The sequence below is a fragment of the Martes martes genome (genome assembly GCF_963455335.1).
Source record: "Martes martes genome assembly, chromosome: 4".
Taxonomy (NCBI): domain Eukaryota; kingdom Metazoa; phylum Chordata; class Mammalia; order Carnivora; family Mustelidae; genus Martes; species Martes martes.
This window is the reverse complement of record NC_137891.1, coordinates 98,968,045-99,037,787: the sequence shown is the minus strand read 5'-3', so window position 1 is coordinate 99,037,787 and position 69,743 is coordinate 98,968,045. Positions and strand designations below refer to the sequence as shown.

General features: G+C 50.6%; 3 protein-coding genes across 3 annotated transcripts in view; 1 reads left to right on the top strand and 2 right to left on the bottom strand.

Annotated features, from left to right (window-relative positions):
• LOC308341885 (glutathione S-transferase Mu 1) overlaps positions 1–2,750 on the top strand; it is a 5,466-nt gene extending 2,716 nt beyond the window's left edge. The window contains exons 6-8 of the mRNA XM_080801963.1: positions 1–57; positions 148–258; positions 2,260–2,750. The exon at positions 1–57 is cut by the window's left edge and continues 39 nt beyond it. Coding sequence (XP_080658089.1) covers positions 1–57; positions 148–258; positions 2,260–2,349 — 258 coding nt within the window. The 3' untranslated portion in view covers positions 2,350–2,750. The remainder of the gene's footprint in view (positions 58–147; positions 259–2,259) is intronic.
• Positions 2,751–16,564: 13,814 nt separating this feature from the next.
• Positions 16,565–20,159, bottom strand: LOC308341208 (glutathione S-transferase Mu 3). The gene is made up of 8 exons (XM_080800968.1): positions 19,988–20,159; positions 19,535–19,610; positions 19,115–19,179; positions 18,060–18,141; positions 17,866–17,966; positions 17,271–17,366; positions 17,073–17,183; positions 16,565–16,762 (listed from the first exon to the last, which is right to left on the bottom strand). The coding sequence occupies exons 1-8, from the start codon at positions 20,036–20,038 to the stop codon at positions 16,664–16,666; spliced, it is 681 nt and encodes a 226-aa protein (XP_080657094.1). The 5' UTR covers positions 20,039–20,159; the 3' UTR covers positions 16,565–16,663.
• Positions 20,160–33,422: 13,263 nt separating this feature from the next.
• Positions 33,423–43,687, bottom strand: EPS8L3 (EPS8 signaling adaptor L3; the record flags this gene model as incomplete). Its single annotated transcript, XM_080802221.1, has 18 exons — positions 33,423–33,735; positions 33,976–34,108; positions 34,604–34,677; positions 35,176–35,304; positions 35,513–35,627; positions 36,195–36,229; positions 36,489–36,570; positions 39,252–39,400; positions 39,759–39,833; positions 40,085–40,146; positions 40,237–40,357; positions 40,575–40,690; positions 40,777–40,916; positions 41,310–41,365; positions 41,471–41,620; positions 41,919–42,077; positions 43,431–43,495; positions 43,657–43,687. The coding sequence occupies 18 exons, from the start codon at positions 43,685–43,687 to the stop codon at positions 33,724–33,726; spliced, it is 1,704 nt and encodes a 567-aa protein (XP_080658347.1). The 3' UTR covers positions 33,423–33,723.
• Positions 43,688–69,743: the final 26,056 nt, after the last annotated feature.

Genomic DNA, 69,743 nt, shown 5'->3' with positions numbered 1-69,743 from the left:
AAGATGAAGCTCTACTCACAGTTTCTGGGGACGAGGCCTTGGTTTGCTGGGGAGAAGGTAAGGGGATGGCTTTGGGGGGAGGGGTGGGAAGCTATGGTTTTCCCCAGGTTCAGAGTTAGGTGCTCACTGGCCTTTGCCTTTCTTTAGCTCACTTATGTGGATTTCCTGGCTTATGACCTGCTTGATATACTGCGTATGTTCGAGCCCAAGTGCCTGGATGCATTCCCGAACCTGAAGGAGTTTGTGACCCGCTTTGAGGTGATTTCCTTATCCTTTGTACTACTTATATCTCTCTTGTCTTCCCTCCTTTCACTTGATGCTCTCTTCGTCCTCTTTGTAATATTTTACAATAAGTAGCATTGATTGAGGCTTTGCTATATCGTGATATGTGCTCAGGATCTTACATACTTGGTGCAAAATTAATCTTTACAACATTCCTACATGGTGGAAGAGTTATCACCTGTTATTTACTGGTGTGGAAACTGAGTCTGAGAGGAGAATCCATTTGCTGAAGGTCACAGAGCTGGTACAGTGTGTGCTGGGCTCTGATTCAGCCAATGGCTTCTGTAGCTAGCAGTCCATGGCTGTCCTTTTCCTGTGCCAGAAGGAAGCTCAGTTTCTTTACTCCCCTGGGACACAAAGCTCAGGACTCTGGGGACGTAGCAGAGGTTCAGGAGTGTGCGTGGAGCTGGCGTTAGGAGAGCAGAGCCGTGGTAGGGATGACAGTACATAGAGGGGCACAGAAGGCATTTCCTGGGGATCCCCATGCAGCTTTGCAGCAGTCTGATCCCTGTCTGGGGCTGCCCTGACATTCCCAGGAACGTTGTTGGTCCTGGGCTGTGAGTGCCTAGGTGGGGCCCCTGTGGAGGGAGTCTGTCTTGAGGCTTCTGTGCTGGGCCCCTTCCTTACCTCCCCGTGTCCATGCCCTTCTTCTTTCCCATCAACGGAGATCCTGGGTCAGGGATGGGGCAGGCATCAGCCAGTCCTGTTGGCTGATCGGATCATTTCCCAGGTGTGAGGCTCTGTGTCAGGCACAGTGGGGATGCCAGGGCAACCCGGGGCTGGAGCCACTGTCCCAGGGCTCAGAGCATTCAGGGAACTCGAGGAACACCCAGCCATGTGCAGTGTATGTGGCCAGGTGAGTGCTGGAGGAGCAGGGGCTGGACCTCAGCTGATGGCTCTGGTCCCCTCATTCCTCGTTGGAGGGCAGCAGACTGTGCTTTGTGAGCGATGTGGGGCCAGAGGCATTTGTCCAACGGGAGTTTCAGCCTGCAGTGTGTTTGTCTTTCGCATTCCTCAGCAAGAGATGTGCTTTTTGGGCTGGTTCTTCTCTGGGTGACTGGCCTTGGGCTTGATGCCAGAGCTCCAGGGACTAGCTAGCAGGAGGGACAGAGGACGGCTGTGGGCTGCACTCTGTGGCCCCTGGGTCAGGCAGTGTCAAGAGCTTCAAATGCTTTAGAATTCCCTGGGCCCTCGGTGTGTTGGGGAGATGGTGCTCAGACACCCCTGAGAGCCACATGCCCCCCTGGCTGCAGCAGGACTGGGGATGAGGTAGTTGGTGCCCATGACATTGGGTTCAGTCAGGCCAATCGTTTGGACCTTCACCTTTAAGAGGAGTAATTAAGAGTGTGGCCTGGCCTGACTTCCATGCTCCCAGCGTCTCCCCCTTCATGCAGGTTTTGCTGAGTCACTGGGCGTGGTCTGGCCTCCCCTGCAGGCTCTATGGGTGCATTCTGAGGCCCCTGTTCTGCTGGGATTCCCTGTGTGGCAAACCCTGAGAAGCCAGGAAGCTCCCTCTGCAATTGGGGGATGTCTGTGATCCGGAAGGGACAGGGTCTCCTGGAGGACAGGGGAGGAAAGAGGCCAGCAGGAGGAGCCGGGCCCTGGCAAGAGAGCCAGCTGCCCTCCAGCCCTTCCCACCTGGGAGCCCAGGAGCCTGAGGTGGCCACTGAAGCCACCTGGGCCTCTACTTCCCTTCTGCTGGATTGTGATAGTGGGCCCTGTCTTGTAGGGCGGTTGGTGGGGGTTCCACACCCATCATCGTCTCGGGGGGGGGATCTAAGGCTCCGGGTGGAGTCTTGTATCTTAGTCAGGTGTCCCATTAGTTACAGAGAACTGGAAGGGGTGACGTCCCAGAGCAGGGGACCGCAGGCAGACTGTGCTGTGTGTCAGCGCTGACCTCACAAGGAAGGGTCCCAACCTAAGGTTGCCTCTGTGGGGTAGCAGACCAGAGATATGACCTTCTTTTTCTACCCTCAGGGCCTGAAGAAGATCTCTGCCTACATGAAGTCCAGCCGCTTCCTCCCAGGCCCTCTCTTTCTAAAGATTGCCGTGTGGGGCAACAAGTAGGGCCAAGTGGGAGGAGATGCCAGCGAGGGGCCAGAGCTGTGCTCGGTGTGTGTCCCCGAACAGCTGTCTTGCCTCTTTGTCCTTTGGTGCATTCCTTTGTTCCCATGAAATACCTGTCAGTCCCCTTTTCTCTTTCCCAACCCTGTCTTCATCCAGACTCCTTGACATAGCTCTCTACTTCAGCAAATTTCCTCCTCCACCAGTGTTATCCCTCCTGCACTAAAACCAACCGGAGCATTCTTCAATTGGCAGTTGCTGTTCCTCTCCTGGCCTAGGGAGCTCATGCCCAAGCCCCCCAGCACTGCCCTGAATCCCCGTGTGACCTGGAGAGCAGGCCCGGCTGTCCCAGGGTGCTCCTGCCCAGCCCTGCATGATCTGCAGTAAAGCCTTACTCACTCTGACCTGGCTTGTGTTCTTCTGTTCTGGCCTTTGGAGTCAGGGCCGCATGTGTCTGGGGACATGGCGTTCCCTTTTCCAGTGTCTGTTGTACCAGCTCAGTGGACCAGGATGTGTGTGAGGTGCCAAGAAAGGGAACATGTAGGATTATAAGGATTCTTACTTATTTCTGTCTATTTCATATATTTCTGTGCCTGAGCATGGGGTCTCTACAGAACCAGGGAGGCCCTTCTGTGCCTAGGCCCCTCCTTAATGCAGTATTCCTGGAGTGTGTCCTGGAAGCTCGCAGAAGTACTATGTGTGGCCATCTGGGGGCTCTTTGGGCTTGGGCAGTCCACTGATAGTGTGGGATCCTGGCCAACTGCACACTGTCACCCTTCCCTGGGTGTTCTCCCTGCCTTGGAAACCCTTCCTCTGTGCCACCCTTACCATTGTGAAAGGTGAAAGGAAATAGAATCACTAATGTTGAGGGGTTTTCCGAAGCAGCCAGGAGGCTATTAAGGAGATGGACATCCTCATTAATGAAACTGCGAACTTTGAACCGGGCCACACTGCAAATATTCCAAGGACTCTGCCCAAATGCCTGCAACTTTCTTTGGAAATTCCTATAGATAACATTTCAGGGGGGGTCCCCTGTTGCTTTTGACTGGGTAATCCTTATCTATAAGCCTTGAATTTATATTGTTTCTTCCCATGTACAAAACCTTTTTTTTCTACAAAGAGTTTTGGGGTTTTTTTTGTTTTTGTTTGTTTTTTAAAGATTTTATTTATTTATTTGACAGAGGGAGATCACAAGTAGGCAGAGAGGCAGGCAGAGAGAGAGGGGGAAGCAGGCTCCCTGCTGAGCAGAGAGCCCGATGTGGGGCTCAATGGGGGGCTCGATCCCAGGACCCTGGGATCATGACCTGAGCGGAAAGCAGAGGCTCTAACCCACTGAGCCACCCAGGCGCCCCTGTTTTTGTTTTTGTTTTGTTTTGTTTTTGCGTTGGGGGTGCAAAGGAAAGCAGAACTTTATTTTTTAACATTTATTTTTTATTATTTTAAAAATTTTATTTATTTATTTGATAGACAGAGATCACAAGTAGGCAGAGAGGCAGGCAGAGAGAGAGGAGGAAGCAGGCTCCCCACTGAGCAGAGAGCCGGATGCAGGGCTCGATCCCAGGACCCTGAGATCATGATCTGAGCTGAAGGCAGAGGCTTAACCCACTGAGCTACCCAGGCACCCTGAAAGCAGAACGTTTTATCATGATTTTTGCTTCAGCAACTTTGGAACAAATTAAAAGTCCTAAACTCTGGAGCCAGGAAAAAAAAAAAAAGAGATCTTGCTCAGTAATGGCCTTAGCAAACCAATTATATTCGGTTAAGATTAGTTTTCTGCCACCCACACAAGTCACAGTTCTTCGTAAATAACACATACAAATGTCTTTTTAAAAAGATTTATTTATTTATTTTAGAGAGAGAGGGAGTGTGGCGGGGGGCAAGTGGGGATGAGGCAGAGGGGAAGGGAGAGGGGACGCTGACTCCCTACTGAGCATGTGCAGCCGTGACCACATGGGGCTCAATCTCACCACTAATGAGATTATGACCTGAGCTGAAACCAAGAGCTGACTGAGACACCCAGGCTCCCCCATACAAATGTCTTTTAACATCTTTGACTTTTGTTCCCTAGGGGAACACAATTTGGGTTGATACCCACATCTGCGCTCCCTGAATTAAACTCTGAGACACCAAATACATGTTTTTGTCTTACTTCAGCTCTACCTCTTGGTTAACATACATATCTCAATAGAACAAAAAGGGATGAGAATAAAAAGGAAAGAAGTAATAACATTAGGAGCGACATTAAGTTAAAAGATAAGCAGAGAGAACGAAACTATTAGATCGAATAAAATAGATCCAGATCTAGAACCGGAGTTGGCTGGTTCTTTTCTGTGAAGGGCTAGATCGGGCATGTTTTTGGTTTTGTGGGCCCTGCAATCTTGGTCACAGTTACCCGTGGCACTGTAAACTGCAATGCAAGTTTGCAAGGCAAACCGTCAGTTTGCAAGTTCCTCGGCAACTTGCCAGGTGTGATTTGAGACCGTTCTGTGTACAGGAGGGCAGGCAGGGACAGAGGTAGGTCATTCCAGTTTGATAGGTGGCCTGTTTACTAAGCATGGGAATTTGTCATGTGATGAGGAGATCTCCATACCCATCTGCCGATTCTTAAAAAAGTTGATAGAGAGGACTTAACTGGGTCCAGTCATGGGTGCCATCCAGATGGTCTCAGCATCACATCAGTATCTGAAGGCTGCGTCCTCAGGGCAGCTTTGCGGAACAGGGAAGGCAATGGAATGCACCTGTCAGGGATGGGGAATGAAGACTTTCTGATTGCCAGGGTCCAGCCCATGGGTCAACCAGTGGTCACACTGGTTGGAGTCCATCTGGATGGACTCCCCACCCCCCCCAGTCTAGGGTGAAGGCAGCCACGGATAATACATAAATGAATTGGGTGGGTCTGTAATCCAACACAAATTCAAACACAGGTGGCCAGAGTTCCCTGACTCCTGACCCAGAAGCTCAAATTAAAAGGGCATAGCTAGGGGCACCTGGGTGGTTCAGTGGGTTAAAGCCTCTGCTTTTGGCTCAGGTCATGACCTCAGGGTCCTGGGATTGAGCCCTACATTGGGCTCTGCTCAGCAGGAAGCCTGCTTCCCTCTCTCTTTCTCTGCCTGCCTCTCTCTGTCCACTTGTGATCTCTGTCTGTCAAATAAATAAACGAAACCTTTAAAAAAAGAAAATAAAAGGGAATAGGTATACGAAAGCTTAAATGTTACCATTTGGAATTAAAAAAGGTGATTATCTGAGCACCTGGCTGGCTCAGTCGGTAGAGAATGTGACTCTTGATCTCAGGGTTATGAGTCTGAGCCCCACGTTGTGGGTAGAGTTTACTTAAAAAGAAAGAAAGAAAGAAGAGAAAAAGAAAGGAAGGGAGGGAGGGAGGAAGGAAAAGGTGATTATTGAAGAAAAGAACAAAATAACTCAATCCTTTAAAAAGAGGAAGATATGATAACAAAGATAGTTGTAAATGAAAGCAATTTTCTAAACATGGTCAAAATCGTAAAAGGTAAAATAGTACATTTTAAAGTCCAGGGGTAGGAGTAGTAGAATGTGTCTACTTCAAACTGAGGCCACCAAGAAAGATTATTTTACCGTGGCTAGGATCTAGCAGAGGCCCCAAGATTTGGGATTCTTTGGCATCTGATGACGGGGCTCACACACCATCTAGTATGTGCCTTCCTCTTCTAGAATGGGAGAACAAGACGGGCTCTGAGCACATGGCTGGCTGCCCAGTGTCTCGGCAGGGATCCATAATCACTTGCTGTTAATTACAAGTTCCCCGCCTAGTATTTCTCCATTGTCATGGTGTTAGCAGAGAAAGTTGAAGTCGGTAGAGACCCCAAGACAGCAGCTTCCAGAACGTGGAAGTTTATTCTCATTTCACGTCTCACGGGGAATGGTCCAGGCTGTTGGCGCTCCATGAGATTATTCAGGGACCCAGGCTCCTTCCATTTTGTGGCTTCTGCCATCCCTGAGGGGACATCCTCTCCTTGGTTGAAGCTGTATCATGAACATAGGAAGGAAAACAGAGAAAAGCCAAAAAAGTGACTTCCCATGATGCAAGTGGGCAGATTGCCTGCTTTACACTCACGAGGTTCAGTTGCGTGGCTATGCCTAGTCACGAGGGTAGACCCTAGTTTGGACAGAAGAATGGATGTTAGCGGCCGACTATAGTCACTCCCACACTCAGAAAAGCAAGGATAAAGGTTACATTCAAATCCACGAGAAACCTTGGGTTTCAGCCAGTGGTTTCAAACAGGCAAGATAGGGTCTAAGGTATGAAACACAAGATCTTTATTTTCAATAAACCTAAGGGGAGTGCCCTATCCCTTAGGGATCCTTGCTGTTGAAACAGGAAAATGACTTATCAGAGGTATCAGATTGCTCACTGAATCCCTGAGAGGGCCAGTGAGTTGGCCTTGGAAGCTGGGTAGCCAGGAGATGTGCCTAACCACGTGAGAGATTGTTCTAGAGAAAGCCTCACAGCCATTGCTGGGTACAGACACTGGAGCTCTGAGCCCTGACAGGCAGCACCAGATGCCAATGTCTTACCACTGCTGCCTCCCAAACCCTGACCCCTCCACTCCTGTCCTTGCCAGAAAAATAAATTCTCAGGACCTGCTTCTTTAGAACTGAAATCCTGCACCACTGTGCACAATTAACAGGACCTGGGGCCCAGGCCTGTGCCTCAGCCACAAGGAGGGGCTGGAAAAGCAATTGGATTAATTAGGATTAAGTTCTGCTGTATAGAACTAGATAATAACCATGGCTTAAATGGTTTATTTCTCATGCAAAGAAAGGTCTGGAGGCAGCCAGGTAAATACTGGTCATGTTGGCTTTATTGTAGCCTTAATGGCCTAGCTTAGCTTTATGCTGCCCTCATTCTCAGCATGTGTTGTCCTTTCTTTTTGTCACCTCATGGCCTCTGGTGGCTGCTAGAGCCCCCCACCACATCTGCATTCCAAACAACAGGGGGAAGAAAGAGGAATGGGGGTTGCTTTTTTCCTCTTGAGGAAACTTTCTGGAAGTAAAGTATAACACTTCCATTTATACCTCACTGGCCAGAATTTAATCAGGTTGGAAATGATATCTTTTACCTGAGAAGCAATGTGCTGGCAGAAATGGGGGGTCGTGACAGCAGAAGTTGGGGACACAGATCTCAAGAGTCAACTGGCAGTCTTCTACCATGGAGAGATGGGATTTAAACCTGAGAAATTCCCCACCTGTAGGCAGGACTGTAGGAAGGATGTTTCCTACAGATGCAGAAGACAGGTTGCTGGGTGGCTCAGTCAGTTAAGCGTCTGCCTTCAGCTCAGGTCATGATCCCAGGGTCGTGGGATGGAGCCCTGTGAGGCCTGCATCGGACTCCCAGCTCAGTGGGAAGCCTGCTTCTTCCTCTGCCATACCGCCCCTCCTCATTCTCTCTCTGTCAAGTAAATAAATAAAAATCTTTAAAAACATAAACGCTTTCTTTCTTTTCCATATGTGCATTTCCAAACAATAGCCACTACCATAAAATCCTCTTGCAACCATCCCTTATACAAACAAAAACATTCACCCTCTTTTACCCAAAACAGGAAAACTCAAAGTGTCATCAACCACTGCATCGGGTTCCAAGTTGGAGATCTTTGAGAAACGTTCAGGTTGATATTTTGAAAATGACCGTCTAAAGTGTAATGTCAATGACCCCCAATTTGCCCTATAGAAAATAGTAAGGGAATGGGAGGTAGAAAAAGGAAAATTAGGTGAGTGCAATAATATAGTAGAAAACAGCCTGCACTCAGATTTGCAGATAAACTGTTATGCATTTATTTGTATCTATTTATATCTTGCATTAATTTAATACTTAACAGTTGCCCTTCTTTGTTGAACTCCAAAGGGATGGTGCATAATAAGGCTTTTTATACTTGGATATCAACAACCTAAAGGCACTCCCTGGATTGGCCTTTTTTTTTTTTTAAGATTTTATTTATTGGTCAGAGAGAGAGAGAGAGAGCACAAGGGGGAGTGGCAGGCAGTCCCAATTCTATGCGGGACTCCATCCCAGGACCCTGGGATCATGACCTGAGCTGAAGGCAGACACTTAACTGACTGAGCCACCCAGGTGTCCCTGGATTGAGCTGTTTTTTTTTTGTCTCCATCCCTCTGATCATCACACTTTCAGGTTCACTGTCATCCCACTTTGTTAGCCCACCTTTTCCTAACTCACGTGACATGATGAATGAAACCTTTGCTGAAGACAGACACGCAGAGACCAGCCAGCTGCTACATCGTGACTTAAGACCTGGGAGGCAGAGAATAAGAGGGGCCGATCCTTATGGATTCCAGGACAACTCTTCCTGGAATGCTAAATGCCATATTCCTAGCTAGCCAGATCTGGCTTTTCCCAACAGATTCTACCTTGTGAGGCAGCCCCAGCAAATTCCCGATAAATCTCAGTTCCATCCTAAAGACCCAGGGCCCACACATCCTGTGTTTCCCACATTCTTCTTGTTCTCTTTCCATTTGAAACATAATTTTGAAAGGAGGCAGATAGGGCCTCGGTCACGGTTTAAAAAATATTAATGCAGTTTGGAAGCATTACACCATACAAGAAAAAGTACAGACCTATTTGAATTGTGCTTGAGACCTCTAACACAAGACGAACATTATCCTGTTTGCTTTAATCCAATCCCTGCGCACCACTGAAAACACTCCCTACTAACGACCTGCGGCTGGCCCTCTGTCTCCATGTGGGGCATCACAGCAGCCCTTATTTACCTGAAATTCAAATATACACACATCCATTTAATCTTTTCTTCTGGATTACATCCCACATGAGTCAACTGTAATTATCTCCAAGGAAAATGCCAAAAGAACACTGAGAGCCCATCCCTGTTGGCTTTCAGAATTGTTCCATTCGAGGGACGCTTGGCTGGCTGTTAGTTGAGTGTCTGCCTTCCGCACAGGTCATGAGCCCAGGGTTCTGGGATCCAGCCTGGGCATTAAACCCTGCTCAGCAGGAAGCCTGCTTCTCCCTCTCCCTGTTGCTCATGCTCTCTCTCAAACAAGTAAAAATCTTAAAAAAAAAAAAAAGTTGCATTCCAATTTGTCCTAAGCAAGGAATACGCCAGATTCCAGAATCATTGAAACCCACTCTCCATGCTTGGAACTCTTTTGTTGATCCTTGGGACCTCCCTGAACCTGGTCTTTTGTCCTGACTTTAAACACTTCTACCTGGACCATCTCTACCTGTTTTAAAACCAGAACATTCCATTTTTCCAGAATGGAGGAGAATGTGAAAGTTTTTTTGAGAGCAGTAAGCGCTTATTTGAAGCAAACTCCTTTTCTCCTTCCAATTCTCATTAGAACAGAGTGGAGTCAATGCATTGTGAGTGTCTGCTTTGTGTTGGGCTCTATACAAGCACCAAATATAAAAATTTGCTAAAGACACATGTTCCTGCTCCCAGGCAACTTAGAGTTTAGCAGCAGAGACAGACTTTTAAAGATTTTAGTTATTTATTTGACAGAGAGATCACAAGTAGGCAGAGATGCAGGCAGAGAGAGAGGGAAGCAGGCTCCCCGCTGTGCAGAGAGCCCAATGCAGGGCTCCATCCCAGGGTCCTGAGATCATGACCTGAGCTGAAGGCAAAGGCTTAACCCACTGAGCCACCCAGGTGCCTTAGACACAGGCTTTTAAACAAGCAGTTAGAGTTCAGTGTGGTAAGTTGATAGAAGAAAACATTGAATCCTAAAGGAAGAGAGATTTAAAATAACTGCATTTAATTTTGTCTGGGGGAGGACAGATGTCAGTCCTCAACCAAATCTCAGTGTTTTGTTTTTTTTTAAGTTTATTTATGTATTTATTTATTTATTTCAGAGAGAGAGAAAGCACCAGAAGGGGAACGGGCAGAGGGAGAAGCAGACTCCAGACTACCTGCTGAGTAGGTAGCCCAACTCGGGACTTGGTCCCAGGACCCCAGGATCATGACCTGAGCTGAAGGCAGATACTCAACCAACTGAGCCATCCAGGCACCTCATCACTGGTTTAATATACATTCATTTCTGACTCATACTTCATGTCAGATGTGGTCAACAGGGACCCTGCTCCTTGTTGTCTGTCATACAGGTGGAAACTTCAGCCTGATACCTGCTCACAGAGGCAGCACAGTGATAGGGAGTGGATAGGGCAACTCATGCTCTCGCTCTTAAAGCTTCTGCCTGGAAAATGTATGTAATTTCTCCTCGTATTTAATTAACCAAAGCAAGTCATAGGGCTTCACTTAAGAGCGAGAGGGTAGTGAAGCTTTCCCCAAAGGAAAACGATCACAAATCTTTGGTGATCATCACTAACCATTTTGGTGGGGAATGTCAGTTGTGGCCTCCAGAGGCAGCGACTTCTAAGCTTACCTTAGAAGATGAATGGGCATTAGGCAGGCAGGGCTGGAGCAAAAGCATTCCAGGCAGAGGGAACAGCAGGTACAAAAGCATGGAGATAAAAGAGAACATGGTACTTTCAGATTATTTATATTTACAAATGTATATACCATTGGCCTGTTCTGAGTGCTCTAGAAATATTGGCTTCATTCTCCTCATAACCCAGTGAGGGAGGGTTCACTTATGGGAGAAGGCACTGAGGCACAGGAGGCCAGAAATTACTGGGGCAGAGCCAGGATCTCTACCCAAGCAGCCTCCAGACTGCGGAGGCTTGCTTCTCCCTAGGGAATTCAGCAAGGCTCGTAGCCAGTGCTCCAGGGCAGGGACAGGCACAAGTCTAGAGACGCAGCTGGAAAGGAAACAGAGGTCAGATTATGAAGGATAACTAAAGCAGGGGAGGGCCATGAGCACCTTTGCGCATTAGAGAAATCACCAGCTAATGGTCCATTCCTTCTCTCTTCCCTACCATCCATCTCCAGCTAAATCCCTTTAGCTGGTGTGGCTCAATGACCCACCTAGTCCTGCAGATGAAGGATAAGGAGTGTGTAATTTCTGTGCCAAATACAGACGTTCTTGCAGGCCCTCGAGCTGGCTGTCGAGGCAGATCCGTCCATCCACATCAGTGTCCCCTAGGCCACTCATCCCATCAATGAGATAGCTCTATGACTCATTTCTCTTGAGTCCCATAAGCTATTTCTTTCTGAACTGGGAGTGCCTTAATCCAGCTGCTCAGCCTTCAACAATGAACACAGGTGAATTTCCCTAATACTTTGGGAGACCTGCTCTACCACATTTAAAGCGCTGATTAAAGGTTTTTGTTTTCATTTAAAAGCTCTTATGGATGTACCTTGTACAACCCCATTGTTGGTAGACTAATTTCTCAATGTTTGTGTGTTGTGTGCCTCTGGGATGACAGGGCATGAGCTTCCCTTCCTTGCTTGGAGGCCACCACTGTGACAGTAGTCTCTTCCCCGCCTGTGTTAGAGTCAGTGTTGGGGGTGGGTTGGGGCCAGAGGGAACTGCAGCTCCTGTAGGGTGGATCTGTTCCTCTCAGTGTCCTTCCCAGCTTCCTGGGCCAGTAAGGTCACTGGTTTTGTATAACCGCTTAGTGGATTTTCACTGACAAACATAATGACTAGAAAAAGTTGGAACATGTGATTTACCCATTATCCACCTGGAATTCATGTGAAATCCATTTCCCTGGCAGATTTATGCTTTTTAAACCTCTCCCTTCTAACTGCCTTGTCACTGTTTTCTGCCACCCATCTTTCCCAGGAGTTTTCTCTCAGAGGACCACGCGGCCAATTTCCTGTTTCCTTGCCTTCTTCCCCGTGGGGAACAGACAGTCCCCCATAATCCCACCCCCTGGCCCTCATGTTCTTGTGAGAAATTCTCTCCCCCTGGGCATGGGTGGGACCAGTGATTGGCTTCTAACAGAGGAACCCAAAGGTGATGGGATGTTGCTTCCATGATTACATTACACAGGGCTGTAGCAGCCCATCTTCCCAGGAGACTTTCCCTTTTACCAGCTTTAATGAAGCAAGAAGTCCCCTTTCCAAGGAACCCAGGGTGGCCCCCAGCTGACAGCCAGCAAGAACCTAACACCCTCTCTCTGTCCAACAGGTCATAAGGAACTAAATTCTATCAGCAATCTCGTGTCTCAGAAGCAGGTCCTTCTCGATCTGAGATCTTGATCTTGAGCCTCGAGTTGAGGTCGTAGCCCCGGCTGACACACAGATCGTGGCTTTCAGATGAACCCCTGAAGCAGAGTACCCTGTAGAGATGTGCCCAGACTCCTAACCCACAGAAACCGTTAGATAGTGTGTGTGGTTTTCAGTGCGAAATCGGTGGTAATATTGTTACACAGCAATAAATCACTCATTCCCTTTCTGACTTCTGGTCACATCCTCTATCTAGTGACAGACACATTCTCAAATCCTCTGGCCTTCCCTAAACCCACAAGGCCTTCCCTTCCCTGAGGACACACTTCATCCACTCAGATTATGGAAATTCATGTCAATAGTTCCTGGGTCACTGAGAAACTCCAGCTTCATACCTCTCCTGGCCAATGGTTCCCCGTATCCAAGATACGGCCCTAGGTATCTAACTACTGTCACCAGTGCTGACAACAGGTGGCAGTTGAACCACCTACTTAATACCTTGTGTCTAATACCTCCTGAGGCTGCCCTCCTTACATCACCTGACCATTCAGACCCTCTGTCCCTGAGAGGAAACAGAGAGAGAGAGATCTCTTCCAAGAGAGATCTTTGCCTCCTGGTCCACTGAGGACAGCAATCTGGCCCTCAGGTCACTGTTTAAGTGGAAACCACTTAAAGACTTTGCATATGGAGTGTGATGCCAAGTAAGTCTCCAGAGGAGTTCACTTCCCCTTAGTTTCTCTTACACAGTAATATCTGAACACACTCCCCTTGTTAAAAGAGAAAATAGATGTCCAGGTGGCCAACAGACACATGAAGAGGGGCTTGACATCACTCATCATCAGGGAAATGCCTCACACCTGTCAGAATGGCTAGACTAAAAAAGACAAGAAATAAAAAGTGTTGGCGAGGATGAGGAGAAAAGGGGACCTTTGTGCACCCATGGTGGGAATGCAAACTGGTGCCGCCACTGGAAAACAGTATGGAGTTTCCCCAAAAAGTTAAAAATAGAAATGTTGTATGATCCAACAATTCCACTACTGGGTATTTACCAGAAGAAAACAAAAACACCAATTCAAAAAGATACATGCACGCTATGTTTCTAGCAGCATTATTTACAATATAATGTGGAAGCAACCCAAGTGTCCATCAATAGATGAATGGATAAGGAAGATGCGATATATGTATACAATGGAATATTACCCATATAAAAGAATGGGATTTGCCATTTGTGATGACATGGATGGGCCTAGAGGGTATTATGCCAAGTGAAATACATCAGAGAAAGATTTTAGAGATACATGGACTCAAAAACCATGTAATGTAAATGTAAAAATGAAACAACCCTTAAGCAGACTTAAATACAGAGAGCAAACTGGTGGTTGCCAGAGGAAGGTGGGTGGAGGATGGGTGAAATGGATAAATGGAATGAAGATGTACAAACTTCCCATTATAAAATAAATAAGGCATGGAGATTAAAAGCACAGCATAGGGAATATAGCTATACATTGTATTGTGACAGATGGGGGCTACACTTACTGTGGTGGGCACTGAGTAATGTACGGAGTTGCTGAATCGCTATATTGTCCACCTGAAACTAATAGAACATTCTATGTTAACTGTACATCAATAAAAGTAGATGTATATATATCACAGTATAACAAGCAAAACATGGAATTCACCCTTTTGAAATGTACATTTCAGTACAGATGGTCCCCAGTGCATAATGGTTCTAACAAAGAAAAAAAAAAGAGAAATCCTTAGCCCTATCTCTAAGATCCCCTTTAACTTCCATCCTGAAGCCTGGGGCTCTCTCCCATTGGCCTAAAGTAAGCATTTTTCAGTGTGTCCTTCCAGCGTTTCTTTCTTTTCTTTTTTAAAGATTTATTTATTTTAGAGAGAGAGAGCACAAGCTGGCAGGGCGGAGGGAGAGAAAATCTTAAGAAGTGTCCATGCTAAGTGTAGGGCCCAATGTAGGGCTCAATCTCATGACCCCAAGATCACAACTTGAGCTGAAACCAAGAGTTGGATGCTTAACCGACTGTGTCACCCACATGCCCCCTTCCAAGTCTTTTTCTACGCATTTACAAACATAAATGTATCTGTAGAAAATGCTTACCTTATGGTTTCCTTCTTTAAAATGCAAAAGGTTTTGCACCGTACATGCTTATCTGCAATCTAATTTTTAAAATTCAACAATGTGCCTTGGGGGCTTTCCACGTCAGTTTACACAGTTCAATCTCATTCTTTAGTTGCCTTATGGTATTCCATGATACTGATGGGCATGGACAGGATTTTCACCTGTTCCCACAAACCATACCACAGTCTTAGCATACGGCTTAGGTACATGGGGAGGTTTTCACCAGAATGGAAATTGTTGGGTTATGGGACGTGATTTGATTTTTAGAAGATGTTGGCAAACTGTCCTCCAGTGTAACTAACTGATTTACAGGCTCACAGGCAGGAAATGCCAACACTTTCCAAACATCTTAGTTTTTGTTCATTTGATAGATGGAAAATGGTCTCTCACTGTTGTAATCGGCAGTTCTTGGATTATAAACATCTGTTTAATACTTTTTTTTGGCTAGCACATTTCTTTTTCTGTAAATCATTTGTTCATAGATTTCTGTCCATTTAAAAAAAGTCTTATTGATTTATAGGAGTTCTTTATATAGTCTTTATACTGGTACTTTGTTTTTGTCTTTGTTTTGTCCTTTTTTGTCTCATTTGTCATCTTGTCATTTAATTATACTTCTTTGTCCCTTGTCATAGAAAATTCTTAAATACTGTTCAATTTGCAAATCTTTCCCTTTATGGCTTTTTGTTTTTATGTCCTATTTAGAGAAACCTACCTTAAGATCACAAATATTCTTACATTTTCTTGAACACTTCTACAGCTCTGTTTAATGTTGGGACTGAATTGAAGACGAGTTAGTTTTAGTGAATGGTTTGAGGTTAGGGGTCTGTTTTTTGTTTAAATTTCTTTTCAGTGTTCCAGAATTCATTGTTTATGCACTACACCCAGTACTCCATGCAATACGTGCCCTCCATAATACCCACCACCTGGCTCAGTTGGTTTCTCAGAGTCCACAGTCTCCCATGGTCCATCTCCCCCTCCAAGTCTCCCCAACTCCCTTCCCCTCTCCATCTCCCCATGTCCTCCATGTTATTCCTTATGCTTCACAAATAAATGAAACCATATGATAATTGACTCTCTCTGCTTGACTTATTTCACTCAGCATAATCTCTTCCAGTCCCGTCCCTGTTGATACAAAAGTTGGGTATTCATCCTTTCGAATGGAGGCATAATACTCCATAGTGTATATGGACCACATCTTCCTTATCCATTCGTCCGTTGAAGGGCATCTTGGTTCTTTCCACAGTTTCACGACTATGGCCATTGCTGCTATGAACATTGGGGTACAGATGGCCTTTCTTTTCACTACATCTGTATCTTTGGGGTAAATACCCAGTAGTGCAATTGCAGGGTCATAGGAAAGCTCTATTTTTAATTTCTTAAGGTATCTCCAGTTTTCTAAAGTGCCTGCACCAACTTGCATTTAAGGTAGGGTCTATTATTATTTTTATTATTGTTAAAGATTTTATTCATTCATTTAAGTGAGAGAGAGAAAGCACGCAAGTGCACCCCAATGTGAGGCTCAGTCCCATGACCCTGAGATCATGACCTGAGTTGAAACCAAGAGTGGGAACTTAACCGACTGAGCCACCCAGAAGCCCCACTATCATTTTTAATTGGTAAGTAATTGCCCCAATCTTACTTATTGGTTAGCTCACCAGTTTGAAATTCCATCTTTATCACACTACATTCCCACGTATAAGGGTCTGTTTCTGAACTTCAGTTCTGCAAAATCCACAGTCCCATACAGTTTCACTTGTTATCTACGCCACATCTTTACAGGGCTCTAGTCCCATGTAATGGACCTGTTCTCTATAGTTGCACAATCTCACGTTTGTTTCTAGGGCTCGCTCTCAGGACTTGGGCAAGCACCTCTAGCTTGGAACACAGTTGTGGTGTAGGGGGATTGCCAGTGTTGCAGGGATTGGATTCACATCTTGGAAATTGTCCACATATCCTTACTCTCTTCTGGCCTTTACTCCCAAAAGAAATTCCAGCTAGACACCAGTAGCCTAAATGCTATTTATTGAAAAGAGCAGAGAAGCGAGGGTACACGCTCCCTAGGGACAGGATGGAATAAAACAAGCAATGCAAATCCATCTCCGGCTCAGCATATACTCTTGTTGCCCCACTGGGCCATCTTGTTATTGATAGGCATCTTCAGGAAGCGGTCAGACTGCATGTAGTTAGCTATCTTCTCCAAAGCCTGAAGGGAAAGCACACCAAACCTGATAAAGACGCTAACCCAGTCCAACAGACCTATCCCAAATCAGGGACATTCCCATACTGCCTGTCTCTATAGCATCCATCCCACCCCCAGCCACAATTTCATGCAGATAGTGCCGTTAGGGTATAGAAGCCAGGCCCTTCCCAAGACATGAAGGTTTAGAGGTGTCCAACCATGGATTCCTTTACGCAAATGCTGGTGCTGAGAAAGAATATACCATAATGGGGTCCCCTGGGGACCAGGGGAGTCTGGGAGTGTTTCTGCAAGGGAAAGGTGCAGGGAGCATCACCTCAAAACGGCACATGAAAGCCTTCAGATTTGGAAATTCATCCAGGCACTTGGGCTCAAACATACGGTTCTGATCTAAGACATCATAGGTGAGGAAATCCACAAAGGTGAGCTAGGGGAGCAATAAGATGGTCAGGTTTGCAGAGTTCAGTAATATTGGGAGATAGAAAGGCATCTTCCCCTTTTCCTGTCTTCCTACCTTTTCTCCTGCAAACCATGAGAATTTCCCCAGGAACAAGGAGAACTGTTTCAGTTGTCCAGGTAGCTGTTCCAAGTACTGAGGCTTCATTTTTTCCTGGGAGAGAGGGAAAGAGAGAGAAAGAGAGAATAGTTGTCACCACCTTCAGAGTGAGTCAGGGCATGGGCCAGTGAGGGACACTTAGTGGCTCCCTCCTCCGTGTGCCTCCCTCTTACTGCCTTCAATAGGGGTTGCAGAACAGAAAGAACAGGGGGCCAACACCAGAGTTATAGGACAAATGGACCCCTCACCCCCTGCATTTCTGACGGGCTGGGTTGGTGGGACAGCAGAAGTAGCAGAATGGAGCAGAATGAACGCCGGGGTTTTTAAATTTTTTTTTTTTTTTTTACAGATCACAAGTAGGCAGAGAGACAGGGAGAGGAGGAAGCAGGCTTTTCGCTGAGCGGAGAGCCCAACGCGGGGCTCGATCCCAGGACCCTGGGATCATGACCCAAGCCGAAGGCAGAAGCCTTAACCCACCGAGCCCCCAGGCGCCCCAACACCGGGGTTTTTAAACACTCTTTTTCCTTAATGCCTGCCTGCTAAGGAGACTTACAAGGTCAGGGCTGTAGCACAGCCGAATCAGCTGCATGCGGAAATCCATTACTTGGTTCTCCACGATGTCCACTCGAATCTTTTCTTCTTCAGTCTCGCCACCTACAGGCCAGCGGATGAGAAATCACCCTTGGAATCATCCACCTCCTGGAGAATTGACAGCCTGGTCTCCCGTGCTGGCCCTACCCCACTCACACATATTGTGCTTGCGAGCGATGTAGCGCATGATAGCATTACTCTGAGTGATCTTGTTCTTACCATCCATGAGGTACGGCAGCTGGAAGGAAAAGAACAGGTCAGATGAGCAACCGACCTCTCTCTGACCTCCCTGCCTCTCTCTCCTGGGGAATTTGAGACTTGCAGGTAAGTAGTAGAGAGAAAATGCTGTGTTAGGACAAAGAAGAAAATAAGTAGAAAGTAGCAGTTGGGTCCCTACCTGGTTCTATTTTTTTTTTTTTTTTTTAAGAAAGGAGGGCTGCTTTTTTTTTTTTTTTTTAAGATTTTATTTATTTATTTGACAGAGGGAGGGAGAGAGATCACAAGTAGGCAGAGAGGCAGGCAGAGAGAGAGGGGGAAGCAGGCTCCCTGCTGAGCAGAGAGCACGATGTGGGGCTCAATCCCAGGACCCTGAGACCATGACCTGAGGCAAAGGCAGAGGCTTAACCCACTGAGCCACCCAGGTGCCCCCCCACCTGGTTCTAGACCAGGGCTCTTAATCTCTTTCTCTGTGTGTATGTGTGTGTGTGTGTGTGCAGCCACAGACCTTTTGTCAGAATAAGATTTTTAAATACATAAAGCAAATTATGTAGGATTTCACAATTTGAAAAACATTAAAGAAACAGAATTGTCATGTGTGTCTATTTATGTGTTAAATAACAAGGAGGTGTAATAACTATCATAATTTCAAAGTCTGATGCACGTAACTACTATTTATGTACAAGATCTGCCACACATGTAATGTAATGTGAAAATACCCAATTTCTACTAGTGACAAGGTCACAGCCATAGCTAATAACCGATGTCACTTATTACCTATATTCACCAGAGAAGGAATTGTTAACTTTTCAATCGTGGTTATTGGAAATGAAAATAACTTTTTTCTCAAGCTCAGGCACCCTTGACTTCTAACTATTTTATCCAGGTTAAGAGCCCACATCCTAGATCCCCCTAGACCAGAGAGGAAAGAAGCAAGGATATACTTCAAGTATATCTTCTTCCCTTCTGCCCCCTCTTCTCCCAAGGCCACCTACGTTAGGAAAGTCCAGGTCGAGCTTGAATTTCACATCCAGCCACTGGCTTCTATCATAGTCCGGAGCTGTAAGAGAATGAAGCCCAACCTTCTTAATATCCTGCCTGAGGAGAGTAGAAAGATCTAAAGAAATAACCTCATCTCAAAATCTCACATTCCCAGGCTCCCAAAGTTAACCATTTACTCTCCGGGCCTATTTAGTAAACCGGGTTGTACCGTGGCAGAGGGAGGATCCCCAGCTCGATAAAGGATGCATCCACCTCTCCCCACGCGGGACACAGCAGGTGGCTCCCGGGTAATTGGGGCAGACGTCCCACCCAACTTAGGCGTGATGCCACCCTCTGGGCATAAGACCACAGGGACAGTTCGAGGGTGGGGGGCTTAGCGCTGGACACCGGGTCAAGGACACCGGACGCATTACCTTCCCCGCACGTGTACTGTTTCTCCTCATAGCATGTTTCGGTGAACTCTAGGAGCATGCGGATGGCATGCGCCAGCTGGGGAATCAAAACGCGCCATCAGCGCCTGCGCGGCGGCCACAGGCCCCCAACCCCCGCCCGCCAACGTCCCCTGGCCGGGGCTGCGGAGACCAGGCATCCTGCCCAGGCGGTCGTTAAGCGCCCCCACCCCCCCCGCCCGAGATCGACCTCAGCGTCTTGCTGTCCTCAGCCCTCTCCGGGGCCAGGCGATCCCAGAAGCCAAGCGGGGTCGGTCTCCGCGGTCGGGGAGCTCGGCTAGGGCGGGCTGCGCCGTGGCGAGGGTCGGCGGGCTCCGGAGAATCGCCCCTCCTCTCGGAGCCGCTGACCCTGAGCCCCCGGTCGCCTCCGCGACCGTCTCCCTGACCGAGCGGCTCGGTCGTCGGGACGGCACTCACCCCTCGAATATCCCAGTAACCCAGAACCATGGTCGACTTGGACAACGACATGATAATGGTTCTTCAGTGCCTTCGAGGTCTGGGGGTACGCGGCAAACGGGCAGGACTTTATACCCGACGTAAGTGGGCGGGGCCAACGCGAGAGCTCTGACTCCGCCCCCACCCAGTGTCCTCCCCTCTCTCCGCGAGTCCACAGGAATAGCGGCGGGGCAACCTGTGTAGTCTTCCGGGCTGGAGGTAGGGCCGTGGCGGAGCCGCTGGGTTTGGGGCTTTGCGCTCCCTGGTGGTGGAGCTGCGCTCAGGTGGTTAATAGCGCCCGTCAGGGCAGGAGCACCAGCAACCCAGGCAGTGAGGGCCCTGGTGAATCCCTGGAGGGTGAGATTCCTGTCCTAAATATTTCTCCAGAGGGATGGGGAGGGTGTTGGGGGGAGATGGGGAGATGGACAAGCACCGAAAGGTGATAAAGGAAATTTTCAGTTTTCAATGTTTGTGGGCCCTGCTCCTGGGCTCCCAGCGAAGCACTACTGTTACCATGGTTACAGTGACTCCACCAAACTTGAAAGCATGGGCTCTATTTCTGCCCCCAGCACGCATTGTACATCTGTTAGCAAAAAACCAAAAAGAAACATTTCAAACTAAAGACAAGAGTAAACATCTCCCTAGGTTCTGTTCTCATAGCTCTGAAGCCTTCACCCTTTCACATACTAAAAGCATAAGATAAAATTTGTGATTTTTCTGAAATGTCCTTCATCATGGCGATTTGTAACTCTTGATGTAACGGAAAACCATATATACCCTGTAGTAAACATTCATTCTCAGCAGCACTCTCTTCTTTGTGAAGATTGTGTATCCTGGGTAGTTGTCTTTACTTGGGTTCTAATAAAATTCTTTTCCTTTTTTTCTTTTTCTCCCAGTTCTAAAAGGTTTGTTCATTATGTGTTGGCAGTTCTGCTATGTTGGCATAGTAGGCAGGATATCAGAGCATCTTACCTGAGAACACCTTGGGGTCGGCTGGAAATCTGTGCTGGTACCAGCACCAGCCCCCTGTGCCCCTCTGACTTCTCAATGTCTCACAGCTGTATCTGGTAAGATCTCCTGATATCTGGACCTCCTGAGTTGAAGCTCCTGACTTTTTTTCCCAGCTGTTAAAGGTTACTGGTTGGTAATGTTCTCTAGGTGGGAATAACCTAGAGGGAGGATTTGATAGGTTGGTTGTTTCACTTTGGCATTATGCTGATGTTATTAATATGAAGCTTGAAGCTTGAATACAGTTTCTGGCTAGAAATAGGAGAGACTAAATCACTCAGCTCTGAAGAGAGGGGCCATTTGCTTCTTCCAGCCAAACAGTGCTTTCAGGTGACTGAAAGCCTAGAAGTGTCGGAGAATATTCCTCAAGACCTGTCACAGCCCCATAGGAATTCCCATCTGCTGAGTTAAGGGCTCCTCTGGGGTCTTATACATAAGGACTGATCATCCAGTGCTCTGAGTCCCCTCAGGGGTCTTAGATCTTGCTGGGGAAAACTGAGACATCGAAGAGTATATCACAGCTGTTTGGAAAGTGACACGAATGAACAGCACCCTGTCAATCTGCCACACTTACTATTCTTTGACCTTATTCAGGCCTTATTCTAAAACTAAAACCGAAACTAAAAGAAATGGGGAACCTTGCTTCAAAGGATGGAACAACCCCCAGAAAACCAAAAGCCACCCACAGTAATTCTGGTTGGCTCTATGTATAGCACAAATGAGCCTATAGTTGCAAGTATTTACATAAATGGGAAAATTTAAGGATAATCTGAGTCTCACATGGGCTAAATAGGGTTCTTTTGACATGTCTGAATTAGTTTCTTATGCACACAGTTAGAGAAAGCCAGCTATAAGACTAAGTCACCAGACACTGGGAAGACATCTGGTTCAGTCAGTGAAACCCCCGGCTTTCGGGAAGGGACCAACGATCACAGAGGTGCTCTGGCTTCATTTGGTTTATCTGTTGCTGGAGCTTTTGGTATCTTTGTACACAACCAGCCATGTTCTAATTGGAAATGGGAAATAACTAATTAATGGATCCATAAATTGTAAGGCCGTCTTATAATTAGATTGTTTTTATCTTTTTAAAGATTTTATGTATTTATTTGACAAAAAGAGACAGTGAGAGAGGGAACACAAGCAGGGGAAGCAGGAGAGGGGGAAGCAGGCTTCCCACTGAGCAGGGAGCCCAATCCGGGGCTTGATCCCCGGACACTGGGATCATGACCTGAGCCCAAGGCAGATGCCTAACGACTGAGCCACCCAGGTGTCCCAGATTGGTTTTAATAAAAGGGAGATATTTGGAGGGGCGCCTGGGTGGCTCAGTGGGTTAAAGCCTCTGCCTTCAGCTAGGGTCATGATCCCAGAGTCCTAGGATCGAGCCCCACGTCAGGCTCTCTGAGAGCCTGCTTCCTCCTCTCTCTCCCTGCCTGCCTCCTCTCTCCCTGCCTGTCTCTCTGACTGCTTGTGATCTCTGTCAAATAAATAAATAAAATCTTTTTTTTTTAAAGGGGGTGGATATTTGGAAATTGGGTCTTTAATGTCCTCTCCACAAATATTTTTTTATTATTTTTTAAGATTTTTATTTATTTATTTTGAGAGAGAGAGAGAGACAGAGTGAGAGAGAGCATGAGAGGGGAGGTCAGAGGGAGAAGCAGACTCCCCATGGAGCTGGAAGCCCGATGTGGGACTTGATCCCAGGACTCTGGGACCATGACCTGAGCCAAAGGCAGTTGCTTAACCAACTGAGTCACCCAGTTGCCCCTCCTCTCCACAAATATTAATGAAACATAGACTAAAGGTGTTTGCATCCTGTTTGTGTACAGGTGTTCCTGTGCGTTACAAGCATAAGATGTTTGCGCTACTTCTAGATGGTATTGCTCAAATTACCTTGTGGAAGAGCTCTATTTAATTGGTTTAAAGGCAAGCACTTGTAAAAATTGGGCAGTCTAAAACTTGAAAGATAAAAGCTCACCCAAATGTTTTTCAAGTTCACATGCTCTGGGATAAAATTCTCCAAATTCTGACTTTTATGTTATTCCATACTAAAGACACATCCCAGGAAGGGACCTAACTGATGATCCAAAGAGATAAATATGAACAACATTTAGGACACCTGACCCCTTTCCCAATAGTCAGAATAATGAGGGAGAGGAAGACAGGCAGACACTACAAATTCTAAACCTACCCCTTGCACTCCGAGCACAAGCACCAGAATTGGTGCCCAGCCCACTCCTTGTCCCCGACCTCTACCATGGGGCTGAAATGCAACCAGACAGCAGAAGGAGATTTTTTTTTGTTTTAATGTTATCTGAAAACTTTAAATCTGCCTCTGGCCTTGCCAGCCACACCTCTGTCGCCTTTGTCTCTGCCTCCTCCTGTTCCAGTACTCTACCCAGACGCTCCCAGGGCCAGCTCCTGTGCTGCCTTCCTAACTCTAGTGCCATGAACTCTGGCTCCTCCTACCCTACCAAGGAGCAAAAGGCATCCCAAGCTATTGGGCTACCTCCTCGGGAGGCTCAAACTAAAACACCTCCCAATTCAACATGAAGGAGCCCAAGAACTCCCCTGGACTTAAGCCACTCACTTCAGAGTTCTCCACAGGAGCCCCAAATAAAATTGGTCACTGGGAAAGAGACTGATGGACTTTCCAGTGGATACAGATGCAACAAAATGCTGTATTAAAGCTAAAGCAAGGTTGTCAGTTTGATTTAAATAAACGTGCCTTTAGAGTTATCAATATCAAATATAATACAGAGAACCAACTTTTGTTCTACCTGAATATATTAAGTTTACATTATCCCTGTTGTAGTTTATCAGCAGGAAAGGACTTAAAATAATGATTGACTTTGTTTATCTCATGAAGTTTTCATGGGTAATTGTTAAAAATGAGTAGGTGAAATAAATGAAAGGGTTTGTGGATAAACTTTTAAAGAGCTTCCCCCCCCCCAAAAAAAATCACTGGTCATCTAAAACTTTGAAGTTGTGCTAAGTAAAATGATAATTTAGGTTAAATTCATTGGCTATCCAAGTCTTTTCCAGGTAAGATGAAATATTAAAAGACTACTAAATGTAAGTTTGTCTGCTTTTGGCTTCTTATTGCAGAAAAACGAAAAATAATTGAGTAAGTTGTAAACATGCTTTGTGCCTTATTGAAAGGTTATACTATGAAAAGAAGTTTCTAGAAGTTATAAAATATATTCATAAATTTGCCAACCTGAAGAATTCTGGTGTCATAACTCACAATTTGTTACTAGTTTTGACTGGAGTCTAAGGTTTCTCAGAATTAAAATTCTGACAAATATGATTGAGACTGCTGGAAGACAATTTAAAAAAGCGACTCTGTATGTACAAAAATAAGTATGTAAGAATGACATAAGAAATGAAAAGACATTTTTGTTGATGGAAAAGAAAATAATTTTGTCCTGAAATGAAGCTGGTTAGGTAGAGAGGGAAAATTTAGGACAAAATTTAAGTTAAAAAGAAACTTGTAGGGGCGCCTGGGTGGCTCAGTGGGTTAAAGCCTCTGCTTTCGGCTCAGGTCATGACCCCAGCGTCCTGGGATCAAGCCCTACATCGGGCTCTCTGCTCGGCGGGGAGCCTGCTTCCCTTCCTCTCTCTCTCTCTGCCTCTCTGCCTACTTGTGATCTCTGTCAAATAAATAAAATCTTAAAAAAAAAAAAAAGAAACTTGTAGAAGGTTTGTGAAGGTGAATCCTTGAAAAAAATTTTATGTGTGGTCAGGACTGACTAAGGTTGAAATAAACGAGTTTTAAAAGTACACTGATATAAAATGAAAATTTGGCTTTTCTCTCTGTTAAAAAAAAGACTCAGTTTTTTTGATTATTGGTCTGCTCTTGTTAAGTAATTATAAACAAGTTATTTTTTTCTTCCCTATTTTCCCAGAAAAACAAGGTTTCCATATTTGTTTTTATCAGGTCTTCAATTACTTTAAAAAACTAAATCTTTCATAAACATTAGAGGAGCTGGGTGGCTTGGTTGCTTAAACATCTGACTTTGGCTCAGGTCATGATCTCAGGTCTTGGGATAGCGCCCCTCATTGGGCTCTGTACTCAGCGGGGAGCCTACTTCTCTCTCTCCCTCTGCCCCTCTCTGCCCCCCATTTCATGCTCTCTCTCTCTCAAATAAATAAAAATCTTAAAAAGTATTAAAGGAGTTAAGTTTTGCTAACAATTATACAACCTCCCATAAAATCTCTCATGGCCACCTGGTTAAGCAGTAATTAAATATTAAATTTTATAATAATCTATGATCTTACATAGATACATCCTGTAAAACATTCTGTGGCTTTTTTTTTTTTTTTAAGATTTTATTTATTTATTTGACAGCAGAGATCACAAGTAGGCAGAGAGGCAGGCAGAGAGAGAGAAGGGAAGCAGGCTCTCTGCTTCGTAGAGAGCCCAATTCGGGACTCGATCCCAGGACTCTGGGATCATGACCTGAACTGAAGGCAGAGGCTTTAACCCACTGAGCCACCCAGGTGTTCCCATTCTATGTTTTTTTTAAACAAACTTCCCAGAAATTCAAATCCTAAATGAAATATTTTTGACTAATTAGGCTAGCTAATTTGGTATGTTAATTTACTTGGAAAGCACTGTCAAACAACGATAATCCTTAGGTTGTATTTTATGCATAAACGCTATAACTGTTCTAGAAGATAGATGAAATTCCTAAAGTTTTAGTATGTCCTGTTATTAGATTATCACTCATCACTTGATATTCTGATTTTTTAAAAAGATTTTATTTATTTATTTGACAGAGATCACAAGTAGGCAGAGAGGCAGGCAGAGAGAGAGGGGGAAGCAGGTTCCCCGCTGAGCCCAATGTGGGGCTCGATCCCGGGATCATGACCTGAGCTGAAGGAAGAGGCTTTTAACCCACTGAGCCACCCAGGCTCCCCAATATTCTGATATTTTTAAAAAAGATTTTATTTATTTATTTGACAGAGAGAGAGAGAGATCACAAGCAGGCAGATAGAAAGGGGAAAGCAGGCTTCCCGCTGAGCAGAGAGCCTGATGCGGGGCTCGATCCCAGGACCCTGAGACCGTGACCTGAGCCGAAGGCAGAGGCTTAACCCTCTGAGCCACCCAGGCGCCCCCCAATATTCTGATTTTTGAAATGTTATACATCAGAAATAATTGGATTTCCTTGCCACCTATATTATAATGAGCTCTCATATCAGATTTTTAACCATGTCCATTTTTGAGTTCTTTATTATTTCTAGTTATTTTTCTGATGCTCTTGCAAAATGAGTTTCCTCTTCAAGGAGACTCATAAAAGGAACTTTTGACAAATATAGTTATTTGATATCTTTAAGATCATAAAACTAAGCTAAATAAAAATTTGCAGAACTAACAGAAAAAGCTGCATTCAAACAAGAATTAATAACATGGAGCTAAATGGATAGAGAAAGATGATTATAGTTTTTTATGACTGACTTAAAAGATTGTTGGCTCTCTAATGTTTGCTCTTTCAGATTAAGGAAACTTTCTCTTAAAATATCGATGATTTACAGAAATATGATAAAAATATTCCTTTATGGGGCGCCTGGGTGACTCAGTGGGTTAAAGCCTCTGCCTTCAGCTCAGGTCATGATCCTGTGGTCCTGGGATCGAGTCCCAAATCGGGCTCTCTACGAAGCAGAAAGCCTGTTTCCCTTCTCTCTCTCTGCCTGCCTCTCTGCCTACTTGTGATCTCTGTCTGTCAAATAAATAAATAAAATATTTTCAAAAAAATTCCTTTATGAACAAATTAAGATATTTAACTTTTCTCCCTACATGAACCCTCTGAAATTCAGAAACCCTAAGTGAGTATTCTTTCTTTCATGGCAATTACAGTTATTTGCATAAGTTCAATAAAAATCTCTTCTCCTTATAAGAGAACACCATTGAAAACACTGGTTATATTTTCAAGGTTTTGACTGGAATGTTGTATTTGAGAGAGACATGTACAGACTCAGATATGACCAGACAGTTTAAGGAATTAAGGTTGACTCTATGAAGCCGATAGAGACCTTTGGAAATGTTGGCCTGATGCCCTTGCTTATGGAGTGCTCAACAGCCTTTCCAGGTAAGTAAAGAATGTTGCTTCCTGGAAGGTGCAAGAACCTCAGGATATTTTGGGAGCCTTGAGAAGAGGAATTCGCCCAAATCTACAGATATCACAGGCAAGTCTGATGGTAAATATTTGGCTTGGCTTCTGGTTTCAAGAGGCTACTAAAAATTTAATCTGGAGATTCCTTATGAAAAGTTCCAGAGGTGTCTGATTGGCTCAGTCAGTAAAGCAAGCACCTTTCAGGCCTGACGTTGTGAGTATAACCCCACACTGGGCATGGAGCCCACTTAAAAAAAAAAAAAAAGTTCCAGCAATACAAATTTGAAAGACTATGGTCAGTCACGGCTCTTGCTGAGTAAATAACTGGCCAAGTTTGTTAAAACTGGACCTGCTTTACAAACAAATTAGTCTTGAATTTGGCTATCTTTAAAATGAGGGTGATTATGGGGCACCTGGGTGGCTCGGTGGGTTAAGCATCTGCCTTCAGCTCAGGTCATGATCCCAGGGTCCTGGGATCCAGCCCTGCATTGGGCTCCCTGCTTAGCTAGGAGTCTGCTTCTCCCTTTGCATAACTCCCCTCCTGTGTTCTCTCTCTCTCTCTCTCTCAAATAAATAAATAAAATCTTTTTTTTTTAAATGAGGGTGATTATAGAGAGAAAATGTTTCAATAACACATCTTTGTAGACATTAGATTTTAATACTATTTATTATAAACTAGACTAGATCCTGAATCCTTCTGTTTTCCTCAAGTATCTGGCCCTGGCTCTCCAACCTAAGGTTTCTAGTCGTCTTCCCTTCTCTTAACTAAAACTGCCCATTTTTCCTAAAACTCTAAAGACTGATGCTGGACAACTTGAGGTTAGCTTCAGAGGAATTGCTACAAAACCAATATATAGACAATCTTTGTACCTGTTGCTCTATGGGACATTCAAAAAGATCACAGGATATATTCAAATTAAAACCGGAAAAACCCATCTGATTGCCACTGCCTGTTCCCACTCTGCCTGAGGACATTTCAAGCCTGACATCCAAAAATCGGGCAGCATTCAAGACTCAGTCACTGGGTTTGCCATTTGCTCCAACCATTAACCTGTGTTTTACTTTTGTTTCCATAGAAAATGCCTCTTCCCAATTACTTGACTGCTTCCTAACTAAGGCAGAATCTCTGTGATGGCTAACACCACTTACTGCCTCTATAATGAACTCCCCCTGGGAAATAGAACCTGTATCGATAAAATCAGACAGCAAGTCCCTTGGCAGCAAGAAGCCCTTGACCGCCACACCTGCCTTTGCAAGGTGGCAGGGACTGGTTTACTCAGCTATTCTCTTGGATACCCACTGATACCAATTTTAGAGGCAATGATGGGTTTAACTATAATGTTACTTTTCCACAAAATATACTTGGGGATAAAATTAATGATGTCATATAGCACCAAACTATGTGGGAAAATATCCAAGTTCTCTATCTCTGATAGTTCCCTTCTATTAGCACAAGGAACCAAGAATTGCATCCTATAGCGTTTCATTTCCTTCCATTACAAAGCCCCTACTGCACCCCAATTCAGCTTGAAGCAGTGACAGAAGACGGGCCTCCACCCATGTTCCATAGAAATGGAATGAAGGACTGACAGTGGGAAATTACAACAGGAAAAAAAACTTAGCATGTCTCACTCATGTTGCTTCTATTTCCCTTGCTGCTATAACCTTTAAATTAAAAACTTCTGCTTAGCCCAGGACATAGGCATTGCACAGCTAAGATCTGCAAGAATGGCTCTTTACCCCAAACCTACCTCACCTGAAGAAATAAAGAAGTGGCCAAAGTGGTCATCATTTTGGTTCTTCGAGATTAAGGAAAGAGCAGAACTTGGGAGAGTTGGGTTAATGAAGTTAAAACTAACAAAAAATTTAAAACTTGTTTTTCAGACAACCATTTCCCACCATCAGCTAGTGTGTCTTTTCAGACCCCACTAACAAGCTCACTAGCTGTCCCTGCAGAAGCCTGGACTCAAGGCCAGTTGATATGGCTCCAGCCTGGGAATAAGGCTCTGCATTTCTTTTTCTTTTTCTTTTTTTTTAAAAAAGATTTTATTTATTTATTTGAGAGAGAGAGAGAGAGTGAGAGAGAGCATGAGAAGGGAGAAGGGCAGAGGGAGAAGCAGACTCCCCACTGAGCTGGGAGCCCCAGGACTCTGGGATCATGACCTGAGCCGAAGGCAGTGGCTTAACCAACTGAGCCACCCAGGCGCCCAAGGCTCTGCATTCCTCATCAGGGACAACGAGCCCAAGACCCCATCTAGGTCATACCAGCTCTTGGCGCTGGCCCATATCCCCTTCTCTTTATCCTAAGAAAACCTCCTGATGTGAGGGACTATTTTGCCTTCTTCTGATGTTAAGTCTCTGCCCCGAAGAAACATGGGAATATATGTTATGTTTGCCCCATGCACATGCTTCATCTTTCCCATAAATAATCATAAATATCCCTACCCTTTTATCAAGACGTATGTAAAGGATTCTTCGGATTATTTTCTTCTAAGTCTGTTTTAACATCACATTGGTTTCTTCAAATTCTGCTTATCGGAATTCTTTTACGGTCCCTATGCCTTTGTTATAAATGTTACATCAAAACTAGACAATCTAAGTCAAGCACGTGTGCTATGTTTGCTCACCATTTGGTCTTAATAGAGAATATATATCACTTCTAAGCTTCCCACCATTAATATTACAATAAATTTTCCTCAACAAAGAGCTATAGATAATATATAAGAAATATATATTTTTATATACAATATATAAAATATATATCATACACATCTGCATACATTATGTATGCATATGTATATTATATGTGTGTGTGTGTGTGTGCGCCTGTGTGTGTATATTTATTCCCCCCCACACAAATAGCAACGAGGGACTTGACATACCCAGGACAAACAAGCCAGTCATCCTGGAGCCAAGAGACATAAAATAAGGTTGATCTCCAGTGTTTTCTGAGGAATGATTAGTGATCTAACGGGGGAAATGATAAAGGAAATTTTCAACTTTCAGTGTTTGTGGGCCCTGCCCCTGGGCTCCCAGGGAAGCACGACTGTTACCAAGATCAGAATGACTTCACCAAACTTCAAAGCACGGGCTCTATTGCTGCCCTGAGCACACATTGTACATCTGTTAGCAAATAACCTAAAAGAAACATTTCAGACTAAAGATAAGAGTAACAATCTCCCTAAATTCTGTTCCCATACTTCTGAAGCCTGCAGCTTTGCACATAAAATAAAGTTTGTGATTTTTCTGAAATGTCCTTCATCATGGTGATTTGTAACTCTTGATGTAACAAAAAACCACATATAACCCTGTAGTAAATGTTCGTTCTCAGGAGCACTCTCTTCTTTGTGAAGATTGCGTACCCCGGGCAGCCGTCCTCACTTGGGCTTGAATGAAACTCTCTTCCTTCTTTTTTTCCTTTTGCAATTCTCAGAGGTTTGTTCATTTTGCTGTGGACAGAGGGACTGAGACTCTTGACCACCAAGAAATGGCTACTGTCGAGGGTGGTGGGAAGGCTGCTCCTCAGAAGCTTTCTGGCCTGGCCGCCACGGCGTGGCCGTCAGGACGCTGAACCCCCAGCCCCCAGGCCCGGGGATGGGAAATTACATTTCCCCCTAGCTTGCTAAAGCGAGGTTGGGACTTTTTAAGAACACCTCACTAGGGGCTCCTGGGTGGCTCAGTGGGTTAAAGCCTCTGTCTTCAGCTCAGGTCATGATCCCAGGGTCCTGGGATCGTGTCCCGCATTGGGCTCTCTCCTCGGCAGGGAGCCTGCTTCCCACCCCCACCCCCCCAACCTCTGTCTGTCTCTCTGCCTACTCGTGGTTTCTCTCTCTCTGTCAGATAAAGAAATAAAATCTTAAAAATAAATAAATAAATAAAAAGAACACCTCACTAAAGGGAAGAAGGAAAAAAGTATAAGCGCACAGGGACAGATGACTTAAAATGCCTGGATTTCTCTTCCAAAGTGCTGATGAAGTTCTAGAACTTAGGTGAGGTTCGGTGGGGTGAGGTCCGGAGCCAATGACCAAGAAAGAATTCTTGAGACATCTTTGGTGCAAAATGGTGGTTTATTAAAGCACGGGGACAGGACCCATGGGCAGGAAGAGCTGCTGCCCCGGGGATGTGAGGAGTGGCTGGTTATATACACGGGAGTTAGGTAGGTGAGGACAAAGGGGGTGTTCAGAAGGGCTATCTGGGTAAAGAAGACTGTCAGGATATCGAAGGCCTGGTTACTATCAAGCCAAGGCTGTTTTCCCTCTAATGAGGCACTAACATAAAGACAATTAGGAGTCTCCTGGTGGAATGTCGCATTCAGGCCATCAAGCGTCCTTGTTAGTGAGATTTAGGTTTAGAAGAAATTTAACTTTATTTACTTATCCTTCTACCTCAGCCTCCTTGAGTTTTTATGGAGGGGAGGATGATGTTAGGGCTTGAGGAACTGAGTTATGTGCCTCTGGAAATTGGGCTATTGATAAGGTAACTTCTTTGTTGTAAATCTCAAGGACATTTGTAAACCAAGGGAGACTCCTGCCTTGCAGGATTGTGATCTCTGCAAGTTAACTATTTGTTTCTCTTTTAGGGCAGTTAGAGGTGCCTGAGGAATGTCACATATATTACCGAGGGGAGGGGAGCGGGTGGAGAGGGGGTGCAAGGTGCCAGCTTTTGCTTTGTCCTCAGCCAGCCTCCTGCTCCCTCATCAGTGCCAAATTAACCTGAGGGAGAAGACAAACATGTTTTGTTTGTTTAAGGTTTTTATTTATTTGAGAGAGAGAGCACAAGCAGGGGGAGGAGCAGAGGGAGAGGGAGAAGCAGATCCCCACTGAGCAGGGAGTCCGGCTTGACTCAGGGGCTCAATTCCGGGACCCCAGGATCATGACCAGAGTGGAAGGTGGGCACTTAACTGACTGAGCCCCCTCGGCATCCCAAAAGGTGATTACATTTTAAACACCTATGATATGTCAGGCAAGAATCTAAGTATTTCATATACGTTGGCTAACTTACTCCAATTCAAGCTTCACAGCAGTTTTGTGAAATAGATTTTATGCCCATTTTATGAAGACAAGCAATGCCTGGGGAGCTTAAGGTTCTAAACTTCAGTTCCCATGGGTGGCTTGGGATTCAAATCCAGGTCCAATAGCATAACCAGTGCCAGTTCCACTGAGCTTGGATGTCCTGGCAGCCACTCACCTCATCTGTCTTTGCTGGGAAATCTGGGCAGCCCTGTGCTAAAACACTTGGTTGTTTGTTTTCTGGTTCTGAAGTCTTTCCCTGTGTCTAGGACTCCTTCAGCCCTATGAAGCCCCCAAAGGGTGATCGGTTAATATCTCCTCTCCCCACCCGAAGGAGTCAACATTTCTGGGTTAACTTTGACCCTTGACAGTCAGATTCTAAGACTCTTGTCTTTTTTCCCTTTTGTGAAGGAAAGTTTTGGCTTTCCTATTCAGTGTGACCAGCTAAGATGTGATTTTCAGAGGCCAGGCACTTGAGGGAATGGCACAGGCAATCTAAAAGACCCAGACAAAAAGGAGACTTAGGGGAACATCTTAAGAACCCTCCAGGGTCACTGCTTACAGGCACATCAAGCCTTCCGTGTAGCCAAAATCAATAAAAGTATAACCTCTGTTCTGTAGGGAGAAGAGTCCATGACAGTTATGAGATTTAAAAAGTCTATGTATTATACTAAATATTAGAAGCCACAAACGGTCCAAACTCTTCATGTAACCTTTGAGAAAATAGGGACCTAGAGTGTGAAGTGACTTTACTACAGGTCCAACAGCCAACTGGTAGACTTTCAACTTGCAGTCCAACGTTCCCTATGCTCTGCCACTAAAGAGACAAGCTGGGGGGTGCGGGAAGCTCAGGGTTGGCTCACCCAACAGGAAGGAACCACAGTAGTATTAAAAGAGGAAGTTGCCATGTCCAGCCGGGAGCAGCTGACATGTTAGTGCTTCTCTGGGTCCTGAGTCCGGGTGCTCCCGACCAACCGCTGTCAGCCTGAGCACTCTTTCCTCCTGTGAAGAGTTGTACCTCAGAGGTCCTGGGTGCCTTGGGACATATGGGGAGCAGTGTGCAGAGGAGAAAGATGGAGTTTGTTCGGAGAGTAAGGAGGGCTTGGGCCACAGTTCTCAAATTTTCTCGGCTCCTGCTATACTACGGGAATCCCCGCTCACCGTCCAACAGCCTGGCCCAGGGGTGGGTGTGGGGCGGCTGCCGACTCATGCCCAGTGTCCCACCTCTTCCTGCCTCCCTGCCTTCGGCCCCCCTCGGGCCCAGAAGAAGCTGCAGGGGGGCACATACCAAGCTCGAAGCTGCTTTTATTGGGAAGGAGGGGGACTGAAGGGAGTCCTCCCAGATCTAGTGCAAGTGCTCCAAGCTTAGGAAAGAAATACAATAAATAGGTGATAAGTGGGGAGGGCTCTCAATGCAGGAAGAAGGGGCTCTGCTGGTCTCAACCCCTGGGCTTGTTCATCCTCTTTGCTATGCGAGCTGGGGTGTGGGGTTCACTGCAAACTGGGGACCCGAGAGCGGATTTTTCAAGCTTCCAAAAAGTATCAGATCTGCCATCCTGCTTGGTCTCAGAAGTGTCTGGGTTGGGGCCTAATGACTCATCTGAGGAAAGAAAAGGATTGAGGTGAGGCAGGTGCCCAGTGAGGGCTCCCCGGGGCTCGTGGCAACCATCAGCCTAGAGCATGAGGTCAAGCCTCTGGGGCTGTATCCTGTGCCCAGGACCTGTCGCACTCCATTCTGGCCCAGGGCTAGGCCTGCGGGCCTGTCCACCTGGCATTCTCCCTCCCACCCAGGGAGCATCCCGCATTTCCTGTGGGGGTCAGTGCCCCAGGGCGTCCTCACCCCCAGCATCCTTCTGACGGCTTCTAACCGTGCCAGGACCCGTGGGGCCTCCTGTGGACACAGCATCTGCAGCTCCCCGGGTCTCAGGTGAAGCAGCTGGCTCCCTGTGAGGAACCTGAGGCTCTTCACAGTTCTGGGAACGAGAACGGGGAGCAGTCAGTGGCAGAGCGAAGGACCTGGCCTGCGTATTTGGGGCTTGGTCTATTTTGGAGCATTGGATGAGTGGCTGTTTGGGCTTGGAGGCCGGGGTTGCAGGAGAATTCAGGGAATAGGGTATCTGGAGGTGAAGAAGAAAGATACGCATGTCGGTTTAAACCTATTTCAGGACTCCAGGGTTTGAATCGAGAAATGCCCTGGAAGAGAATTTTGTGGTGGGAAGGGGTGGCTGGCAGCTGAAGTTCTTCCCGAGTTCCCGGGGATCCTGCTCTCTTCCCCAAGGCAGGGGCTTCTCATTTAGTGCTCTAGGCCAGGCATGGACACTCCCATTCTTCTGCTCTAACTCAGCAGGTGGGGGGCACTGCGGGTCTCTTCTGTACCCAATATGTTCTGCGTCTCTGGCTTTCCTTGGCTATTATTTGAGTCCTTTGAAGAGGTTCTCCCGACACACCCTCTGTGGCTAGGCACTTACATGGTGGAGAAGTTCTCAGCCTGCAGCCAGGCTCTGACCTCCTCAGGCGTTGAGCTAAGTCGAAGCATTGGAGCCTAGAATCAGGGGAGCTGGGGGTCAGAGGCGATTTCATCTCATTTTTTTTTAAAGATTTTATTTATTTATTTGACAGAGAGAGACAGTGAGAGAGGGAACACAAGCAGGGGGAGCAGGAGAGGGAGAAGCAGGCTTCCTGCTATCAGGGAGCCCCATGGGGGGCTCTATCCCAGGATGCTGAGACCATGACCTGAGCTGAAGGCAGACACTTAATGACTGTGCCACCCAGGTGCCCTCATCTCATTTCTACCCACAGCCCCCATCATCTGAGCCCCTGCTCTGGGTTCCTGTCAAATCACTTATCTCACTCCATGGTTTGCTTCTCTGGTGGGGGCAAGACTTATTCCCTGCTCTGGCCCCATGATAAACTTGGCACGCAGTAAGACTGTGATAGTACCGATGAACTTGAACCAGGACTATCTCCTCCACTTGCCAGTGAATCCTTCCTGCTCCCACCCCCGACTTATAGTTTCTGGATAGTCTAGGCTGGGTGGTACCCGAGAAGGTGACTGGCTCTGGCTCCTGGAGGCCCCCGACTGTAGGGGCTCTAGGATGTTGCTGGGAATGTAGCCGGTCTGTCCCTTCTCATTCTTCACCAGCCACCACCGCTTGCTCTGGTCCAGGACCTGCCGAGAGGCACTACCTCAGTCACCTGAGCCTCTGTCCACACCCCCACCCCCAACAAGGCTTTCTTCCTTCCTGCCCTCCCCCACCCTTCTTCTTCCTATCTAGGCCACCCACCCCAGCAACCGCATACCTAGACCACCAACGCCAGGCTGTCTATGAATCCCACCAACCACCACCTCCTTTCCTAGCCTCAAGCCGATGCCTCACCTCCAACACCTCTCCCTGGGCCACAGTCAGTTCCTGTGGGTTCCTGGCTTCAAACTCGTATAGGACTTGCATTTTCAGGGCTGGCCTGACAGGTCTGGGGCTGGAGGGTGCGTGGCTGGGGTCCCCAGGCTGAAGGCCACGGTGTGTCTCCTCTTGAGCGAAGTGGGAGGTGCTCCCTAACTGAGGGCTTCCCTCCCTCCCCCCGACCACACACAGAGTCAGGATGGCTGGAGAATGGAACCATTAGAGACTGAGTCCCTGTCCCAGCTCCAGATATCTCCTGCCTGGAGTCTAGTGGTGACTTCTCAGCTGCTGCAGGGTTTAATGGCAGGTCAGTGTAAGACAGGGCTTGGGGTGGGGTCTCCCACAGCTTGGAGTGGTCTGAAATGTCACTGATTTCTGAAGACTCTGCTAGCACTGGACCTTTCTATGTCTGAGTTCTCCTCTGAGTGCTTTATACCTGAGCTCTGGGAAATCAGAGGCACGTGTAGGTTGTATGATGAGAAGGATTGGAGTCTGGGAAGGTAAAACACTGCTTTTCACCTAAGTTGGGCAGGGGGGCAAGTGACCAGCTATAAGTGAGCCCAGAGGGTCTCTGAGTTGTAGAATCCACGGATCCACAGGGTCAGTCCCACCCCTCCCTCCCCAGAATCATACTGTCCCTACTAAGCCCAGGGCGTACCGGAGGGAGGTAGAGTTCTGGTATCCTGAGGGTGCCTGTAGGGAAAAAAAAACAGAGTGAGCAGGAGCAGGGAGTCAGCCAGCATGGTGATCGGGAGCTGGGGTATCAGACCACAGCCCTGCTCCCACACCCCTGCCTCATATCCCCTCCCCTGCCTGGCCACCATGTAGGTCCGGGTCCCTCTGCGAACCTACCTTCCACGTTGTTGTCACGTGGCTGTGGTTTGGACTGAGAGGGCAGAAAGGAGCGAGAGAACAGGGCTTTGAGCAGGGCGCTTTGCAAAGCTCCCCTTACCTGGCTGGAGGGTTCTGGAAGCTGCCAACCATCAGAGAATGTGGGTTGGTAGGGCGGGGGCTCAACGCCTGTCCAGTCGGCCCTGAGGAGAGAACAGAGCTGAGTCCACTCTGTGGATGTGGACAGGGAGGAGACAGCAGGGCCCAGCCTCAGGATCTTCTAGGGAAGGGCGGACATGGCCTGTGAGCACAGATGAAAGGCCAGACACCCATACAGGGGCACACGGTGAAGCATGCACACCTCCCACTGTGTGGGTCTCTGCAGCCCAGCCTCACCCCTGCCCATCAAGTACAGATACATCCACTTGGTAAGAACAGGCTGGGTCCTTCAGCACAAGGACAGGGGGTTTGGATCAAAAGGGTGGAACCACAGAGTGTCGCAGCTGGAAGACCCCCCTGACCCCGGGGTCTCGGGCAGGGCTTCTCGGACCTGTTTTTCATATCTTGGCAGCAGCTCTGTTTCCTTTGGCTAACTCGTGGGTGGAACTCCACCTCGAATTACAGGACCTGCTATGCTTGAGTCTAAGGTAGCGACTGCTCCTTGCTTCCCCACCTTCCCTCCTCCTCCTGGCCCACTGCACCGCCACTGCAGGAAGAGGAATCTCTTCCAAGGGCCCTGGGGAAACCCCCGCTCACCTTGAGGAAACTCCCTCCCTCCCTCACCAGGCCAGAGGGGAGTATTCCTTCTGGGACGCCCCGGGGTTACTGCTCCTCTCCCACTGTATCTCATATGCTTCCCATATCTGTGTTTCTCACTCTCTGGAGCCCCTCTAGAGTGTCCCCAGTGCAGTGGGTAGTACATTGGAGGCAGCTAGTATTTACTAGTGTCTACCCAACGGGCATGAATACACCATTCTTTTTCATTGGTTCCCTTCCTTTACCCTAAAAACACACTCAAGTCTTCCCTCGACCCTGCTAATACTCCTTTCAGGCAGTCATTCTAGCACCTTCTCTTTTCTGAGGATGTGTCTATACACTCTGCCTACATTTTCTTACCTCCGGGTCTTTCCTTCTTTTTTGCAACCTGATTTTTAGCTCTGCTATTACTCTATCAAAACTCAATCTTGGGGCACCTGGAGGCTTCGTTGGTTAAGTGTCTACCTTCGGCCCAGGTCATGATCCAGGGTCCTGGGATCGAATCCCACAGAGTCCCGCATCGGTCTCCCTGCTCAGCAGGGAGTCTGCTTCTCCCTCTCTCTCTGCCCTTTCCCCCTGCTTGTGCTCTCTCTCTCTATTTCTCATGCTTTCTCTCAAATAAATAAAATCTTTAAAAAAAATTGTTCTTCAAAAGTCCCAATAATCTCCCAGTTGCCAAATACAATGGCCTTGTAGGGTCTATATGCTTCTAGATCACCACAGCATTTAGTGCCATTTGTAACTTCTGGTCAATTTGCCTGTGAGCAAGTCACCTAAATGTAGTTTGCCAAAACTCAACTCGTTTGAGGGTTTTTACATCTTTTGGGTTAGTCTCTTTTCTGTATTGTCTTTCCATTCATTCATTCATTGATTTTTGGTTATTTGAAGAAACTGGAAAATATTTTAGGACACATCTGACTTCATTTTATATTTGAAATAATAAACAGGGACAGAAAAGAGAACAGAAATTCCCGGGGCTTGGGGAGAGGGAGGAATGGGTACAGAGTTTGTTTGGCATGATGAAAAAAGTTCTGGAAACAGACAGTGGGGACAGTTACACAACACAGGGAACATAACCTAATGCTATTGAATTATATACTTTAAATGGTAAATCTTATCTTATGTATGTTCTCCCACAATGAAATCAATAAACTACACTGAGTTTTAATTCATGTCTTTAGACAGATGGGGTGAAAATTCTTCTAACGAGGCTGCATAGGGAAGGGCTGCCCATCAGACAGAAGACTCACTAGCACAACTGGCTGATTTCCTGGTCGACTCCTCTCTTTCTTTCTAAAACCCTCTTCTCTCCTGCTTTTCATGCCTCTCCTTTTTTGTTGCTCCTTTTAACTCCCTGGAATTTCTCTTGGCCTCCTTGACCCTTCTCCCCCTTTGCCACCTGCAGGGGGACGTGTCCCTTCCTTCATCTCCCAGGGGCTGGGGTGAGCCTCGATGGTTTAAGTGAGTCCCTGGGGCTCCCTCTGGAGCCCCTGCCCCAAGGGGCTCCAGATGTCACTTCCGTGCTCACTGTTCTCAAACCCACAGTCCAGCCAGGACCTCTCTCCTGCGTTCGGGGGCCCCTCAGTATCTGGGGAATGTTTCACCGAAGCCCCAGCTTGGCACACCCCCAGCTGGTTCCACCTCCTGCCTGCTCCCCAAGGCCCTGGTCAGCGAGGCCTGACTGCGCTGTGGCCCATCTCACGGCCACACCGCGTAGTGCAGCTTTTTCTCTCTCCCCACCCTGGCCCACTGGTTGCTAAGTCTTAGTTGATGTGACATCGGCAGCTCTTCCATCAGCAAGCCTCCAAGTCCGGCTGGATTGAGACAAAGTTTTTACTTTGTCCTTGACCAAAATGAGAAAATATTTTAATAGCAAGCAGGCTGCCAACTCTGCTTTCTTGGGAAGAGTTGTTCTTTCTTCCTTCAGTGGTGTGGGTGATGGTGAGTGGCCGACTTTTCGTTTTTGCATTTTTTTAACTGTTTGTACTTAGTCTAATAAAAAGTTGGGAACTCCATGTAGAGTCATCCCAAATTTGTTTTGCGTTATTTCTGGCGTGTGACAACGTAGAGCCTGCCATCTCCAATGTCCCGCCCAATGCCCCCATGCCCAGGCCTTGTCCTCACTCACCGGCTGGTGGTCCAGGCCACACCCAGCCTCTTCCAGAAGTCAGTCTCAGCCGGGCTGAGGCAGGACTGCAGCAGGTCGATGGCTTTGGGGGTGAGGAGCGGGGAGATCACTTGGGCTGCTAGGCCAGGCTCAGGACAATGGGCCAGGATCTAGGGGAGGGATGGAAGGTGTCAGGAAGCTGAGGCTCTCCCAGGGCCAGACAGGAGGGGGAAGGGGCCCGCAATTCTGGGCTTCCCACTCTTGTAACACCATACTGCCTCAGGCCTCCAGATCCATTTCTGTCTCCCTTGATCCCTGGTGTCCTCGCACCGACCCAAGCCCATCTTGCCTGTTGAGGGGTTCTGTACACAGCAGGGGTGGTGTCTTGGAGTCAATGAGGAGGCCGTATTGTGGGGAGCAAGGTGCAGGCCCCACAACCTCTCTCTGCCCCATGCCTTCTGCCCTGTCCTCTGCTCTGTCTTAACCTCAGCCTGGCTTTCTTCATCACCCTATGGTCCCCAAACTCACAGAGTCTAGAAGTTGGAAGAGGATGTGCACGAATTCAGGGGCGTTCCCCTCCTGCAGCCAGGTGGCCAGCTTCCCCTGGGGACAGAGCACATTATGGGCTACTACCCTTCATCCTTCCCCACCTTCCCCAGGAGCCCAGGACCCTGTAACTGTTCAGGGGTTTGGGGGCGAGACTGGCACTCTCCAAATGTCCCAAGAGGAGGAGGGGAGGTTCTCAGGGGAGAAGCTAGAGAGGGAAAGGACTTGGGGTGTCTCCAAGACCAGAGAGGAGGTGGTTGCTGGGGTGGGATGAGGGGAAAGCAGTGGACTTGCAAAGAGTCACATACTAGGAGGTTGAAGCTGTACTTGATCTTCTGGAAGCAATCCGTGTACTGGGCCTGTGTCATCACTACAGGGAAGGGCAAAGGTGGTGGGCTGTAGATCATCCCAAGACCATGCCCCCACCTCCCTCCCCTCCCCTGCAGCCCTCAGCACTCACCCCACTGATTCTTGCCCTTTTTCTTCCCCAGTCTCTTCTTCTTATGATTGTTCATTCCCTGGGCCTCCTTCAGCTTTCCCGTAAACAGCTCGATGTCCCTGAGGACGTGGCTTAGTATCTCCTGGACCCCAAACAACCATGCCCTTGAGTGGCCAGTTGGGCCCACCCTGCGACTCCCCCAACCTTGCCCCCGACCTTCTCCCACCTCTAACCAGAGTCTCAGGCCCAGCCAAGGGTCTGATCAAGCCTCCCTGTTCCTCCTCAGTCCCAGGCCTGCCGTGGCCATCCCGCGCCCGGGCCCAGAGAGCCTCAGCCAGCTCAAGACCACCTCCAGTTACCTCATCCCTCTCCAGATTCTCAGGGGATGGAGGCCGAAGCGGAGGAGGCAGAGTGAAGGTGCCTGCTTCTCGGACACTGGAATTGCGTGCCAGGGGCCTTGGGGATGGTGGCGTGCCTGCAATGGAAGGGGACCATGGCCCAGAACGTTTTTGATCTTTGATCCAAACCTTCTTTCCACCTGCCCTCATGCCCCACACTTACTGCACCCTGCGGTCATCCAGTAGGGCTGTTCTGGAGGGGACCCCTGCTCCAGTGGGGGTGCCTGCTCCTTGGGGAATGACCGTTCCAGAGGAGGCCCCCTCCCTCTGTCTTGGCTCGGGCGATGGGCTCCAGATGGGGGTCTGCTGAGCACAGGATGGGAACACAGCTTAGACGGGGTTCTTGGGACAGAGGCTCTGCCCTGGGATCAAGGGCAGCACCACCCTCTCCAGGAGAGCCACCTGCTCTGCTCCCTGGTCTCCATCTGGACTCACCCTGCCTCATCTGCTTGCCCTGTGGGCCCTCTCGGTCCCATGTCAGTCTCCAGGCACATCTCCAGGGTTCCTTGCGCCCAGTCCCAGCTCCTCCCCCATGCCCATCTGCACCCTAGCCCCAGACTGGTCCCTCCCCAGTTCCAAGCCCAGGTCAGTGAAGCCATAGGCTCCTAGGATTTCCCAGAATTAGGGCCAGGGCCTGACCTACCCAGGCCCAGGCTCTGAGGTCCTGCAGGTGGGCAGGGGGCACAGACCACCTACCTTTGCTGTTGCTCCTCCTCCAGGGCCCTCTGCAGGCTGGTCCTTAGTTGCTCTGCCTGGAGGAAGTGGCAATCAGGCAGGCTGTATGTGTGTCGGCGGGGGGAGGTTTTCAGGGGGACCCTGTACGCACTTCCTCCCCAACCCCGCCCCTGGTCCCTCACCCCCACTTCCTGGCACTGGAAGAGCAGAGTGCTGGTGGCTGGCAGGCCCGATTCCTGCACCGTGATGGACAGGATGGAGTTGTAGGAGCAGGTGTTGAGCGCCGTGTCCATGGCCTGGATGCTGTCCAGGCGGTAAGAGTCCAGCTCCTCCTGGGCCAGACAGAGAGTTCGGCCGTGACGTCACTGAGCACTGGGGTGGCTACTGGGAACTCCTAACCTGGGCTGCCCCAGTTCTCCCTGTGGCCCGGGGCAGGGTGTTGTCTTCCCTGACCCTGATGCTTCTGTCCCCCAAGCCTCCTTAGGCCTGGGTGCGTACTGTATATGGGGACAGGTGGCTGTTGCTTGGGACACAGAAGGGGTGGAGTCCATGCCCCGTGCTGGCTTCTCCAAAACCCATGTGTGCTGTGACCTACTGCAGAGTCCGGTGGGGTGGGGGTGGGGTGCTGACCTTTGTCTCAATGTCCAGCAGCTGGAGCCAGCCATCTCTGACCTGCAGGAGCAAGTCTTGGCTCCACACCCGGCCCTGGGCATCCATCTCCTGCAGCTTCCTCAGGGCATCCCTGGGGTCCTGGACTTTATGCATCCCCAGCTTACATGTCATCAGGTGCTGAGGGGAAAGGAGGTTTGGAGAGAGGGCGCGCAGGTGGGGGTGGGCAAGGGTGGGGGAAAGGCAGCAGAGTATGTGTTCCTGGCCTCCTTGTTGGGGAGGTCCCAGGCCATTCCCACAGAGAAGCATTCAAGGGCCGATGGGAGACCAGGAGCAGCTGGGCTAGGATAGGGCCCCGGGAGTCAGGGTCAGATGAGCTGCGCTGAGCATTCAGGACTCTGGAGGAAGGATGTCATGAAGGATGTCATGGCCCTTACCAGTCCAGGCCAGCAGAGGGGGCTCTTTGGTGGTAGATGTGTGCTCTAATAATCCAACAAAAAAGTCTGAACTCCTCTGGGCGGGATATAGGACCCTCAGATTCTGTCTCTGGCTTTCTTTGCTCCCTTTGGGAACCCACCATCCCAGCCTGGTCCTTCCCCTCACTGCCCGAGCATTCCTGCCTCCCTGCCTTGGGTCACGCTCTTCCCCATGCCCAGAATGCTTTTCTTCTGCTAGTCTAGCCATTTCCGGTCTCCCAGGAAGATCAAGAGCTCCCTCTCCGAGTCTTGCCTGATGAAGGCCATGGTTATCTCGGTCTCACTCAGAGCCTTGGCCCGTGCGAATCCCATCATCCTGGCAGGCGTTCACTGTTACTCTCCTTCCTCGAGGAGACCCTTCCCTTCTCCCATCCAAATGCCACCTTCAAAAGCCGCAGTCCTATCCCTTGCCCTCTCCTCCAGGCCCTTGCTGGGGGGCCGCCATTGCCTCCTGCTCCTGATGCCCCACCCTGCTCTCTGCCCAGTGCTCAGTGCCCCCCTGGGAGTTCATGCTGCCTACATGTTCTGGGATGCCTACATGACCTCATGCACATCTGGGACACAGCTCCTCTTGCTCCCACCTGCCAGGTCTCATGGAGCCAGTTCCCAGCGAGGCCCAGGACTCCACCTGGCTGAGGGGTGGGGAGCCCTGCCCCTGCTGCCCTGTGAGCCTCCAGACCACTGGCCCTGTGTCCCTCCCTGCTTCTTTCCCCTGAGAGCCTAAATCTGCTGTCTGCCCCCGATGTATCAGCCTGATGAGGTGTCTGCTCGTCCCCCCAACAGCCTTCCAGCCTGCGCTTGCCCTGTGGCATCCGCAGCCCGTCGTCAGGCCACCAGATCTCACAGTGCCCGTGCTGTCTGCCTGCACAAGTGCGGCTGGAGTCTTCCTTTCAGCCCCCAAATAGTGCACGCCTGCCCTGGGGGCTCTAGCCCAGACCTCTCCCCGCTGAGACAGGGCTCTGCTGGAGTCCTTGTAGGGACCGCTGTCCTCCCACAGGCCGTCCTCCCGCCGCCATGCCGGGTCCTGGGCAAAGAACACTGGCCCAGGGTTACTCACCTCCACCCTGTGCTGCAGACAGGTGGGCTCAGAGGAGATGGCCTGCAGGTAGTCCTTCCGCTGCACTGCAGGGGAGCGGAGCAAGGGGATGGAGGGCGAGGAACCCAAGGGGTGGGGTGGGGGGGGTGGTCAGCGACAGGGGTGGGGTGGGGTGGGGTGGGGGGAAGACCCCTGAGGGTGGGGGTTCCAGGAGGGAAGGAGAGAGCAGACCAGAGGGGGCGCTTACGGTAAATAGCTCTGCTGCTGGGCCGGGACATGCTGGCACAGTGAGAGGACTCCCAGAATCTACACTGAACCACATAGACAGCCATCAGGGATGGGGAGGAAAACATGAGGGCAGAACCGGGCAAGAGACGCGCTCTTGCAGCTCGCCCCTCGCTCAGGCCTGGGGCCTCCAGGACCAGACCCAAAACTTCCTGCTCCAGGGGCCTTTCTGGAACCATGTGCAGCCTTGAGTTCCTCCAAGGAGCCCCATTTCGGCTGGTCCGGGGAGGCTCAAGGCAGGCTCCTGACCTCCCATTTTTTGGTCACTAAGGCTCATTCCCTTGGGCTCGAGAAGGCTGTGTGGACAGGCACCTGGGAACATATCCTGTCTTGGGCCTGAATGTGAAAGATGCCAGGTCCATGGGCTGCACCTAGCTTCTGGAGGAAAGGTGGCAGGTACAGCAGCCTTCCTTGCCAAAACAAGCCTCTTGTCCAGGCCTGTTTCGGTTCTGCAAATCTGGAAGAGGTCGATGTTGCCCCTTAAGCTGCGGTCGCACTTAGGAGGGGTGTGTTGTGTGTGTCTATCTGTTTGCACGCTTTAATCATGGGGCTCTGTAGGATTTGTCAATGATCTGCACCTCCCTGAATGTCTTAGATAATCAAGATTCCTGTCTCCTCACCTTTCCATACTCTGAACCCTCTGCCCAGAGCCCCTCCCTACTCAGCCCTTGAAATCCAGCTCAAGGATCACCTCCTCCGTGAAGCCCCGCCTTGACCACCACTCTCCCCTGCCCAGAGTGCCCTCCTGATGCCATGGCCAACCTTGTATGTTTCTCACAAAGACAGCCACTCTGTTTAGTGTGCGAACCTGGGGCTGCACCCCTTACAAACACTGTATTTCACTTTCACTCCCATCGCTTGGACTTCTTTGGCTCTACGTGCCGAGCACTGTTCTATGGACTTCACTCTAATCAACTCACTTAGTCCTCAAAACCACCTCACCTAGAGGGTGCTGTTATCGTTCCATTTACCTGATGGGGACTCTGAGGCTCAAAGAGGGTAACAGGCTTGAGGTCACCAGCGAGTATTTCCTGGAGAATGAGCCTAGCCCAGTCTGGCTGCACACTACAGGCTTTAACTGTGTAGATATGTCTCTGCCACAGGGCTGTGACCTGCAGAGGACAGACTTGTCTTGCCATGGCTGTCTCCCCAGTGCCTTCCCAGCACGGGGCGGGCGCGGGGGTTGTCTAGAATACACACAGGTTGAAAAACAATGGAGGTCAGTACAGTGCGTGTGTATGCGGGGGTGGGGGGGGGAGTGAACTGAGCATGTGGGTCAAGGGTAAGTGTCCCTGGGATGACGTGTGTATGCATCATGAATAGGGTGTCAAATCTGTGGGCGCCATGCATCTCCATGGTGTGCCTGGGTTGTACAGAAACCCTGAAATATCCCGGGCAAAGTATAAGAGAGCAGCCCACACCTGTTTATTAGGACTGTTATGAAAATAACAGAGGTTATGATAAGATGACTCAGGGATGGGGAAATCAGTTGCTAGGAAACGACTGAGGGATTGTGGAGGAGGCGGCTGGCTCTGTTTTCCTTGTTTGGGAGCACCCAGTCCCCTTGGAGGGGACAGGGCTGCCGGAAGCCTGCTCTTCCCCACTCTACCCCCCAGGGTGCAACACTTCCTGCTTCTAGGTCTGGAAGAAAAGAAGAGAAAATGAGCTCTGCCTTGGTCAGCCCTACTCCCCTCCCCCCATGCCAGGATGTGGGTCTGTGTGCACAGGTCTCCCGGAACTGTCTGAAGCTCAGAATCGCAGACGACAGGAGAGGGGAGGCAGCTGGCTTTGGCCTGCTTTCCCCTTGGGGGAGGAGGGCTGTGGCCACCTAGTTGCCCCCATCTATCCCCTGAACTTAGGGGCTTGGCGCAGGGAAGGCGTGTCTGCATCACAGACCCTGGGAGAAGGAGCCCAGAGATGCTTCTGAAATCCTGGCTTCCCCCGCCCTGCTTCCAAGCCAGCTAACCAGCCCGAGTCCCAAGCCTTTCTTGGGCTTGCTCTTCCTGGCAGCATCTAGGAACAGGCTGGAGACCTCAGCGGGGAAGACTCGGACTTGTTCCTACCATCCGGGATCGCCTGCAGCTGAGCGGCAACCCCCGCCCCCCCATCCTCCTGAAGGCCAGGCCTTACCTGTGTCCTGGTGAGGCTTGTCCCCCCCACGCAGGGGCTGCCGTTTGAGCTGGTGGTAGGAGTGCAGCGGCTTCTCCGCCAGCAGCCACAGACACCCTGTGACCGGCTGGCCCTGGCTGAGCCAGCAGGCCTTATGGTGATGAGGCCATGAGGCAGCCACACCTGTGCACTTTGGACTCCGGTGGGTGTGGCGGCTTGGTGGCCAGCAACCACTCGGCACGGAAGCCGGGACCTATGGCAGTGCCAAGCTTAGCCAGGGTCCCCCCAGGCCCAGCCTCCTCCTCTGCTCTCCCTCAGCATTTGGGTGTGGCCTTCTCTTCCCTCTGCCTTTTGGGTTCCTCTGCTGAGGGCCCCAGTCTGCCTCAGGCACTAGGGCTGGGGCTAGAAGGAGAGGGCCCCTTGGCCCGGGAGGTCTGGCTTCTGTGGTCAGGGGACAGGTGGCTAGAGGTGGCCCCCTGGGGTTTGGGACACCTGTGCCCCTGCGGGTGCCACATGCGTGGATGCATGATTGCACATGCTCAGTGGTGCCCGTGAGTGGGACAGGGATCTTGGAAGAGCTGATGGGAACCGGGGGTGGGGGTCACCATGGGGTATTACAAGGAGGGTTGAGACTTCTCCCGGCAGTGCTACCTCATTCTGTCCTTTATTCTGTCTCCTCCCACCAGCAAGGAGCGCCCCCTCACCGTCCTTGCTCCTCCACTCACTTCTCACCCCCTGCCCAGCCAACACTGCCCTGGATGGTCTGGAGTCCAGGGGTTGGATCCTGGCCAGGGCCTTCCCCACCTGCAAGAGTCCATCAGGCACCCAGCTTTAGGGGCCCAGGGCTCGGGTGCCTCCTGGGCCAGCCCCTAGCCATGGCCTCATGGGAACTGGCCCTCCAGGCCACCCTGGGGCTCAGCCTGTTGGTCCTCCAGCTTCTTCCTGGATAGGAAAGACTGTCACCTTGCCTCCTCCAGTCCCTGCCCCAGCTTCATCAAGGCTGTAGCCACATTCCAACCCCGGTGCAGGCCCCAGTGCCCAGCTAAGTCCACGCTTCTGTCCCGCTCAAGATAAGCCCGCCCTTCGCATACTCCTCCCCTGATGTCCGTACAAGGACAGGAGGCTCTCGCACAGAGGACTGTGGGCAGGGGAAGGGGAAAGGCCCACCGCAGAGATACACGTGAATCTTAGGGCAGAGAGACAAGGAGCACCACCTGGCACCCTAGGCTCTTGCTCTCCACAGTGCCCTGTGGGGTGGGGGTGGGGGGGCCTTGGGAACAGCGTGGGCTTCCCCAGACAGGAGCCCTTTGCGGCCTGGGTGGGGCTGGCCCCAGGCCTTGGTGTCAGGTACTGAGGACATCTGCCCAAGGGGAGCCCCTCCAGGGAAGAGGGGACTTAGGAGGGACAGAGAGGCCAGGCCATCCGCCCCTGGGGACGTGGGGGCCATTACTGGTGCTCTTGCACAAAGAAAGCTCCAGGTACCAAAGTATTTCTTGAGTTAAGTCATCCTGGCTGGGACTCAAAGGACATCTCCTTGAACTATGAGGCTAGGAGGGATTGGATCTCATCCACTCACTCACTCACTCACTCGCCAGCACTATATGGGGGGCTTCCCATCGGCCAGGCCCCTAGCTAGATGCTAGGAGACACCTTGGGACTCAGCCCGAGTTCAGTGTCTCCTTCTAAACAACCCAGCCTTGCCACCCATGTACCCAGCCCCGTGGAGGCACCAATAACCAGCCAAGCGTCCAAGCAAGGATGTCCCTGGTCTGCTGCCTCCCCGGAAGGCCCTGCCACTCGTTGGTTCTCAGGGCCTAGAGAGAGGCTGCCACTGAGTGCGGGGTGGGGATAGACCCAGGCACACAGGCTTTAGGCTGAAGAGGCCAAGGAGTACCCCCTCCAGGCGACCCCGGCCTGGGCTCTCAGAAACTCCAGAGTGGGCCCTGCTCAGTGCCAGGGAACTCTGGAGGCAAGAGAGGTCTGCTTGGATGAAGGGTCATCGGGGAGAGAGGACAGACTCCAGATTTGGGGACAGAGACCTGCTTGTGGCTGAAAGTCACAGAGAGCCTGAGGCTCCTGGAAGCAGAAGCCGGGAAGGGTCTTGCCAGAGCTCTTGCTGGCACGCTCCATGGGTGATGTCGGGTCTGGAGCTGGAGCCTGAATCGTGGCCATGGCCAGGGGCTGATGCTTAGGTCCTGGGGCTTCGAAACAGACCCCAGCTCTGCCACCGCTGCCTCCAGGCCCAGCACCTGGGGGCAAGTGGCTTCTAGAAGCCAGGCAGAGGAGTCCATGGGAGACATCGCACCTGCCATTTGGAGCTTTCATTCCAGAGGTAGAAAAAATGAGAAGATACAAGGTAATCAAAGCGTTGATAAGTGACAGGAAGGAAGCCAGCGGGGGTGATGTGATTGAAGGCATGGGTGTGGGAGGATACTTTGGATGCCTGTAATCAGAGAAAATATCTCTGAGGAGGGGAACTTCGAGCTGAGACAAAGGGTTTGAAAGGAGACTGTGCGGTGAAGTACCCATGGAAGGAGCAATGAGACCAAGATGCGGCAGCTACAAAGGCCGCTGGGAGACTGGAGCTGAATGGGTGCCAGAAGAGGCGTGCCACCGTGGTCTGCGTCAGGGCAGGCCGGGGTGGGCGGTAGTCAGAGTGTCCCAGGCTCTGCCCCAGGCAGGCTGGGAGTCTGGCTTTTATTTCAAGGGCAGTTGGAAGACGCTGGGGGGTTTTGAGTGGAAGAGTGGTGTGGTCTGATTTGTGTTTTAGGAGAACAGGCTGCAGTGGGGATGTGGGCCCAGGGAGACCGACGGGCAGCTCTGCAGCCATGGGGAGGAGGCAGAGGCTGGTGCGGATGTGGGTGAACTGTCTGGGGAGCACTGTGGTGGTGGAGAAGGGCCCTCTGGGGAGGGACTCAGAGTGTGGGCTTAGACAACCAGGCAGGTCATGGTGACCCTCGGTGAGGTGGGGAGGACCAGACGAGAAGGAGCAACCGCGAAGGAGGGAAGAGGTTCAGTTCTGTTCCTGGCGGCTATGGTGTGAAAGGCTTCTGCAGATTCGGAGTGGAAGCATCGAGAAGGCAGCAGGAACTTGGAATCAGAAGCTGAGTGTGGTGGGATGACCCTGAGGCAGCCATTCAAGACCGTGGGGCAAGACTATTCAGCCGTGTGGGGGGAAGTTCATGGCAGTGAGGACTTAGACGGAAAGAGGACAAGAGCAGGGCAGCGGAGTGGTGGGTCCCTGGCAGTTGCACAGAAATCCCAAAGAAGACCGAGGGGGAGGAGGCCACTTGGGGAGAAGATGTGAATGAAGGGCAGTGGCCTCAGGCTGAGCGCTGGCATGCCACCTTAGGGGCCATCTTCCGGTTTGGAAGGTGAAGAAGAACCCACCAAGTAGACCCAGGAGCAGCCCATAAGCCCTGAGGGGAGCGAGGAAGGGAGAACATTTTGAGAAGGAAGGAGCGGACACCTGGGTGAGGTGGGACTGAGAGGTGGGGAAAGGCGCTGAGAGAGAATCCGTGTCCTTGTGCACATGGAGGCCACGGGTGGGCCTGAGGAGGGCAGTTCCCGGGAGCCATAGGGGACTAGGGCTGGCTGGAGAGGGTTTGCCTAGGTGGCTCAAAGATGCTCTGCTGGGAATGGGATGGTGGGCTCAGGGAATGACATGTGGAAACTTGTCCAGACGTGTTTAAGAGGGCAGATACTGTGGCATACTTGCTGCTGGGAGAAGCTACTGCCAGAGCAGAGACACCAAAGGACCAGAGACTTTAGGAAGCTGTGGGAGAATGGGGTCGAGTGTAGATGGAGGGGCTTGTGTCGCTGGGGGAACAGGGGTTCACAGCCTGGGGGGACTCTGCTGTGCTCCCCCACTCCCCATTCAGGCAGAGGAAGGCAAGGGGGCTGGAGCAGAGGGAGGCTGGGGGAGGGGGTGACTTGAGGGCATGTAGTCTATCCTCTGGGGTCATTGTGGTGTCATGGTCTCGAAATTTCCAGACAGAAGGCCAGACCCCAGGTGCCCCTGGAAACTGCCCCCTCCAGGGACTGGGAATCCAGGGTTGGAATCTCAGACCCAGCCCCCTTTGCCTAGCTTGCCCTCAGTCCCTCCCACAATTGTCTCCTACAATCCCAAACCCAAAGCCCATGCTCAGGCCTTATTTCTCCTACCTTTCCCTAAATGTCCCTGACAGCAGGATGTCATTCTAGGGGTTTCTCAGGGCCCCTCTCCCTGCTGCCACTCACTTGGTTCCATCTCTCTTCAGCCTTGAATCCACTGGGTCAGTCCCACACATGGCTCTTCCTCCCTCCCTTGTATTATGCGGGCTCTCCCTCCTCCAGGGGGGAGGTGTGGAGGTGGTCCCAGAGGCCCAGATTCACCCAGCACCCCCTTGACCAGACAACACTGAAGGAGAGGCCCTCAGTGATGTCTGGAAAAGCCCTTCCTGGAGGCCCGGACTTTGCACTGTGATTCAGAGCAGGCCTTCAGGAAAGCAGGCCTGTGAGGGCAGCCTCAGAGGGGCAGCCTCTGGGGAGGGGCATGCCCTCTGTGATCTCGAAGGAGCGGCCTGGCCAGGCCCAGCTCAGGCTTTGCCTCCTGGGTGTGCAGGGGAGGGGGCCTCAAGCAGCAGTCCCTCCAGCATATTCTCCTGCTCCTGCCTCCAATTCCACATGCAGCTTTCAGGATGACCACAATGCAGCCATTCAAAACAGCCTGTAAAAGACCCTTCAGGAGTATAGGGGCAAGTTCATGATGCAGCATAAGCTGGAAAAGGCAGGCTACAAAGTGACAGAGGCTTGCTTCCTGAGATCCTCCAACTAACAAACAAATAAATTGAAATCCTATAAATGGAAGCAGAAGAAATGGTCAGAATCTCAACAAAACCTAGAATCACATACCTCTAAATAGAAAACAGTACAGTCATACAAATCGACATATAGAAAATCTTGGCTGGCTCAGTAGGTCGAGCGTGCCACTCTTGATCTCAGGGTTGCGAGTCTGAGTCCCAGGTTGGGTATAGAGATTACTTAAAAATATAGTCTTGGGGCGCCTGGGTGGCTCAGTGGGTTAAGCCACTGCCTTCGGCTGGGGTCATGATCTCAGGGTCCTGGGATCAAGCCCCGCATCGGGCTCTCTGCTCAGTGGGGAGCCTGCTTCCCCCTCTCTCTCTGCCTGCCTCTCTGCCTACTTGTGATCTTTCTCTGTTAAATAAATAAAATCTTAAAATATATATATATTTTAAAAATATATATACATAGTCTTAAAAAAAAAAGAAAAAATGTTCATGATGTAGTTCTAGGTGAAAAGGGTTACTTATTACAAAATGGTAACACTCAATTTTGTAAAAAAAAAAAAAAATTGTAATTGTGAAATCTTGAGCAAGACAAAAAATTGTCACCCTGTGAACCTAAACATTTATGCGGCACTGGCACTCATCTAGGGGATCAGAAAATGTGGACAACAACCCGGAAAGAGAATCGGTTCTGTTATCTGCATCTCCGATTTACATATGAAGACACTGAGGCACCAAGAGGCACAGAGGTTTAGTAATTCGCCCCAGGTTACACAGCACTAAAGGGTGGGCCTGGGATTTGAACCTAGGAGGCTGGGTTTGAGAGGACACCACAAGAACCGAGTCAGTCATCTCTGGCTGTGTGGGCCCTTCCTGGTGGCTTTATTCTCTTTTTTGTGCTTTTCTGTATTTTCCAGCTTCTTCCCTAAGAGCAGTAATCCAGGCCTCTCTGCTCCTGCTCCGCCCCACACAAAATAAATGGGAATTTAAAAAGTAACAAAACAGGGCGTCTGGGTGGCTCAGTGAGTTAAAGCCTCTGCCTTCAGCTCAGGTCATGATCCCAGGGTCCTGGGATCAAGCCCCCGCATCGGGCTCTCTGCTCAGCAGGGAGCCTGCTTCCTCCTCTCTCTCTGCCTGCCTCTCTGCCTACTTGTGATCTTTGTCTGTCAAATAAATAAATAAAATCTTAAAAAAAAATCTTTAAAAAAAAGGTAACAAAACAAGACAAACATATCCAGGAAGTCACCCCTCCTGAGGCCCTGGGACTCTGTCTTGCGCTGGGGTGGCTGCGGAAGGGGGAGATCAGTGGCCTGAAGCCAGGGAAAGACTCAGATCTCCCCTTTGTCCCACGTGGCCCTCAGGAGTCCCGGAGACCTGGGCAGTGCCCCTGAGAATCTCAGGGTACCCCACCAAGGCTGGGACCAGGCCTCATCCTGTTTGGCCTTGAGAGATACTGGACTGGCTGTGCAGGCTTCCTTGAGCCTTGGGGAGGCGTGTGTGTGTGTTAGAGAGAGAGAGAGAGAGAAGGGTCCTCATGGGTGGGAACACAGAGCCAGCCAAGGAGTCCAAAAGCCTCTCCTCGATTTCTTGGCCCTCACATGCCCACCGCACATTCCCACCCCACACTGTTCGGCCTCCACACAAAGCAAGGTTCTTCCTAGGAGCATCCAGTTGCCTTTGGGACCCTCTTGGTGACTAGATGCTTGTTACCCCGCCAGCAATGCAGGCCATGTGGGGCTCTCCACACTGCAGAGCAAGGTGCCAAGGGCCTTGGAATCCTAGTGCTGGCTCTTAGCCGTATGGCCTTGGAATCCAAGCTCTCTGAGCTTCAGGTTCATCATTTGTCAAAAGGGCTGACGTTGGCTGTGAGGATTACACAAGACAGCATGGGTCACATGTCTGGAGCAGGGGAGGAGTGCCACGAATATTCTCCCCAAAGCTGGGCTCCTTGGAAGTCCTTCCTGCTGCTCCCAGCACGCCAGCACAATCCCTCAGAGGTTGAGACTGGATCTCTCCCAGGGTCTCCCCTCCAGGCAACTTTCCCCAGCACCCTTAGCCACCCCAGGATAGCAGGGAGCCTAGGCAGGCCACCATGTTGATCGCTCTAGGGCAGCTTCTCAGGTGCTGGCTCCGTGGGAATCCCTGGGAAGCTTGGTTGAAAATGGAAAGTCCTGGACTCCACCGTGGAGAGTCCACGAAGGAGTCTCAGAATCCAAGTTTATATAGTCTCACCAGTGGTTCTGATGGGAGCCATCCTCCTCCTCCATCTTCCTCCAGCTGGCACTGCCCTGCCTAAGAAGTGACGAGTACTTGGTTGCTGCCTGACCAGCTTGGACCTGAGAGACTGTCCCTCTGGCTGCCTCTCACTCTCCCCACACAGCCCCCTGAGCATGCCCTGTGGGATGTGCGTGGGCCCCAGACAGGCACCATCCTTCCAGGGAAGCTTGTCCTGCCATGCTTGATTCTGAAACTGGACAGTAGCTGGGGCCAGGAGCCCTGGTCCCAAATGTTGGTCCATCTAAAGGTCTGGATGGACATCCTCATAGGGCTCCCAGAATGAGCCTGGTGAGCTTGCTCTGTGGCTCCCCAGCCCACCCCAGTAGGCTGGAGGGTCATAGCACCATGAATACAGCACAGAATTCAGGCCTCCAAAGAACCCCCCACCCCCACCCCAAGGCCTGCCTGGGATTCCAGAATAAGCCTTTGGTGAGAGAGATAGCCAGTGCGAGTCTGCCCCTTGGTCTGTGCCTGGGATCCAGAGGCCCGCAGAGAAAACAGCAGGCCCATCCAGCCCTGAGGCGGACATGTTCCAGAAAGGGTGTTGATAGCTGTGAGGCCCCAGCAGAGGCAAGCCCCAGAGGGGCAGTGGTCCCTGTTACTCAGAGCAGGCACTCACTGTGCCTGGCCCCTCAGGGCCTCTCAGATTTTCACCCCCTGGGCTGGAGGTGGTCTCAGACCCACCATCCCTTAACTCCAGACTCCCTGAGAGAGCCACGGAGTCCTGTCCCCACTGGCCAGCTCTGACTGTCACAATGTTCTCCCCTGGGCCAGTGTCAGGCCTGCATCCCCAGAACATCTACTCTGTGTCCCCTACCTTTAAGGCAAGTCGTCAGATATTTAGAGATTGTATCATACCCTCTTGAGAGTCACCCATGTCCTCATGAATGCCTGAGCCCCTGGGTTCAAGTTAAACTCTTGGAACCTCAGTTTCCTCATCTGTGAAATGGAGACAACTATGGCTGCTGCTCCCTGAATGTTTGTCCCCCACCAGGGTGCGCTGAGCGAGTCACAGGGCCGCCAGCACATCCCTTATTCAGCAAACTTTCCTGACCCTGGGCCCGCCTCCTCAGCCCGGGCTCCAGGCTGGCTGGGAGGAGGTGCTGGCTCCCTCTGCTGGACAGCAGGTGAATTGCAGACAGGAAAGGCTAGGGCGAGAGGGACCCATCCTTCCTGGTGGGAGGGAGCTCGCAGGTGGCCTGGCCCAGCCGGGTGTTTTACAGATGAAGAAACCAAGGCCAGCAGAGAGAGTCAATTATCATATGGTTTCACTTATTTGTGGAGCATAAGGAATAACACGGAGGACACTGGGAAAAAGAGAGGAGAACAGAGTTGGGGAAAATCAAAGGGGGAGACGAACCATGGGAGACTGTGGACTCTGAGAAACAAACTGAAGGGAGGGGAGGAGGGGGTTGAGTGAGCCTGGTGGTTGGTATTATGGAGGGCACATATTGCATGGAGCACTGGGTGTGGTGCATAAACAATGAATTTTGGAACACTGAAAATAAAATAAATTTAAATTAAATTAAATTAAAGAAAAGAAAAGAAACCAAGGCCAGGGCGGACACCTCACTGGATGAAGTTTGTCTGCATGGCCCCTGGACTGGGGAGCTTGCCCCAAAGAGGAGAGCTGGGCCATTCTGTCCTAATGGGCTCCCTGACGCCTCAAGCCCCCTTTTGATCCCATTCTGGCTCAGTCCTCTGGGCTGCCCAGTTGGAGAGGTGGGAATCAGTATGGTGGAGAGGGTATGGCTTGTCTTCAGGCTCTGGGCAGAGGCTGAGGCCCCTGCCTGGTCCTTTCCCCTGCAAGCTGCAGTTCCAGGGAAGGTCCTGAAGGGCAAGGCAGGGGATGAGGGGGGTGGGCTGGGGCATCCCTCCAGAAAACACCATCCCTGGGAAGGACAGAGGCCCAGACAGCTGGGTCTCCAAGCCTGTGCCACTCAGGGATGTAAGTGGGACTTTCAGGGACATCTGTGTTCTGCCTGGATTTGCTCATCCAACTGGTGGCAAGAGTGTCAGGTGGAGGCCCAGAGGGGCTTCCGGCCCAGAACACTAGCACACTTGGACGATTCTGGAAACTTGTAGCTTCTCTAAGTTTGCTGTTCATGACAGTGGCTCTTATTTAATGAATACCTCTTGGTAAGGAGCTGTGTGATGGGCTTTATGGGTATTGTTTTTTTTCCTTCAATGATACAACAAAGTGGGTATTATGAGGGCCATTTCATGAATGGGGAAACTGAGGCTGGAGATGTAAAGAAATGCTTACATAGCTGGAGCCCCTGAGCCATGAGCCCATATACTGTGACGTGAGTGCCTCTAATGGCTCTGCCTCTAGTTCTTTCTCACCTCCCGATCTCCCCAGGGATTGGTTATACAAGCCCTAAAATGAGTAGGGTGTTCCTTGTCAACCTCCCTTCCCTCCTTGACCCACCATCCTAGGTGAGGGTGTCCAGTCCCACAGTTTTAGCCACCATCAGAGAGCTGATGAGGCCTTCACCGAGGGGTCGAGCCCCAGTCCCTTTGCACCTCAGACCCATCTCTTAGTCCACCTCGGCCAATGAGCCTCAGACATTTCGGGCTCCACACTGAGCCTGCTCCTTCCATAGTCCCAATCTGTTCCCCACCCTGTGTCCCCATCCCTGTGGTGGTCCCACCATCCACTCCCCAAAGGCAGCCACCGAGTCCTGAGTCTTTCTTCCTTAATGCTCCAGAATCTGTTCATGGTTTTCCTTCCCTGCGGTTACTGTCTTAACTCAGACATTGATCCCCCCATATTCCACCACAGCCTCCCAAACCTCTCATGTGGGGTCTCCTCCCCAGGGATTCTCCTTCTGCTTCTCCCCCACCGCTGCCCAATGGATCTTTTAAAATTCGGATCTTACATACGTCACTTTTCTGCTTGTAAATCCTTAGTTTGCTCCCATTGCATTAAGGAAAAAAGCAAACTCTAGATTAGTCCATGGCACCCAAGATCTGCGTTCAGCCTCCTCTCTACCTCACACCCTTCCCACCCCAAACCCGGCCACAAAGAGGTACCCGGAACCTCGACCTCACCGCACCTTCTGCCTCCCCAACTTTCTTGACTGGAATGTTCCCCGAACTCCCTTTCCCCCTCAGCTGGTTCTGAGGGTTCTGATCCAAGAGAGCACACCTCTTCTTCCATCTCTTGTCAGAAACCTTAATGCAGGATATCGGTGAAGATCTTGATTTTTTTCTTCCACTAGGCGTTGAGGACAGGGGTTTGCGTCTTTTCTGGGTAATGCCCACCTGAACCAATAAGGTCTAATGGTGAGACCCACAGGACAGTGGGGCTGGAGTGGTCTTTGTCTTCTAGAACAATTCCATGCAGGGTGGCCAGGCAGCCCCTGGCCCTCGTCCCATCCCTCACTCCCTCTGCACCTCAGACCACCTCAGAGCACCTCACCAGTTGAGGGGCCGTTCCCGTGCTGGCCAGCAGGGGGCAGGATGGACCCACGAGGTTCCCTCCGTTCAGGTCTGGGGTGGGGTGGCTGCTCTGGCAGGAGGAGTGAAGAGGCCAGCTGCGCACAGCTGGGGCAGGAGGGGCAGACCAGCCTCTTTCCTCAAAAGGCCAGTTTACGGTCACTGGAAATGCCAGGTCGGGTGACTTGACAGACAGCCCCGGGATGGGCACCCACTCTTCTGGGGGCATACACCTGTATCCCAGCCTAGCGCTCCAACTATGCCCCTTAGCCTTTGGTGTGCTCAGCCACTCTTTCCAGGGGGAGAGAGCCCCAGTGTCAAGAGGTATCTGAATAGGGCCCCTCAGGGTGCCCCAGCTCCTTGGGAATCAACCCAAATCCAGGAATCTGACTGGGGAGAAAGAAGTCCTGTCCCATTCCTCTGCTCACTCCTGTCCCTCAAGAGGAGGAGGGAAGGTTGTCTGTATGAGGGGAAGCCGTTCATGTGGGCATCTGGCAAAGATTTATCCAGGGCCCTCTGTGCTAGGGACAGGGACACAAGGATGCGAGAGCAGCTTCCAGCTTTGAATCCTGGACCGGGACCCCCAAGTGCACAGGGCGAAGGACTCCAGTGACTCAGCCTGCAAAGGCAGGAAAGGCTATGAACAAAGTGCCCAAAAGCTCTGAAGAGGGGAGACCGCTTCTGCTCAGCAGAGGGGCTGCAGAGGTTTTGACAAAGGAGGGGATGCCACAGCTAGGCTTTGAGAAATGAGTAAGAATTGGCCAGATGGAGAAGAAGGGACATCCTGGACACGGGAATGAGCGTGAGCAAAGGTTCACGCTGAAAGCATCTGCCTTCAGCTCAGGTCATGATCTCAGGGTCCTGGGATTGAGCCCTGCTCGGGTTCCCTCCTCAGTGGGAAGCCTGCTTCTCCCTCTCCCACTTCCCCTGCTTGTGTTCCCTCTCTCACTCTCTCTCTGTCTGTCAAATAAATAAAGAAAATCTTTAAATTTAAAAAAAACCAACTATATGCTTTTTAGTGACCCCTTGTTGTATGGCAAACATAGTGCAATCATATTTATTTATATCATTTCTAATTCTCACATCAATCCTCAAGGTACCATGATGCCCACTTTACAGATGACGAAACTGAGGGTCAGGGAAGCAAAGTAACAGCCCTGGTAAGAAGCTCAGAAGCTGATATCCCACCCGAGGGCCATGGGACCCCACATGGACTGGAGTTAAGGTGGGGGGCGTGTAGGTGGGAGGGATCACACAAAATTCAGAAAAGTCCTCCTCCCTCATAGGACCTCACCTTTGGCCCGTCTGTGTGCGATGGAGTTCTGAGAGGGCAGACATCCTTTTCAAGATGAAAGAGAAGGTTCCTCCTGTGGAGCTCCCCTTCTCTGCAGAGGACCCCCCAAGTCTTCCCTTCTGGGCCTTGGTGCAGCCATCCCCACCCCCTCCCCTGGGCCCTCCTTGGTACTCATCCAGTCCTTATAAATCGGAACTCTCATGCTGTCCTTGCCAGGGGCCTCTTTTAAAGACCAATAAAAAATTATAAAAATTGTGGTAAATAATATATCAGAGAAGGGCATGTACAAATTAAAAGCATTCTACCCCCTCTTGCCCCTTGCTCCAGCCTATTCTGCAGGGAACCACCCAATAATTTCTCATTTATCCCTAAGACAAGGCTTTCTATAGACAAGCATAAATAGCACAAGTCACTACATACACTTTAAAAAAAAGTGCAAACGGTGGGGCACCTGGGTGGCCCAGTCGGTTAAGTCACCGCCTTCAGCTCAGGTCATGATCTCAGGGTCCTGGGATGGAGCCCTATGTCGGATTCTGCACTCAGTGAGGAGTCTGCTTCTCCCTCTGCCCCTTCCCCCACCACCGCTCATGCTTGCTCTCTCTCTCGGTCTCAAATAAGTAAAATCTTAAATAAAACACAAATGGGACCGTATCATAACCATTCTGTTTTATAGCTTGCTTTTCTTTTTTTTTTTTACTTAATGTCATATCTTCGACATCTTTTCCATGTTAATATCTGTAGATGTACCCATCATATTTTTAAATGACTACAAAGTTCTTTGTAGAGACTTGAGCTACCGGTTTCTTCTTTGATGGACATTTAGGCTGCTTCTAGTTTTTGCCATTCCAGACAGTGCTGGGATAAACAGCTGTATTTGTAGATGAATTGCCCGCTGACTAATACGGTGTGTGTTTAAAATTTGAATATATGTCCCCAAATTGCCTTCCAAAAACACTGTGCCCGTTTACAGTTCCACAAGGTATGGGATTGCCACACCCTTACGTCTGCACCGGTACTGGTGCTATCAACCTTTTAAGTCTTCGCTGATCTGATAGGTGAAAAATTACATCTCGCTTAAAAAAATGTAAATGCCTTTAAGAGTGAGGCTGAACATACTTTCATATCTTAGATACTTTCATATACTTTCATACTTAGATACTTTCATATCTTAAGATACTTTCATATCTTAGCTATTTGAATTTCTTCTTTTGGTGAATATCGTGTCATTGGCCTTTGTCTATTCTGGGGGAGGGTGATTCATCTTTTTCTCCTAGATTGGTCAGGGCTCTTTGTATATTAAGGCAATAAGCCTCTAAGACCCATTTTATTATTTGCTCTGCTACAAACTCCATGTTTGGGAAAATTTGTTAAAGAGCAGTTGTCGTTATTCCTTCCTGCATTCTCTCAGCCCGATCCTTGTGCGCAGCCCCTCAGAGTGTTTATCAGCACGAGATGGCCAGACTTTCTGTATGGCGCTGGTGCAATCCAAGCCAAAAGCAGAGCCTTGGAATTTTTGTTAATCCTAGAAGCTTCTCCGTGGCTAAATGTAGGATGTCCATTGGCTTTCTGAAATGTTTTAAGTGGCGTAAGAAACTCTAGAAGTCTGGGGCCCTAGAATGGGAACCACAGTTCCGGATCTGGCCCCCTTGGTGTGGCTCATGAGAGAGGCAGTGTGGTCTGCACCTGTGTGCCTCCCTCTGTCCAGCTGTGGTTTCTTCTGTTCCGGTGAGTGGGTGGAGGGTATGCATGTTTTCTCCTTTGTTTATATGCACTTAGGGATGTGCTTCCCTCTTCCGTTCGGCAGAAAGTCCCTGAGGCGGGACCGAACCTACTATCCCCAGGCCAGGCCCAGTGAACTTTGCTGGTGCCCAGTCCCACTGGGGGTTGAAGAGGGAGGCAGGATGGAGGAAGGCCAGATGGCGCAGGAAAAGACTCACTCCCAGAGCCTCCCAACTGGCCCCAACCCCTCTGGTCTTTTACTTCCTTAGGGAAATCTCCTCGGAACAGTGTCCTGTTCCATGCAGCATGGGTAGAGGGTCCCAGGCAGAATGAGAGGTGGCTGGCAGAGCCCCAGGTTGGGGAGTGTGGTATGAGACACCAAATTCAGGCCTGTGAGTCCGAGGAGGAGTGGGGGGCACAGAGGGTGGTGGGGTGGGAGCAGGCAGAGAGGGGAGGCCCCGGGCAGGGGGAGGTAGTGATTTCATGTGGCAACACTGTTCCCTCCTGGTTCTGAGGTGTGCTGGGGAGTGACGGTGGCAGGGGTACAGCGAGCAGAGCACAGCAGAGGAGGAAAGGCCAGGAGCCTGGTAGAGCCTTGGCAGCTGACTTAGAAACCTAGGTTGGTTTGTTTGTTTAACCCAGGGTGGACTTTTATGAGACCGCCACATTCCTGGGGGATTGAGGAGCGAAGGTGATTAATGGCTTTGGCTGTGGGAGCTGGAACAGCGGGAGGTAGAGTTGGAGGGAGCCAACAAGAACTCTGGAGTCCATGCCCCGAGCCTGAGATGCCCCATGCTCTGGTGGGTGCCTGGGCTGGGGCGGGGGGGTGGCACCTCTGCTGAGCCCGGGATGCCCACCCCTGGGGGCTAAGGTGGGGAAAGCACTAATGCCTTCCAGACTTCCCAGGCAGGAGGGCTTGGCCCTGTTCCTGCTGCCTGGTGAACAGACCCAAGGCGGGAGGGCACGGAGCCCGGACCAGGGCCAGAAGCAGGCTGGAAATATGCCTAGGGCCTCGACACACCTTGCTGAACCTAAGCTTCCTCCTTGAAACAGGGCCACCAGGTGACTTAGGGACAGATCCTGGCCCCGTTCCCCTCAAATGTTATCTCACTGGCTCTGCCAGCCCACCTGGGCCCTCGGAAGAGGCAGCGAGAAAGAAGGGCCCCTTCTTCCAAAAGTTCTACGTCGGTATGTGGGAGTATTATCGCATTAAATATACAAATGTCCCGCGACAGCAAATTTGAATGCCACTCCCTTGTACTGGGCACCTCAGTGGGCATATTAGTTTCTACTTCCTCTACCCTGTCCCCGTCATGCTGGTCGGTCAGTCACGGATGACACTTGAAACCTGGTGGTGAAGAGCAAGGCTCCAGGGCCAGAGCCAGACAGATGAGGGGTGGAGCAGGCCTGGCCATCCAGGAGCCGGCCACACCTCAGCTGGGCCTGGCAGGACCCAGTAGTCCCTTGGTGGTGAGGGTTAGTCCCTCCCAGGGCTCTGGCTCTCCTGGCGCCCCCACCCCCCCACCCCCCACACCGGCCAGGCTGTGCTGGTCAGGCCCTTCAGAGCCGGACTCTAGGCTAGACGGATCCTCCCATCTGTTACATGAGGCTGCTCTCAGCTCTCAGATGTGACAACAGTCTCTACCACGAGCTGCAGGCCTCAGCTGTCTGACCCCACGATCCATCCAGCAAGCTGGCTTTCAAGAGGAGGCCGAGGCCAAGAACTGGGGATAGAGCTCTTTTGGTGGGAGAGGAGTCAGGAAAGGCCTAGAAGGTGAGGGAGGTGTGGGGCCTCAGCTGGAGGTCAAACAGGAGGTGGTTGATGTTAGTTGACATGGGATATGTCTGTGTATCTGTGTGTACGTGGCTGTGGTCAATGGTGTGTGTGTGTGTGTGCGTGTGTGTGTGTTGTAGTAGTGCTTCCAAATATTTGTGCCATTTTTTAATTTTTCAAGAGCCTGGCCTGATTGGGACAGTGTCTGTCCTGGAACCACCAGAGCAGTGTGTGTGTGCATGTGTATGTGTGAATGTATGTGCATGCATGTGTGTGTACATGTGTGTGTGTGAGGGGCAGAAGTGACAAAATGTGGCTATTGATAAGACACCATCCAAAGGCTTCTCAGTTTCTTTGGTTTATGTTCCTGCTGCACATGAACTCAAAGGCTTCTATTTGATTCACTCCTTTAGGCATGTGCTGAGCTCGGCCCAGGAGACTATATTCTGTGTCCAGAGACTGGACCTCCCAGAGATAAAGGGAGAGCAAGGTGTGATTCTCACGGCCCTGAGCCCACAGCCCTGTGAACAGTGCCAAAGGCATGGGTAGGGGTGTGAGTCCCCAGGCTGTGGTATGATTCCCAGACTGTGTGGTGTGAGTCCCCAGGCTGTGGTGTAAGTCCTCAGGCTGTGGTGTGAGTCCCAAGGCTGTGTGGTGTGAGTTCCCAGGCTGTGTGGTGTGAGTCCCCAGGCTGTGGCGGCACAGAGGGGCTGTTTGCTCTGCCCGGGATGGGGTAGCTGGAGGCTCCACTTCTGCCTAAAGTGGAGATTAGGTGGGCATCAGCACAGTCGCCACAGTGGGGCGGCACCGTGGCTGAGGTTGTGGCTATGCCAGCACTCAGACGTATGAAGTGGGGTGGGCAGCAGGAGAATCAGAGGCAGTGTGGTGTGGCCAGAACCTTGGGGACAAGGACAGTGAGGATGGGTAGTTGGAGATGCTCATCGCGAGGGAGGGTCACATCACCAAGGTCTGGCAGAGGAGTCTGGACTTCCGCCTGTGTCTCTGCTATCTGCAGGGACCAGGGTGGGAAGGGAGGGATGGAAGAGGCTGGAGCAGGAAGAGGGCAGGAGGGAGGGCAGGCTTTCTCTGGGCAGCTCCGGTCGCTGTCTTCTGGGGCAGGCAGACCCTGTTGATATGTCACCCCATGGACTCTTCAGAAAAGCTAGAAACCCAGATTTTTCTGTGGGCACTGTTATTTTTAGATGTTAGCAACTAATTCAAATTTAACATATAAGAAAACAAAAACACATGGTGTGGGCAGAATAGAGAAGGTCAGTGATCCAGATTTGGCTCAGAGGCCACTGGTATGCTTCCCCCACCTCTACCCACAGGTTCCCAGGGGGAGTGATGGGGTCCCAGGGGCATTTTGGAGATGGCTGCAAGAAGGGCAGTGTCAAGGGAGGCCAGGAGAGTACTTAAGAAGCTAATGGAACAATCTCATTCTTCATTCATTCACTTAACAAATGTTTATTGGGCATGTGCTCTGTGCGAGACATTGTTCTGGAATATCGAAAGGAATACCCAGATGTCCAAGGGGAGAGTACAATAGGCACCCTGAGCTCCAGGGTTCAAAATTGCATGCTTGTGTCTATGTTCTGGGCCTCTGCTTCCTTTAGCCTCATTGTGCCCACCCATGGGCCAAGGTCTAGGCTCATTCTGTTCCCTCCCAGGCACCCTTTCTTGTCCCTCTAGGCCCCAGGGCTCCACTGCGAGGTCCCAGGCCAAACCTGCCCTCTGCAGGGCCTTTGTCACAGTCTCTTTTCTAGATTTTGCCTTCCCTCTGGTTATCCCTGCCTCCACCCCTCTGGAGCTTGTTGCTCCCTCCTTTGGAACTCACGGGTTCTCCGTGCACTCCCATTTGCTCCATCGCTTGGGCCTGCACTCATCCTCCAGCCCCTGGATCTGGGAGGGAGAGGGCCCTCCTCCCGTTTCCCTAGTCTGCTCCTCAGCAGGAAGTTGGCAGAGCTTTGACTCTGGCCTCAGACAAGCCCTCACATACTCACGCATATAGCCGACAACCACTCCGGGCCTGTGCCGGCCACATCAGATCCCTTCTTGTCCTCAGATCCCTGCCAGGTACAGGGGAATAAGGCCTATCCACTTAATGCACTTAAAAAAACCACTTAATGCCTGAGAGGTGGTCCCGTGAGGCAAGGAGACCCCATTCTCATGCTAGATGCTTGACCTTCATGTGCTCATGGAAGCCTGGCCACAGCCTATTAAAATCAGCCCTGTTATTGTACCATTGTACAGATGAGGAGAATGAGGCTCAGAGAGATGGGTTCCCTGCCCAATATGGCAGAGCTATCTGCAGAAACCCGGGGTATTTGACTGCAAATCCCACTCTCCCCGTGTACACACTATCCTCCCAGATAAAGGATGAGCACTGGGTTGTGAGCCAGGGTCCACAACTCACTTCTGACCTTGACTCTGGGCCTGTAAAATGGACACAAGCACTGATTATCCTGCAGGGATTAAAAAAGTGACGATCACACCCAGAAACTGCTAGGCGAATGAGGAGGCACGATTCAGTCATTCACTCCACAAATCTCTGTCGAGCACATGCTCTGTGCCAGGCTCTGGGCTGGATTTTAGGGATATGGTCCCGAAGGAGACAGACACAATTCCTGCTTACATAGGTAAATACATAAGTGCAAAGTGAATCACACCAATAAGATCGTCTAATGGGGCCCAAACATGGGGCCAGGGAGGTTTTCCCGAGGAAACGGGATTTAAGTGGAAGGATGAGGGGTCAGCCAGGCACAGAGCAGGGCAGCGGTCTCCAGGCCCAGGGTGGGAGTGGGGAACAAGCCAGAGGCATAACCCAGGGGAGCCTGGGGGTACTCACTGGGCTCCCTTGGGTGTGGTCTTGCAAAGGGGTGCGAGCAGAGGATTGAACTAACAACAATCACCCTCGATTTCTAGACCTTTCCTATGTGACCCAGGGCCCTGGAAGGTCTCCCTGTCTTCTTCGCCCTTGGGGTCCATTCTGCGTGGTGAGAGCTGGGCCTGGGGAGGAGTCCTCAGCACCCCTTCCACCCTGCCCCCTCCCCAGGCTGAGGGGCAGCTGATTGGAAGCAGATGCTGGGTCCTGCCGGGGATGGCGAGGCCGTGGTGGGCCCGGCTCCCCACTGCTGACCTCAGACCTGCACCGCTGGTATGTCCAGGCCGCAGACTCTCTGTCAGCAAAGCCACATCCGTCCTGCAGAGAGACGGTCACTGTGGCTGTCCGCACCCCCAACCCAGCAATTTCCCTGCCACGGTGAGAAACCTCCCGGGCTCCATGGCCATGGCCCAGCCTCCTCCAGTCGAGCCTGAGATGCCAAGTCGGTTCATGGATAGGCACAAGGCTGGAAGAGGTCTGTGTCACCCTCCCTGATTACTTGGACACCTGTACCAGCATGAGGGCACATGAGGCCACCGTTGAGTACCACGCGCAAGGCCCTGCCACTGAATAGTTCCACGGGGTCCGTGCTTTTGCAGGGCGCATGCCTGAGGCTCAGAAAGGGTGTCTTGGCACATCGCTGGTAGGTGTGAGCTGGGGTTTAAAACCGGGTTATGGGGCTTCAGAGGCCACGACCCCACTGGTATTCTGCAGGGGGTGCAGGCTGTGGTTTCTGTCACCCTTGGACACTCCCTGTGCCTCCTGCTCCTGAGGGAGCCCTGGTCAGTGGCTGTGCAAGCCCCAGAGGACTCTGGAAGCTTGCCTCGTAGCACCGGGCACTGAGAGGGGCACAGAGAGAGCTGGAGCCCCTTCTGGGTGTGCACCTGAGGGAGTCCACAAATCTCCAGGGTTCTCCCAGAGATGCGAGGCGCAACCCTAGCACCACCCAGACTGCCCCTAGAAATGCATCCTCTTTCCTCTGTTCGCAGGATGCTACCCCACCCCTCCTGCAGACCCTTCCACTTCCCTGCTTACCAGGAGCTTGGTTTCCACTCTTCTCCCCATTCCAGCATCTCTGCTCTATCCTCCGCCCTTCAGATGGGATTTTTGCTCTCAGCCAGTTGGTCAGTCGACACTCGCTGAGCCCTGTGGACACATTGGGGAGAGCTCAGAGTCTGGAGCCAGGTGCTGGGGGATACAGAAATGTGACCCCCTTGTCTCCCGTGTCCAGGAGCTCACGTCTCCTGTTCCTGGAACATAAAGAGTAAAGGGCTCTATACCCGCCTTGGCCTCAGCTTTCATTCTCCCTGTGTCTAGTTACCAAGAAGAAACAATATGGCAGCCTGTCCCAATGGAGATGGCTTTCTCTCTGTTCGGTGTGAGGGTTACCTTGATGGTCCGTGGGCAGGTGAATCAGCCTGGAGGCTAACCATTGGGTAGGGGACTGGAGTGGCCAAGGCACGCAGTTTTCTGGGCACTTTCAGACACAGAGGAATAGAGACTGTTTGTGTTTGGGGCTCTGAAAAGGAGAAGTAGCCCCAACCCCAGTGTGGATCCTGGTGAAGGAAAAGGGATTAAACACCTAACCAGCCTGTAAGGGGGGGGGACCCAAAAGCCCTGTGGACTCAGCCCTGGCAATAGCCATGTACATGTATGGGCACCAACAAGCCACAGATATGGGTAACGCCCTGGGAGTAGGAGTGAGGGCTTCACGGCCATACTTGGAGTCCTTTCTCTGGAAGATCCATGTGGCCTTGCGGGGGTCCAGGGGCAGGGGGAGGAGGACTAGCCTCCTCCTTCTGACCACCTGGGAACAATGGTCAGCAGGCACCTTGGCAGTGGGACTGGTCAGAGCTCCAGTCCTCCTGGCCGGGGGGCAAAGTTGGACCTCCCACCTCCATTTTTTGAAGCATGTAGGGCTTAGATTCCTGAGCAATTTGAAGGGAAAGGCAGCATCCAGAAGAAGGTATATGCTTCCTTCAAGTGTAGTAGGTTGGGTCTAGATGGTTTTATTTTTTAAGATTTTATTTATTGATTTGAGAGAGAGGGGGTGGGGAAGGGGCAGAAGGAGAAGGCCAAGCAGACTCTGTGCTGAGTGCAGAGCCCAACATGGGGCTCTATCCCAGGACCCTGAAGTCACAACCTGAGCAGAATTCAGATACTTAACAGACTGAGCCACCCAGGAGCCACCCAGGAGCCCTGGGTCTGGATGGCTTTAACTAAAACTGCAAAATCGGGGGTGCCTGGGTGGCTCAGTCGGTTAAGCGTTTGCTTTCAGCTCAGGCCATGATCCCAGGGTCCTTGGATTGAGCCCCATGTCGGGCTCCCTGCTCCGCTGGGAGGCAGCTTCTCCATCTCCCTCTGTTCCTCCCCCTCTCCTGCTTATACTCTCTCTCTCTCTCAATACATAATAAATCTTTTTTTTTTTTAAAGAAGAAAATAAAACTGCAAAATCAAATAAGTGTGATAGCGTTTGCATTCTGATTTCTGTTGTCACTCATAGTGTTTAGTAAAACAAGAGCTTCTATTTATTGAGGGTTTACTGAGCATCAGGAACTTTACCAAAACCTCCATGTACATCGTTCTATTCAATCCTTACAAGAAGGCAGGGTTGTTTTTTTTTTTTTTTTTTTTCAATCACCATTTTACACATTTAGGAACTGTGGCACAGAGAGGCTAGACAACTTGCCCAAAGTTGCACAGCCAGTGAAACTATGAACAAGGCTTCTAACCTGGTCCAAAGTTCTTCAGCCACAGATCCCACCCTACAGCTGCATCCAGGGGTTCCCTGTATCTGGGGAGGCCCAGAAGAAAGGAGCCTAAGAGGAGGAGCCCTGAGGTGTGGAGGCCCAGGAACTGAGATGGGGTTGGGGACACCATCAGGTGCCTATCCCCCACAGTAGCTGGATCACATTGCAGCATGGAGGGTAGTCTTTAGGAAGCCACCTTCTCCTGAGCTGCAAAGGAACAGGGTGACCACAGCCAGTGAACCCTGGGGCCCCTTGAGTTCCTGCTGCCCGCCCGGCAGGGTTTCACAAACCCGTTGACGTTGACAGGGCGGCCTGTGTGGAGAGGGCAGGAAGCTTGGGGGCTCTGTGGTCTGCTGGCATTGCTCAGAGTTTCCTGGGCTGAGCTCTTCCTGCTGGGCCAGTGCCCCCTGTCCCGAGGCCTCCCTTGGCCCTGCCTGGCCCGGAGAGACAACTCCTGTGGACTCCAGAACTTCTGAAGGGCCTGGAAGGGCCCATCTTCTGGGTGCTGAGCCTGGGGGAGCTCTGAGATTCTGGCGATTACCTTGGGGTGTCTGACGTTTCCTGGGGACCAGCACGGTGAGGAGGGGCAAGGACAGGGCTGCCTAGAATCGGAAGAGCCGAGCTCCGCCCTTAGCTCCGACGTGGACTGGGGTTGCAAACTCTGGCAGGTGTCTTAGCTCCCTGAGCCCCTTTTCCTCAGCAGCAAGTGCTTGGCAAGTTAGCGGCCCCAGCAGGGCTGTGGTCTGACCCTCGGCCTGCCCACCATCAGTCCTCCCTTCTGAAAACTGCCACAGCTAAACCCACAGATTCTTGCCAAAAATGGGAAAAGCATTCCAGGTGAAGTGTAGTGGGAGCAAAGACATGGCGTGTGCACGCACGCGCGCGCGCACATACACACACTGAAATCTGTGCCAAGAACTGTTCTAAATGCTGTATGTATATTAACGTATATGTACATATATATTAACTCCTATTAATTCATTTACCTCTCTTAACACCCCTATGAAGTAAGTATTAGTTTACCCTCATTTTATAGATAAGACAAGTCCAGAGAGGTAAAATGACTTGCTCAAGTTCACACAGCTTGAAGTGGGACCCAAGCGGTCTGGGATGATAGCATGATTGGAAGCAAGCTTGGTGGGCCTGGAAAGAATGGGAGAGATCCTGGGACTGGCCACATCTGCCTTGTCCACTCTGCCAGGGGCTAGGGCCTAGTACAGTGCCTGGCACGTAGGTTCCTGAAGCATGAGCTCTGTGGAAGGTCTGGGGATGCTAACATTTTGCACAACAAAGAGATGCTGGAGGTGCTTGGTTGGGGGCAGTATGGGCCTAGGGATGAAGCTTCTTAGACTGCCTTGTCTCCTCTCTAGCTTGAGATCTGGCGCCTGCCCAGGCCTATCGGAGAGTACCCGGCTCCTTCTCAATGGGGCTGCTGAACCCCCACCGGCGGGAGGGTCCTCTCCAGGTGGGTGGTTGGGAAGTTTTAAGCAGTTCCTCCATGCCCCTCTGACCCCCTCCCTTTCGACCCAGTCTTTCCTCCTTCGGCACACTAGCATCCTTCCCTCCCCGTGGAATATTCTTAGCTCACCCAGAGTCAGGGTCTAGGGAGGGCGTGGCTCTGCGGGAAGGAGCCACACAGGCCTAGAGGAGGCTGTTTGCTGCCGGCAGAGGCTGCTGAGAGACCGGACTGTGTGCTGGGCTGGAGAGCTAGCTAGGGTCTGGTGAGAAAGGAAGTTTCCGTCCTCTGTGGCACTCAGACCCCACCAGGAATGTGGCTCTGGGCCAGGATCCCTCTGGGCAAGAAAGGATGACTCGGCAGAAACGGCGTCCTGACCCCACAGGATAACGCAGCCACGGCACTGGGGGCGGGTGCCAAGCGGCAAGGCTGAATTAATGACCCTCCGCCTCAGCCTTCGTCTGTCTGGTTGCCAGCCCTCCCTAGCCGTCCTTCTCTGGGCTGGGGTTTTAAGACTCTCAGAGGAGCACCGTTCAGACAGATGAGGGAGGCACCCCGCCCTGGCTAGCTCTTTCCCACCCCCCGGGGGGAAAGCAGCCTGCTGTTGAGGCCAGTGGGGGGGGGGTGCCTCTGGCCAAGGGCAGAAGCCCCCGCAGGCTTCAGGGCAGGGGGCACTGGGCAGTGGAGGTTGCTGGGTTGGGCACTGGGGAATTCCAGCCGGAGGAAGCCAATTGGAAGCACATGTGTTTAGACAGGCGCAGAAACCCACAAAGCTGCTTCTCCATTCCTTGAGCCCACCTTCTGAAAAATTAAGGATTTCTCACGAGGAACCTTGGGAAATGTGTCCCTTTGTCACTGGACGCTGGTCAGTCACCACTGGGGACTACAATGGCGCTCCAGCTGGCACCAGCCGCCTGCCCACCTGCATCCCAGGTCCTGAGCAAGAGTAGGGGCTGGCGGTGGGGAGAATGATGATACCGTGAGCTGTGACCATGGCTGCTGTCGAAGGTTTCCCACACACCCTGCAGACCACATTTAACTATCTAATCTCGTGCATTCCTCATAACAACCCCATAAAGGAGGGAGGTACTCATCCTAATTTTTAGAAAGGAATCAGCATAGCAGAAGATTGGGTACCTTTCAGAGGTCACCCACAGTGTGACTGGCAGAAGAAGCTTCTGAGTCCGGGATCTTAATGATTCGATTTATTCATGACCCCTTCTTCCATCCCTTGGAGGAAGGAGGAAGGCAGAGTGCCTGTGGCCCTGTCCCCCCTTCCCTGAGCGCCCCACAGTGACTGAGGGTCCCCGGAATTGGCACATGGAAACACTGACCCCCTTCTGGGAGCCACTGCAGCCTCTGGCGGTTTCCATCATAGGGAGACTGGAGGTCTGGGGAGTAGTGATGATTCTGGGATTCAGGGCTAGAAGACATGGGTTTGCCCCCTGACTTACTAGCTGCCTGACCTTGACACCTCACTTTGGCTCTCTGGACCTCGGCTCCTTCAACTGTTAAATAAGAGGGAAGAACACAACAGCTTGCCTTCTGTTACCTGCCC

Coding starts and splice junctions, on each gene's coding strand:
- LOC308341208 (XM_080800968.1), bottom strand. CDS start 20,038: ATGTCGTTGTCCAAGTCGACCATGGTTCTGGGTTACTGGGATATTCGA. Junction 19,611..19,987: donor GTTACTGGGATATTCGAGGG/GTGAGTGCCGTC, acceptor TTGATTCCCCAG/CTGGCGCATGCCATCCGCAT. Junction 17,967..18,059: donor CGCTCGCAAGCACAATATGT/GTGAGTGGGGTA, acceptor GCTGGCCTGTAG/GTGGCGAGACTGAAGAAGAA.